Here is a 72,089-nt window from a genome sequence, read left to right as displayed (position 1 = left end):
ATATTTCCTGAATTCCCACTATTTTATTCTAGATTTGCAGTTTTTTATCATTAACTTGAGTGGATTCAAAACGTGGAATAATGCCTGATTTTGGATGGTGGGTGTTTCAGTTTAGCAACATCTGACCTGCTCCCTATGGCAGACAATCTGGTTGAAGCATTTGTATCCATCTTCAGCCAGAAGTGGCGCGCGGATGATCCATCTCGGCCTCTTCCTGAGGCTCCCAGCATCACAGATGGCAGTCTTCAGCCAATCCAATTCACTCCAAGTGATATCAAGAAACAGCTGAGGGCACTGGATACTGCAAAGGCTATGGGCGCTGACAACATTCCAGTGATAGTACTGAAGACTTGTGCTCCATCACTAGCCATGCCCCGAGCCAAGCTGTTCCAGTACAGCTACAAAACAGGCATCTACCCGACAATGTGGAAAATAGTCCTAGGTATGTCCTGTGCACAAAAAGCAGGACAAATCCAACTCAGCCAATTACCATCCCATCAGTCTACTCTTGATCATCAGCAAAGCGATGGAAGGGGTCGTCGACAGTGTTATCAAGCGGCACTTGCTCAGCAATAACCTGCTTACTGACGCTCAGTTTAGGTTCCGCCAGGACCACTCAGCTCCTGACCTCATTACAGCCTTGGTCCAAACATGGACAAAAGAACTGATTTCCAGAGGTAAGGTGAGACTAATTGCCCTTGACGTCAAGGCAGCATTTGACCCAATATGGCATCAAGGAGCCCTAGCAAAACTGGAGTCAATGGGAATCAGGGGGAAAATTAACCTTTGGTTGGAGTCATATCTAGCACAAAGGAAGATGGTTGTGGTTGTTGGAGGTCAATCATCTCAGTCCCAGAACGTCACTGTAGGAGTTCCTCACGGTAGTGTTCTAGGGTCAACTATCTTCAGCTGCTTCAGCAATGACCTTCCCTCCATCATATGGTCAGAAGTGGGGATGTTCACTGATGATTGCACAATGTTCAGCACCATTTACAACTCCTCAGATACTGAAGCAGCCCATGTTAGATGCAGCAAGACTGGACAACATCCAGAATTGGGCTGATAGTGGCAAGTAACATTCACGTCACACGAGTGCCAGACAATGACCATCTCAAACACGAGAAAATCTTACCATCTCCCCTTGACATTTAATGGCATTACCATCACTGAATCCTCCACTATCAACATCCTGGGGTTACCATTGACCAGAAACTGAACTGGACCAGCCACATCAGTACTGTGGCTATAAGAACAAGTCAGAGGCTGGGAATTCTGTGGCAAGTAACTCACCTCCAGTCTTCCCAATGCCTGTCCACCATTTACAAGGCGCAGGTCAGGGGTGTGATGGAATACTCTCCAATTGCCTGGATGGGTGTCGCTCTAACAACACTCAAGAAGCTCAACACCTTCCAGGTCAAAGCAGCCCGCTTGATTGGCACCCCATCCACCACTTTAACCTTCATTGCCTTCACCACCGAAGCATAGTGGCAGCAGTATGTACCATTTACAAGATGTACTGCAGCAACTCACTAAGCCTCCTTCAAAAGCACCTTCCAAACCCGCGACCTATACCACCTAGAAGGACAAGGGCAGCAGATACATGGGAACACCACCACCCGCAAGTTCCCCTCCAAGTCACACACCATCCTGACTTGGAACTATATCGCCATTCCTTCACTGTCACTGGGTCAAAATCCTAGCACTCCCTTCCTAACAGCACTGTGGGTGTTCCTACACCCCGAGGACTGCAGCAGTTCAAGAAGGCGGCTCACCACTACCTGCTCAAGGGTAATTAGGGATGGGCAATAAAGGCTGGCCAAGCCAGCAATGCCCGCATCCCACGAACAAATAAAAAAAAGTTCAATGATGAATTGATGTAGAAATGTAGAAAATTTACTGAATAGAAGGAAGCCATTCAGCCCATGATGTATTTGTTGGATAAAACAGGGTTAAGCAGCCAAATCGCACTTTCCAGCTCTTGGTCCGTATCCCTGTAGGTTACAGCATTTTGAATGTTTTTTTAATGCAATGATAGTTTCTGCCTCTACCATCCTCTCAGGCATTGAGTTCCAGATGCCCACAACCCTCTGGGTGAAGAAATGTCTCCTCAACTTCCCTCTCGTCCTACCATCAATTACTTTAATTCTATGCCCCCTGGTTATTGACCCTCTCTGTTAAGGGGAATAGGTCCTTCCTATCCACACTTGGTCCCTCATAATTTTATACACTTCAATTAAGTCACCTCTCCGCCTCCTCAGTTGCAAAAAAAACAATCCCAGCCTATCCAATCTTACCTCAAGCTAAAATTCTCCATTCTTGGCAACATCCCCGTAAATCTCCTCTGTACCCTCTCTAGTATGATCACATTCTTCATATAATGCGATGACCAGAACTGTACGCAGTACTGAAGCTGTGGCTTAACTAGTTTTAAGCAGTTCCAGCATATTCTCCCTACTCTTATATATTATGCCTCAGCTAATAAAGGCAAGTATCCCGTATGCCTTCATAACCATCTTATCTATCTGTGAAGTGATTCATTTTGCTAGGAAGAACATGGAGAGACAATATAAAATAAAGAGTACAACTCGAAAAGGGATGCAAGAATAGTGGAACCTGGGTTTATATGTGCATAAGTCATTGAAGGTGGCAGGACAGGTTGAGTTGCAGTCAATAAAGCATTCAGTATTCTAGGCTTTATTAATAAGGGCATAGAGTACATGAGCAAGGAGGTTATGTTGAACTTGTATAAGGCATTAGTTCGGCCTCAGCTGGAGTATTCTGGGCACCACATTTAAGGTAAGATGTGAAAGCATTGGAGAGAGTGTAGTAAAGATTCACGAGAATGGTTGCAGGGATGAGGAACTACATTTACGAAGATAGATTTGAGAATTTGGGACTGTTTTCCTTTAGTGAACGAAGGCTGAGAGGAGATTTGATTGAAGTATTCAAATCATGAAGGGTCTGGGTAGAGTAGATGTGGAGAAACTGTTCCCATTCGTGAAAGGATCAAGAACGAGAGGGCACAGATTTAAGATAATTGGCAAAAGAAGTAATGGCGACATGCGGTGGAGGCAGGTTCAATTGAGGCATTCAAAAGGGAATTAGATAGTTACCTGAAAAGGAAGAATGTTATGGGGAGTAGGCAGGGGAATGGCACTAAGTGAGTTGCTCACTCGGAGAGCGAGTGCAGACACAATGGCTGAATGGCCTCTTTCTGTGCTGTAACAATTCCATGATTCTCTGATTTTGTCCTGCTACCATCAGGGATTTGTGGACACTGATTCCAAGGTTCCTCTGTTCCTCTATACCTCTCAGAATCCTACCATTTATTGTGTATTCCTTTGCCTTGTTTGCCCTTCCCAAATGCATTACCTCATACTTCTCCAGATTGGATTCTATTTTCACTTTCCTGGCCACCTGGCCTACCTATTGATATCTTGCTGCAGTTTACAGCTTTCATCTTCACTATCAACCACACAGCCAATTTTTGTATTATCTGCAAACTTCCTAATCACAACCCCTACACTTAAGTCTAAATCAATGATACATACCACAAAAAGCAAAAGACTAGTACTGAGCCCTGCAGAACTGCACTGGAAACAATCGACCATATATCTACCTATAAGTGTTTAACTATACATCTGTCCCTCATGAGAATGGAAATGAGGGGCAATGAAAACTTAATCAGACATCTTGATTTTATTCCCTGTTTCATTACTATAGTTGGTGGGTGAACAACATACCACCTCAAACACACATTCACATGCACACACTAAACACAGAGATCCCACATATTAGCCACATGTATCTCACACAGAGGTCCCACACAAACACCTAGAGATTCCACACACAGACCACAGACACACACACAAATTACTCACACAAATCTTGCACACACAAACAGATCACACTCACATACCCCACATACATACAAATCTCATAGGCACGAAAACATCAGCCATACACAGATCTCACAAACGCACCTATCTTACAGACACACACGCGGATATCTCAAACAAACACATATCACACACGCAGTCTCACACACATCACACAAACAGATCTCACAGACGCACATACACAAATCACGCACACACACATCACACACATTTTTTGAAGAAAAAGGGTTAAAAAGAAACTTCAAGCAAACTGTGCAATTTACACCTATTCCAATAAAAACACACAGTTACCCCAGTTAGTCAGACTAGGTTGACTGCAAGCTAATTAGATCCCATCTGACTAGGATCAATCTGCTACCAGTGCAACTCGTCTTCTCAGTGGTCTCGCTTCCGATGACGTTGTACCCAGTGGACCCTTTGATTTCACTTTATACTTTAGCTGCTCTGCAACTGCCCTCATACATGATCTTTCTTAGCCATTTGATTGGTTCCCAAGGTGTGTGATCAGCTGTTGGTTTGTTATCTTATTCCCAAATTGTCTTCCATTGGCTTAGCCACATAATGACTTCTTCCTGTCCCGCTGTGACTACCTATCTGGTTTCAAGCAGCCTCTTCTGATTTCAACCAATTGTTGTGGCTAACAGTTCTATTCAATTCAGTGATATCACTGCAATTAACAAGTGTTGATGTAATTAGCAAGTATCGCTGTATCGCTCCCACCCAGTTTCCATATAACAAACACTGCTCTCAGCTTGTAGCTAGTCCGTAAACCCTTTCCTTACAGCACACAAGGATTAATTAGTAGAAATATAAAAACGTTTCATCATAATAATGGAACCTATAAAGAGCCACCTCAGGATGTAGCCTGTAGAACTTAACTTAGCTCCTGAAATGGTTTATATGTGATGTGACATATGTGGTAGGTTATGTTGTGTTTTGTTTATTTTTGTTAAAAATAAGTTCTTGGGTAACATTGATAAGTCTCAAATATTGCCCATCCCTGCTTGCCCCAAGGGCATTAAAAGTCAGCCATGCAGTGTAGGACTGGAATCACATGGAGGCCAGACTGGCAAGTTCCCCTTCCTGAAGGACATCGGTGAATCAGTTGAGGTTTTATGACAACCCAGCAGATTTTGTAGTCATTGCCTGGTGCCAGCCCAGAAATTACAAGATTTATTGAATTCAGTTTTAAAACTTCCTATGTGAGAGTTTGTAGTTCCAATTTCTGGAGCGTTAACCCAGTGCCATTACCACTAGACTACTATGGTTTTATTATATATATTGTAAGGATCCAAGGAACGATTTATACAAAATCTCAATTACTAAATTCTTGACAGGCTAACGAATTTTTACATCTCTTTACATTTATAGCTAATTTCTTAACATTTTGGGATGATTTTTGTGTTATGAAGGTGAGAAACATTCTGTTACTTCTCTTTTAATCTCAGTGTCATGTATAGAGTAAACCCATACAATTACTCCAGAGACAGAGTAAAACACACCCTATCTTGCCAAGAGAGTGTGGGAAAATGGCGCACTGACACGGAACACAAAAGTCCGAGTGTATCAGGCCTGTGTCCTCAGTACCTTGCTCTATGGCAGCGAGGCCTGGACAACGTATGCCAGCCAAGAGCGACGTCTCAATTCATTCCATCTTCGCTGCCTCCGGAGAATACTTGGCATCAGGTGGCAGGACCGTATCTCCAACACCGAAGTCCTCGAGGCAGCCAACATCCCCAGCTTGTACACACTACTGAGTCAGCGGCGCTTGAGATGACTTGGCCATGTGAGCCGCATGGAAGATGGCAGGATCCCCAAAGACACATTGTACAGCGAGCTCGCCACTGGTATTAGACCCACCGGCCGTCCACGTCTCCGCTTTAAAGACGTCTGCAAACGCGACATGAAATCCTGTGACATTGATCACAAGTCGTGGGAGTCAGTTGCCAGTGTTCGCCAGAGCTGGCGGGCAGCCATAAAGACAGGGCTAAAATGTGGCGAGTCGAAGAGACTTAGTAGTTGGCAGGAAAAAAGACAGAGGCGCAAGGGGAGAGCCAACTGTGCAACAGCCCCGACAAACAAATTTCTCTGCAGCACCTGTGGAAGAGCCTGTCACTCTAGAATTGGCCTTTATAGCCACTCCAGGCGCTGCTTCACAAACCACTGACCACCTCCAGGCGCGTATCCATTGTCTCTCGAGATAAGGAGGCCCAAAAGAAAAAAAAGAAAGAATCTCACCATAACAATGTGCCTTAGCCCCCAACCTCAAAGGACTGCACGTATATGATATTGCAATTTACCAAATTAGCCATATGCTAATTGGAACAAATTATAGACAGTTTTTCTGCTCTGCCATCAAACCCACTAGAATCGGCCTTAAGACTACCCTACACCCTTTCCTGCAGGACTTTGTAAGCTGGCAGAGAATGGAGAATGCCATCCATCTGTTTGGACTGGAATTCAAACCCAGCTGCCAGAGGTAAAAGGATTGTGTTTTGGCCATTGTATTACACAGTCTTTGAACTTCTTACCTGTATTTAACTAGTGGCTAAATAACTCAGAGTGGCACATTTTTCCACAGAAGCATTAAATGGGAGATATCTGGGTTTATACCTGAGCTGTCCCTGTGCACCTCCAAGTGGTTACTAACAGAATATTATCCCAATGTCAGTCAAGAAAATAGTGTGTGGTGCAGGGAAGCTTCACATCCTAAGAGGAGAGAATAACAAGTGAAGGAAGCAAGGAAATGTCATTCAGTTCATAACCCATATATAACTAGCACATTTATTTTGATTTCAGTTGCAGAATATTCCTCTGTTTATCATTTTCTCTGGGAAAGGATTCCCTTTATGCTTTGAGATACACATTAATTATGCCGTCTTAGACATTTCAAGATTTGTTAAATAAAATAATTAAATAAATGAGCACCTGACCCTGTGACATTCAGTGTGGATGTGCTGGATGAAAAAACTTTCGCAGCACGATTTCCCACATTACAACAGTAACTACATTTCAGAAGTAGTTCATTGGCTTTGAGTCATCCTGAGATTGTTAATGCATAAAAGCAAGTGTTTCTTTTCTCAAAGAGAAAGGATTCTTCCAGTGGCCTTGACAATATTTATACCTCACCAGCACCTTCAAATCAGAACTCATCATTTTTGTTCTTGCAATTTGTGGGATCTTGCTGCGTGCATACCAACATACAAATTAGGAGCAGAAGTAGGCCATTCGGCCCCTCGAGCCTGCTCTGCCATTCAATAATATGGCTGATCTGTTTGTGTTTTGACGTCCACACTCCAATCAACCCCTGATAACCTTTGATCCCCTTGCCAACAATAATCTATCTACCTCCGCCTTAAAAATATTCAATTACCCTGCCTCTACTGCCTTCTGAGGCAAAGAGTTCCAAAGTCACACAACACTCTGAGAGAAAAATTTTCTCCTCATCTTTGTCCTAAAAGGGTAACCCCCTAATTTTAAAACAATGCCCCCCTAGTTCTGGACTCGCCCACAAGAGGAAACATCCCTTCCACATTCACCTTGTCAAGACCGTTCAGGATCTTATATACTTCCATCAAGCCTCCCCTCGCTCTTCTAAACTCCAGTGAAAACAAGCCCAGTCTGTCCAGCCTTTCGTCATAAGACAACCTGCTCATTCCAGGTATCAATCTAATAAACCTCCTCTGAACCGCCTCCAACGCATTCACATCCTTCCTTAAATAAGGAGACCAAAGCTGCACACAGCATTCGAGAGGTGAGCTCACCAATGCCCTGTTTAACGAAAGCATAGTATCCTTACTTTTATTTTCAATTCCTCTCATAATAAAGGATAACATTTCTCATGGAACTGTAATTATTTTTCTCCTCAGATTAAAACAGTGCATCTTTAAGACAAGGAAAGAAGTTTTGGATTTCAGAGACACAGGGCAGAATTTTACCCTCTGTGGACAGGAGTCCTCAGCCCTTTAATCGGTCTGAGGCAGGACTTCCACCTCATTGAGGCAGGAAGCCTAATGGAACTGCCGGACAATCATCGGGCGGGCAGCTCGTAGTCCCAGCAGCGTCACTGGGAGCGACGGCCACTGTTGGGACTGCAACTCAGCTGATGACAGTAGATGTCGGGGAGCCCCGGAGAACTGGTAAGTTTTTGGGGCCTCACCAGGGGCAATCAGTCGGGCCTCGGCGAGGCAAGGTGGTCTATTGGAGGGGATGGGGGTGCATGTTGGGTGTTGAGGGTGGTTGGAGCATCGGGGGCGGCCTTCTGTCGATCACAGGGTGCCTGATCATGAGGTCCTCCCCCCAGACCATCAGAAAGCCACCTGCTTTTGTCAGGCAGCTTCTCTTGTACCTGGGTCATCCGACCCGCCAAGGGTAAAATCCCCATGGCAGCGGGAAGAGGCCCTTGTGGCCACCGTGTGTAAAGTGGCGGCAGAAGTGGGAGCAGGTTGGGAAGGGCCCCCCGAACATCTCGCTCCATTTTACGACCCCCCCCCCCCCCCCCCGCAACATTCCCACTCTTTCGGGGGGGGGGGGGGCCTAAAATTCAGCCAACTGTGTGCCAGCTACACTTGTTACCCTTGGCCACAGCAGGAGAGAGAGGTCACATGGTACAATGTTTTGATTTGACTGAGTGTAAAACTGGCAAAAACCAGTCTGAACCAGTTTGTTTTGAGAGACTCTCCAGCAAGGTGTGCTACTGAAGAGCTGTCTATTTTCTCTAGGCAAAAATTCTACAGGGAGCTTCAGGCTTGGTTAATTGCCTGTTGAGGAGGATAAAATGCCCTTTCTTTTAAGAGACCGTTTGCATTGCTGAAGGTAGTAAAACGCCTTTCATTAACTGCTTCAATTATTTGCTTCAAGATTGAATCTCTCTTGACTGATTGTATTTTTCTGGAATTTGCCAGTGTTTGATGCCTGCTGCAGCCAAAGTGTTTTGAATGTCTATCAAGAACAAACAATTTCATCAAATCCACACAGAGACATCAAGTGGCCTTTGATTGTTTTCACATTAGAATACCTCATCCATCAGGATCATAACCCACAAAGACTTATTTATTTGTTTATTCTTAAGAAACAGCGAATTCTTTAAAAACACCACTTTTGAATCCGGTTAACCGTGATTTTTGAGTGTATGTGTGTGAAGGGGGAAGTAAGGCTACAATACGAAGTTATAAAGTCTTTAGACATAGGTTTATCTTAATAGCGTTTAAGATTTAGCTTTAATAAATAGTTAATTTGTTGTTGTCTAAAGATACCTGTTTTGGTCTGTTTTATTCCAGAGTGTTTAATTTGGCTGTTTTCCAGTTGGGTGGGAAAACCTTAATAATATGCTCCAACCTGTGGAGTGGCAGGACTGAATTGACAGTGCATTGCTCCTGCCGCAGTCATAACATATTAATTGGGGGCTTGTGTTTGGCATCATATTAATTGCTTTAACTAAGAATAAACTAAAAGAATTGGTGGCAAAATTGGGGTTAGTATTGAAATCGGGTGCCAAAAAGCAGTGATAATTGACTTAATAGCCCAACATCTGGAATTATAAGAAGAAGAAGATGAGGAACAAGAAGGTAAAAAGTCAGAGAGTGATGTAGTGGAATTAGCCAAAATTCAGTTGGGAATGAAAAAACTTAGGCTTCAACAGGAAACAGAAAAAGAAATAGCAAAAAGAAAACTTGAGGCTGAAAAACAATTAAGAAAACCTGAACTTGAAAAAGAGGAAAGGGAGAAAGAGAGGGAATTTAGGTTAAGAGAGATGGAACTAAGACAAAGGGGTGGTTTTGACTCTAGTGAAAATTCGGGTCAGGAAGAATTTGAATTCAGCCCAGGACCCAGTGAGAAGTTGTGTAAATTTATACAAGCTCATCCTAAGTTTGAGGGAAGGGACATGGAGGAATTTTTCATATCTTTTGAAAAAATAGTCAAGCAGATGAAATGGCCGAATGAAAGCTGGACACTGCTTATGCAAAGCAGCTTGGTAGGCAGGGCTCATGAAGTTTATGCCAAGCTTCCTGAAGAGGCTTCTGCAGATTATGAGATGGCAAAAAAGGCTATTCTCTCTGTGTATGAGTTAGTCCCTGAAGCTTACCATCAGAAGTTTCGGAACTTATGGAGATTGGCTGGGCAGACGTATGTAGAATTTGAGAGGGTGAAGCAAATTAATTTTGACCGTTGAATACGGACATTAAAGAAGGGAAACACATATGAGAACCTTCGAGAGTTGATTCTCTTGGAAGAGTTTAAAAATTCAATTTATTCAGTAGTGAGGACATGTGTAGATAGCCTGAAAATTTTGAAAGCTAGGCAAGCAACGAAAATTGCTGATGCTTTTGAGCTTCTGAATAAGCCAAAACCTTTTGTCCATCACCGCCATAAACCCAAGAAGGATAGAAAGTGGGAGAGTGAAAGGAAGGCAAGTAGCCGTGGACAAGAAGAAACAGCAGGGAATGCCCCAGGATTACCTCCTCAGGTCAGAAAGGAAGATGCAGAGGGTAGAAATGAGGTTAGCAAGCCAAAATGTTATCATTGCCACAAAACAGGTCATCTTCGTTCAGAATGCTGGAAATTGCAAGGTAAACCCATAGGACTTGTTGAGGTGCGCAAAGCTAATGCAAAGGAAAAGACTCTGACTGAGAGTATAGCAGACCAGGCTATAGCTTTAATGGCAGCTGTAAAACCAGATACATAAACTGAAGTGAGTATAGAGGTTACGAATAAGATACCCAAAAGTTATAATGAATTTCTTTCAACGGGGAAAGTAACTCCATATCTTTTAAGTGAGGCAGGAAAACCTATCATTATACTCAGGGATACAGGAGCAACCCAAATACTCTTGCTGGGGAAAGATATAACGTTTCCACCAGAGAGCACCTTGAATGCTAAAGTTTAGATAATGGAGTTGGCAGGGAGTATATACCCATGCCTTTATATAAAGTATGCCTAGAGAGTGACTTAATATCTGGATGGTAACTGTAGGAGTTGTCCACAGTTTGCCAGTAGAGGGAAATGATCTACTCCTAGGAAATGATTTAGCCAGATCAAAAGTATCAATTTCTCCTATAATTACAGAGGAACCAAGTGAAGTTAGGAAATGGAACAATTACAGGAACAGGTTACCGAGCAATGGAGAAACAGGATCCATTGTCGGAGGTAAAAGTGGCACCACAAACAGATAGCCAAGTATATGAAATCTTATTTGAGGATTTAGAAATTCCAAATGAGATGTTTAACAGATCTTCTATCATTGCAGCACAGCAAGTTGATCCAGAGATATATTGAATAGCACAGATGGCTCTGAGAGAACCTGAGCCGAAAGTAGTTCCAGAAGGCACTATTATAAGGCAAACGGGGTTTTGAGGAGGAAATGGAGACCGCCTCATTGACCTGCAGATGAAGAGTGGACAGTTGTTGAACAGATAGTGGTACCACCTAAATATTGCTAGGGATTATTAAGGTTAGCACATCACATTCCTTTTGCAGGACATAGGGGAATTCTGAAGACCAAATCACATATAAACCAACATTATTACTGGCCAGGTCTTACAAAGGATGTAAGACAATTTTGTAGAACATGCCATACATGCCAGATGATGGGAAAATCACAACCTACCATAAAACCGGCACCACTAGTTCCCACACCAGTGATTGAAGTACCATATAGCAGGGTATTGGTAGACTGCATAGGACCCTTGCCAAAAACAAAAGTGGGACATCAATGCATACTTGCTATCATGGATATGGCTACTTAATTTCCAGACGCCATTCCTTTGAGGACAATTACTTTTTAAATAGTAGTAGAAAAGTTAACCCAATTCTTTACGAGATATGGGTTACTACTTGAAGTTCAATCGGATCAAGGTTCTAATTTCATGTCTAAGATATTTCAAGAAATCCTGGGCAATTTGGGTTTTGGACAGTTGAAAGCTTCAGCATATCACCCACAGTCACAGGGAGCTTTAGAGAGATACCACCAAACTCTCAAAACAATGATTAGAACATACTGTCCTGAATATCCGCATGACTGGGATAAAGGACTAGACTTTCTTTTATTTGCCACCAGAGACTCACCGAATGAGTCTACAGGCTTCAGTCCTTTCGAATTGGTTTACGGACATGAAGTAAAATGTCCTCTAAAACTCATAAAAGACAGACTCTTGGAACAAAAGAATGAATCTTCGATATTGGACTATGTATCTATGTTCCGGGAAAGACTCATGAAAGCTTGCGGTGTGGCTCAGGCACACCTTAAAGCATCCCAAGCCGATATGAAAAAATGGGCAGACAACAGTGGCAAAAGCCACAATTTTCAACCAGGGGATGAAGTATTGGTGTTGTTACTGTTACAGGGAGAACCAATAAAAACACGGTCCAGTGGCCCATATAGAGTGATCAAAAGAGTAGGTAAGGTAGAGTACTTGATTGACACCCCTGATCGCCAGAAGAACCGGTTGTGTCACATCAATATGTTAAAGCAACATTATCACAGGGAGGAGGATAAGAGAGTACAGGTATGCCAGGTAATCGGGATTGTTGAGAAGAAAAAGGATAGTGAGGATGAGGCAGAAGGAGGCCTAGACAATTCTCAGATAGAACCTTCAACTATCACATTAGCGAATACAAAATGGCTAGGAAAATTGGACAACATGCTTTTGCACTTAGAGGTGAATCAACGAGAAGACCTAACCAGGCTTTTCACAATATTTCGAAGAATTTGTAGGGATAAGCCGGGATGTACAACCTTAGCCACACACCATTCCTTTAAAACAAACCTTACTGCTTAAGTCCAGACAAACAGGCCCAAGTAAAAGCAGAGATCCATTACGTGCTGGAAAACAATTTGATCGAACCTAGTCAAAGTAGCTGGAGTTCACCAATAGTTTTAGTACCTAAACCTGACTGGTCAACCCGGTTTTGTATAGACTACAGAAAAGTCAATGCGGTAACGAAGGCAGAATCCTACCCAATTCTGCATTTAGAAGACTGTATCAACTGAATAGGCAGCGCTTAGTTTCTTACCAAGATTGACTTGTTAAAGAGATACTGGCAAGTTCCTTTGACTCCTTGAGCCAAGGAGATATCAGCTTTTGTAACACCTGACGGTCTTTATCTGTGCTGGGTGGTGCCATTCGGGCTAAAAAATGCCCCAGCCACTTTTCAAAGATTAATGAATCAGGTGGTAGCCAGTGTTCCCAACTGTGTAGTGTATCTCGATGATGTACTAATACACAGTAACACTTGGCAAGAACACTTAAACAAGCTAAAAATTCTGTTTATAAAGTTACAAGCCGTGGACTTCGTGATAAATCTGGAAAAAAGTGAATTCAGAAAAGCAAGAGTAAATTACCCGGACACATCGTGGGGCAAGGACAGGTATTGCCAAAAATGGCAAAGGTACAAGTGTTAGTGGAGTTCCCTATCCCTAAATCTAAATGTCAGATAATGAGATTTTTGGGATGTGCGATTTTATACAGGAAATTTGTATGGAATTTTAGTACTGTGGTTGCTCCATTAACCGATTTGCTCCAATATATAAAAAACAAAGTAGTATGGTCAGATGAATGCCAGGCAATCCTAACAAATGAACCAGTGTTGGCTGCTCCAAATTTTGCTAAACCCTTTAAAATAGCGATTGATGCAAGCGACCTTGGGGTTGGTGCAGTCCTATTGCAGGATGACAAATCGGGCATAGAGAAGCCAGTAGGGACTTTTCAAGAAAGTTAAATTGCCATCAGAAAAAGTATTCCACTGTGGAAAAAGAAACATTAGAACTTTTGCTGGCTCTCAAACATTTCAAAGTATATGTCCGCCAAGACTATAAAGAAATACTCATATAAACTGACCTTAACGCATTAACATTTGTGGAAAAACTTAAATACCAAAATGCTAGAATATTTAGATGGAGTTTATTGTTACAGCCTTGTAATTTGAAAATTGTACATATTTTGGGGGAAAACATGTTATCGCCAATGCTTTGTCATGAATTTAATCATATTAAGTTATATGGATGGCGATGGTATTAAGAAAATGCTGTAAATTATCAGTAGAGTGAATGCTGCGTGAATCTGAGAAAATGTTAGTGTTTTTCCCATTTTTTTTTTGCATTGTAATGAAATGCATTTTTTTAAGAATGGCATTTCATCTAGCCAAGGGCAGAGGTGTCACGGAACTGTAATTTATTTTCTGCTCAGATTAAAACAGTGTGCCTTCAAGACTCTGTTAAAAACAGTGAACCTTTAAGACAGGAAGAGAAGTTTTGGATTTCTGAGACACAGTGTGCCAGTTGCACTTGTTACCCTAAGCCACAGCAAGGGAGAGTGGTCATATGGTACAATGTTTCAATTTGACTGTGTGTAAAACTGGCAAAATCTTGTCTGAACCGGTTTGTTTTGAGAGACTGTCCAGCAAGGTGTGCTACTGAAGAGGTGTCTATTTTCTCTCAGCAAAAATTCTACAGGGAGCTATGGGCCGAGTTGATTGCCTGTTGAGGAGGGGAAAAAGCCCTTTCTTTGAAGAGACCATTTGTATTGCTGAAGATAGCAAAACTCCTTTTCTTTACTTCCAAGCCAAGAATTATTTGCTTCAAGATTAAATCTCTCTTGACTGTATTTTTCTGGAATTTGCCGGTGTTTGATACCTGCTGCAGCTGGAGTGTTTTGAATGCCTATTAAGAACAGATAATTTCATCAAATCCATGTGGAGACTTTCACTGGCCTTTGATTATTTTCACATTGGAATACCTCATCCATCAAGAACATAACCCACAAAGACTTACTTATTTGTTTATTCTTAAGAAACAGCTAATTCTTTAAAAACACCACTTTTGAAACCTTGATTTTTGAGTGTATGTGTGTTAATGGGGAAGTTAGGCTAAAATAAGAAGTTATAAGGTCTTTAGACATAGGTTTATCTTAATAGTGTTTAAGATTTGGCTTTAATAAATAGTTAATTTGTTGTTGTCTAAAGATACCTGTTTTGGTCTGTTTTATTCCAGGGATTACTAGAGTGTTTGATTTGGCTGTTTTTGGTTTAATAATAAGCTGTGACCTGTGGAGTGACGGGACTGAATTGACAGTGTGTTGCTCCCGCCGCGCTTGTAACACATTCCATTAGCCTTCTTTATTACTTGATGTACCTGCATACTTACTTTTTGTGACTCATGCACTAGAACATCTAGATCCCTCTGCACCTCGGAATTCTGCAGTCATTCTTCATTTAAGTAATACTCTGCTTTTTTACTCTTCCTGCCAAAGTGAACAACTTCATATTTTCCCACATTATACTCCATATGCCAGATTTTTGCCCACTGACGCAACCTATCTATAATCAGTCTGCAACCTCCTTATGTCCTCTTCACAACATACTTTCCTAGCTATCTCTGTGTCATCTGCAAATTTAACTAACATGACATCGCTCCCCTCATCTAAATCCTTGATAAAAATTGTAAAAAGTTGAAGCCCCAGCGGGATTCCATTTGTCACATCCTGCCAATCAAAAATATGCAGACTCTCTGTTTTCTGAAGCCAGCCAATCTTCTATCCATGCTAATATGTTACCCCCTACACCATGAGCTCCTACTTTGCGTAATAACCTTTTATGTGGCACCTTGTCAATTGCCTTCTGGAAATCCAAGTACAGTATGTCAACGAGCTCCCCGTTATTTACAGTGCATGTTACTCCTTCAAAGAACTCCAATAAATTGGTAAACATGATTTCCCTTTCACAAAACCGATATTTGCCACTTACCTTGAGTTTTTCTAAGTGCACAGCTATAGACTCCTTAATGATAATCATTAGCTGCTACATTGGCCCAGATAACAACAATAACTACACTTCAAAAGTGTTTAATTTGCTGTAAAACACTTTTGGCTCAGACTTTTTGGATGACTTTAGGTTGTGAACGGCCATGAATGCAAGTTTTCTTTATTTCTTCATGTGTGATGTGACCTGGGACCATTTGAAACCTAATGATGTCATATTTGAATTCTATGCTGTCTTTACAAAAAGAAATGCTCAATAAGAATAATTCAATAACTTTTGTTACGACCAAGTGAGAAAGAGTCTGGGGGTTCCTTCTCAGCCTCTGCCTGGTTTAACTGTAACAGGGTTTAATTTTAAAAACACCGTGTTGTTAGCTTCCCCTCATTGAATCCTTGTTCACTGCTCCAATTGTAAGGCAAAGAAATCAATTCAGACAGCTTTTCTTAGATTCTAAACAAGAAAGGTAGAAGTTTATTAATCTTAAACTCTAATCCAGTTACCGACTACGAATATGACCATGCTAGCATGCAAACGCGATAAACACACGCCCAGAAAGAGACAGAAAAGTAGAAAAGAATAAAGGGGAAAAGTTTGAGGCAATAGATCGGTTTCTATTTTACTGTTCTTTGAGTTTGCTGTGAAGTCTTTGGTTGCCGGTCAGACTTGCAATTTGTTGGGGCCCAGTGCACGCTTCAACTTGTTTTGAGGTCAGAGTCTTTTCTCTCTTGAGGCTTACATGTCTTCCGTGGGTCCAGTGGTTTGGGAGAAAGCGAGAGAGAAAAAGAGAGAGAGGCTTCCTTGCTCCATGTCCCAGTTCAAACAGCCTTCTGTCTTTTTCTCTGTGGTACAATTCAAAAAACCCTAGGTTGCCCAGCAGGTTAGTCATGTGACTAGCTGATTTGATCACTTATGCTTGTGGATTCTGCCATCTTGGCAGTCATCCTGGAATGTGAGTGTCCTCACCGTTAATGTCTGGTGATCACAGCCCATTTTGGGTTAAGTGGACCAGGGAATAGTCCTTTGTCCCTCCAAGCACTGTCTGTTAGTATGCAAATGTTTTTCCAGCCAAGTGTCTGGTGGTTTTTTTTAACAAGTCCTTTCTTCACTCCAGCAACAGTTTAAAATCAATGTTCATATGACAAAATTAACATGCCGCATTCTTGGCAGGTGGGAGTCTGCATGACACTTTAAAGAGCTGCACTATATAGAGTCATTGAGTCACTTACGGCACAGAAGGCCATTCGGCCCATCGAGTCCATACCTTCTCTCCACAGAGCTATCCAGTCAGTCCCACTTGCTGTGACGATTCCCGTACCCATGCAAGTCTATTTCTCTTTGGTGGCCATCCAACTTCCTCTTGAAGTCATTGACCTTCTCCGCTTCCACCACCCTTGTGGGCAGGGAGTTCCAGGACATTACCACCCTCTGCGTAAATTTTTTTTATATGTTTTAGGTTTTAGAAAACATTTTTAACAAATATTTGAAGGCTCCACAGGGAGGTTGTTTAGAAGATCACTCAAGAAATTGATCCTTGAGATAATGAGGGCATGGACTAGGTTCACTGTAGTAGGATGGGCGAGAGGTAGGAGTAGAGGCAGGCAATGCTTGGATCATGGCAGAGAGCAGTTTTAGTTATGGAGATGATGTAGGAGAGGAAGCCAGGCTTAGAGTCAAGCAGTAAGCCAAGATTCTGCACTTCCTGGCTTAACTACAAAGGTGAATAGAATCAAGATCAGAGACACATGGATGCTGGCATGAGTCAAAGATGGCTTTAGTTTTTCCAATAATAAACTGTAGGAAATTTTCATTCATGGAGCTCTTGGTGGCAGACAATGAGTTGAAGATAATAGCAACAGCAGTATATGACAGCTGGATATTGGTTTAAGCTATCATGTTGGTATACTTAACATTATCCTTTCAGACCTCTCAAAGGTAGCTATATTCCACAGCACTATGCACCTCAAGCTTGCTCTCTGTTGCTGGCTCGTGACTCTGGCCAGAACTCTCCCCTCACCTGCAACCGTAAAGCCAACCTGTAGTCCGAACCAGATCTCTTCCCCCACTTGCCAGCCACCACCTGCTGGCGGTGCAGTCCTAGTCCTTAGGCTTCAGTTGTGGCAAATGCTTCCCCACCATCATAAATTGCAGATTGCAGCTCAGGTCCTTCCAGCCATAAAAGCAACCACACCACACCAAACTGCTTTTCAGTGCCTGGCCAGGTCCTTTCCCCAACCAGCACTGTCCCTACAAAAAATGTACCTCTTTGGCAGCTCCCTTCCCTATCTGACCAATTCCCAACAAACACAGCGAAAAAACACAGCCTGCAGCCTCAGAGGCTCTATCCTCTACCGTGCCTGGTACCTACCACCACCCACCCAAAAGGGAAAAAGGAAAGAGGAGAGACAGGGAAACAGCAACACAAAGGCGACCGAGACAGGTACAAAGGAACGTATCTCCCAACATAGCAATGTCCATGGAAGATCCACTAGTGATGTAATAAAAGTCTTATGCGTGGGATGTTGCATTATACTTGGTGTAATATTTCCTTAATGCTTCTCAGCAACACTCCTTAGTCACACTTAATAATTATCAAATTTATTCTATGACGCCTGGTTTTGGGTCACTTTTTCTTTGTGACTTATTCCAGAAGGCTGCCTCTGAGATCTTCCACATTCTCAGCTGCTGCAACAGACCATGGAGAAATAGGCAAAAACAAATCAAGAACGATAAATATCTCAAAGTTAACTGTAAACGAAGGAAAGTTTCAACTTTTTAAATTCAGATTCTTCCAGTCAGAATAATTGACATTGCTCTCAGATTTATTTCACACAGGTGAAACGTGTGCTTTGGATCCCTCTCCTTAAGAATATTGCTGGTCCCGCAAGGTGTCCCAATTGTCAATTAACCTGCCAATCAAAAAAAGCTAGGCTTCTGGTTTGCAGCTTGGCTGCCCAGCATTCATTTCAAAAATCTTCAATGATTAAACCTTAATGTGACGCAAACCTACATTCTATTTTAAATAGTGTTACAACCAGGTGAGAAAGCGGTCTAGGGTCCCTTTCAGCCTTCGCCTGGTCTTACCGTAACAGGGTCTAATTTTTAAAACACCATGTTTTTAGCTCCCCCTTGGTGGATCCTTGTTCACTGCTTTCCAATTATAAGGCAAAGAAATCAGCACAAACAAGGCTTTCTTAGGTTTAAAGAAGAAAGGTTGAAATTTATTAAACTTAAAACTCTAATTCGGTTAACGCCTAAGGATACACAACGTGCCCACTCTAGCATGCATACGTGATGCACACATGCAGATACAGAAAAAAGCAGAAGAAAAATAAAGTGGAAATGTTTGAGGCAATCTCTGAAGAGGGTTTTTGTTACGGTGCTTCGAGCTCACTGTAGAGTCCTTGATTGTACGTAGATCTTGCTTTTCATTGGGGTCCAGTATTCTTCTTATCCCTTGCTCGCTGTAGACTTTTCTCTCTTGGGGTTCATGTGTCTTCAGTGGATTTGGAGTTCTGTGAGAAAGAGATGGAAGCAGATTGGAGAGGCTGTGGCGAGCCAGTCAGGAGAGGTCTTTTCAGTCCAGGAGCAAACAGACACTCTGAGTTCAAAAACTCTGTGACTAGTTCAAAAAACCCTGGACCAGCCCGTTTGTCATGTGACCAGCTGGTTTAACCAGTTTGTGGATTGTTTCACTTTAGCAGTCTCTGGAATGCTCCTCTTACACACAATATCTGGTGATCAAAGTCCATTTTAGGATAAAATGAGGGTGGTGAGTGCCTGGAACTTGCTGCCGGGAGAGGTGATGGAAGCAGGTACAATAATGACGTTTAAGAGGCATCTTGACAAATACATGAATAGGATGGGAATAGAGGGATACGGTCCCCGGAAATGCAGAAGGTTTTAGTTTAGGCAGGCATCAAGATCAGCGCAGGCTTGGAGGGCCGAATGGCCTGTTCCTGTGCTGTCCTGTTCTTTGTTCTGTGATAAGTGGATAAGGGAAGTAACCTCTCCCGTCCCTCTTGGTATGTAAATGTCTTCCAGCCAAGTGTCTGCTAGCCCTTGTAACAGGCCTTCTCTTCTTCCCTGCAACAATTTGAAATTTAAAGTCCATATAGTGAAATTAATATGCCTTATTCTTGGCAGGTGGGGGTCTAGCATGGCAATGGTATAATGTTCCTATCTTTAAAATGGTGCATCTTCTCACTCACTATGAGCAGTGCCATTACTATTTCTTTTTTTTATTTAAGAACACTAAAACAGCATTGCTCCTACTCTAACAGTCACCTTTTACAAGATTGAGAAGATGGAAGCTTTGTATGACTGAACCTTTTATATAGGAAAGCCCCAGTAAGATTATGCAGGTGAAATGCTCATTGGTGTTTCTGATACTTCAGGTAATCTGGAGGAAGAAAACACTAAGGCAGAGTTAAAAACAAATTATAAAAATATATTTTTTTTGATTTGATTTAGAGATACAGCACTGAAACAGGCCCTTTAGCCCACCGAGTCTGTGCCGACCATTAACCACCCATTTATACTAATCCTACACTAATCCCATATCCCTACCACATCCTCACCTGTCCCTATATTCCCCTACCACCTACCTATACTAGGGGCAATTTATAATGGCCAATTTACCTATCAACCGAGGAAACCGGAGCACCCGTGGGAGGAAACCCACGCAGACACAGGGAGAACTTGCAATCTCCACACAGGCAGTACCCAGAATTGAACCCGGGTTGCTGGAGCTGTGAGGCTGCGGTGCTAACCACTGCGCCACTGTGCTGCCCACATTTTTAAATCAACCCATTTGCTACCTTGTGTAAATTATGTTTTTTGGATTTTTTAATGCAATTTATTCCATCCTCTGCGTATATATTGCTCAATAAAGCACATGTATGTCAGCTGTGGCTCAGTGGATAGAACTCTTCCGACTCAGAAGGCTGTGGATTCAAATCTAACTCAAATCTGATGTTCCAGGCAAGTGCTGAGCTTGTCAGATACGCTGTCTTTTAGCTGAGACTTTAAACCGAGGCCACACTTCTCTCTCAGGTGGATGTAGAAGATCCCTTGGAACTATTTCAAAGAAGAGCAGGGGAGTTATCCCTGATCTCATGGTCAACATTTTTCCTCAATCAACATCTCTGAACAGATTATCTGGCCATTATCACATTGCTGTTTGTGGGAGCTTGCTCTGCACACATTGGCTGCTGTGTTTCCTGCAGCAGTGACTACACTTCAAAAAAAGTAGTTCATCGGTCGCAAAGCACTTTGGGATACCCGGAGGTTGTGAAAGGAGCTATATAAATGCAAGTCCTTCTTGACATGAAGACTCATGGATCACTTAACATCTGGAGCAACAATGGGTCATCAACCTGAAATATTAAATTTGTTTCTCTCTCCACAGATGCTACCAGACCTGAGTATTTTAGCGTTTTCTGTTTTTTATACATAATAAATTGTTTGTAAGTACAGAACAAGATATCCAAAGAACTCAAAACAGCAGCTTCTTCCACAACAGCTCCACCCAGCCCGATCGCTGCCTGATGACGTGTGGGGTAGCGGTCGCAGGGTGATGACGGAGCGTCCACGCGGAGCCTGCAGACGGTGACGGGATGGTGAAAGTTGGGTACCGGGGTCGCGGGACTATCAACCCGTCCACCTCCAGCACCAACCCCGGTGAGTGCCCTCCACCCAACTCCGGGGCCCAGCCTTGAGGGCTGGCGGACACCAGGCTCAGCCGGCGGGGGAATCAGTGAGGAAAGGAACGAGACTCGGGATTGTTAAAGAGAGGGGGAAGGGGGGTTGGTGGTGGGGCGAGAGGAAGCGAGCGACACCCGACTCGGTTAAAGGGGAGGCGGGGTGGGGAGTGATTGATATAGGGTATGTTAAAGGGGTGGGGGAAGTGTTAAAGGGGTGGGGGAAGTGAGCGACTCCTGGGCCAGTTAAAGGGGTGGTGACCGATATTTTAGGATGGGCTGAGTATTGACACTGCAACTGTGATGTTCCATCGACTTTTGACATTGGAGTTTGGATTCGGGGATTTAGGCTTGGAATGGCTGTTTAGGGTCAAAGGTTAAGCTTTGTGGTCTAGGGTAAAGGGCCATAGATAAAAAGGAGATACTTAAAAGGCTGGCAGTACTCGAAGTGGAAAAGTCACCTGTTCCATGTGGGATACATCTTAGGTTGGTGAGGGAAGCAAGGGTGGAAATTGTGGGGGCTCTAACCACAATCTTCAATCCTCCGTGGATATGGTGGTCCTGACAGAGGACTGGAGGGTTGCTCATGTTACAGTCTTTTTTTTAAAAGAAAGGTGTGTAAAAAGCCCCGCAACTACGGGCCAGTCTGTCTAACATTAGGCATCTGTCTGTCTCAGAAGATGATGGACTGCGCAAGGGGTGTATGTCACTTTTGAGTTGAACATTGTTTGTTGTGGCTGTAGAGACTGACTGCTGAGTGGCAATCCCTTTCAAGGTTGACACAGTTGAGTATGAATATGAGGTTAACTGATATTTTTTCCTTCCACCAGGCTCTGTTATCTGCCATCTGGTCAGTGGTGCAGAAGCATTTAGGGACAATAATCTGGGACAAAATGAATTGGCACTTGGAAGGGTAGAGGCTGGTTATTGGAAGTCAGCATGGATTTTCTTTCCGTAAGCAAAATGCTGTGGATGCTGGAAATCTGAAATACAGGCAGCATCGGTGGAGAGAGAAATACAGCAAATGTTTCAGCTTGCGACCTTTGAACAGAACTGGAAGAAGTTAGAGTATAACAAGTACAGAAGCATGGAAAGAGGGTCGGGGAGGAAAGCACAAAAGGGAAGGCCAGTGATGGGGTGGAAGGCAGGAGTGATTAAATGACAAAAGATATGATTGATTAAAAACAGAAAATGCTGAAAATTCTCAGCAGGTCTGGCACCATTTGTGGAGAGAGAAACAGAGTTAACACTTCAGGTCTGTGACCTTTCATCAGAATTCGAGGTGGAAATGGGTCAATAAAAGAAACAAAAGATGGGTCTAGAGGAGCTGAAAATGACAAAAATGCAGAATCAGTGCCAGCAACTGCTGTCTGAAAAAATGGGAGAAGTGGTTATGATCTGAAGTTGTTGAACTCTGTGTTGAGTCCAGAAGGATGTAAACAGCCAAATCAAAAGAATGAGGTGATGTTCTTTGAGCTTCCATTGAGCTAGAGTATAGAAGGTCAAAGACAGAATAGTCAGTGTGGGAATAGGAGAGTTAAAATGACAAGTGACCATTCAGGGTCACGATGGCAGACTGAACAGAGGTATTTCACAAAGTAGTTATCCAGTCTACATTTGGTCTCCCCCTGTGTAGAGGAGGAAACACAGTAAACTAAATTCAAACTGTCCAAGTAAATCACTGTTTCACTTGGAAGGAGTGTTTGATGCCCTGGACAGTTGGAAGGGAGGAAGTAAAAAGGCAGGTGTTGCATTTCCTGCGCTTGCATGGGAAGGTGCTGTTGGATGAGGAGGTGCTATTGTGAGCAATTGAGGAGCAGACCAAGGTGTCACAGAGGGAAAGGTCCCTTTGGAATGCTGAAAGGGAGAGGAGGAAAAATGTGTTTGGTGGTGGCATCATGCTGGATGTGACGGAAATGGCAGAGGATAATCTGTTGAATGGGGAGGTTGATGGGATGGAAGGTGAGGACAAGGGAAACCTTATGGTTCTGGGAGGGCGGGGAGGTGGTGAGAAAAGGATTTCGGGAAATGGTCAAGGCTACTGTTCCTTGCAGCTTTGGGGCGGGGAAATATATGGTTGATTTATTTTCGTGCATGGCCCCTTTAAATTTTCTGTGTGGCTGTGCACACATGGTAACTTAAAGGGGCTGACAGGAAGTTAAGGGTTGCTGCGTAGCTTACAGGCAACATTGGTGCAGGACCCTGTCAACCACAGTGGAGGGGAAACCTCAATTGAGGGAAAAGGAAGACACATCAGAAGCACTGGTATGGAAGATGGCATCATCTGAACAGATGCAGCAGAGACAGAGAAATTGGGAGAATGGAATAGAGTCTTTACAGGTAGCAGGGTGGGAGGAAGTGTAATCAAGGTAGCTATGAAAATCAGTGGGCTTCTGGTGGGTATTGGTCGACAGCCATTCCCCAGAATGGAGGTAGAAAAGGCGAGGAAGTGAAGATTTGGAGATGGATCATGTGAAGGTGAGGGAAGGATGGAAATTGGAAGCAAAGTTGATGAAATTTTCCAGTTTAGGGAAGAGTAGGAAGCAGCTGATGCTGTCATCAATGTACTGTGAAAAGAGGTGAGGAAGGGACCCTGAACAGGGCTGGAACAAAGAATGTTCTTCGTATTCCATGAAAAGGCCTGCGTAGCAAGGACCCATACAGTTTCCCATAGCAACACCTGTTATTTGGGGGAAGTTTTTGGAGGTAAAGAAGAAGTTGTTCAATGTGAGAACAAGTTCAACCAGGCAGAGAATGGTGGTAGTGGATGGAGACAGGTTGGGCCTTCGTTTGAGGAAGAAAAAGGCACATATTCCATCCTGGTGCTGAATGGCGATAGAGAAACTGACATCCATTGTGAAAAAGAGACAATTAGGCCAGGAAACCTAAAGTGGCAGAGGCTGTCAGAGGGAAAGGTGGGAAGAGGCTGGACATTAGAAAAAATAACGCAATTGAAAGAATCTGCTGGGACAATCCCTCTTTTTGTGGATCTTGGGATGGAGTAGAAGCAGACTGTGGTGCTGGGGGGGTCAATGATGTTAGAGGCCATGGTGGGAGATCTCCAGAGAAGATGAGGTCAGTGACAGTCTGGGAAATGATGGCTTAATGTTTGGAGGTAGGTCATTGTATGGGGGCAGTAGGATGAGGTGTTAAAAGTTGGCATTTAACCTCTGCAAGGATTCTTTTTGTAATTCATTCATGGGATGTAGGCGTTAATGGCAAAGCCAACAATTATTTTCCTTGAGAAGTGGTGGTGAGCTGTTTTATTGAACTGCTGCAGTCTGTATGGTGAAGGTATTTGCTTTATTAAAGGCAAATCGTGTTTGACTAATAATAAAAACAAGAAATGCTGGAAATACTCAGCAGGTCTGGCAGCATCTGTGGAGAGAGAAGCAGAGTTAACGTTTCGGGTCCGAAACGTTAACTCTGCTTCTCTCTCCACAGATGCTGCCAGACCTGCTGAGTATTTCCAGCATTTCTTGTTTTTATTTCAAATTTCCAGCATCCGCAGTATTTTGCTTTTATTTTAGTGTTTGACTAACTTGATTGAGTTCTCTGAGTAAGTAACAGAGAAGGTTGATAAGTGTACAGTAGTCTTCCCCACTGCTCTTTTTGATACATTAATGACCTAGACTTGGCTATTCAGGGCATTAACTCAAAAGTGTGCAGATGACAGTAAACAGTGAGAAGGATAGTAAGACTTTAGGAGGATATAGACAGAGGTGGGTAGACGCATGGCAGATAAAAATTTAACAGAAATGTGAAGTGATGCATCTTAGGAAGAATAAGAAAGAATGAGTCTAAACAAAATGGTACAATTTTAAAGTCAGTGCAGGAACAGAGATACCTGGGCATGTATGTATACACATCTTTGCAGGACAGGTTGAAAAGTCCATTTTAACAAAAGCATATGAGATCCTTAGCTTTATTAGTAGAAGCAAACAATACAAAAGCAAAGAAGTTATGCTAAACCTTTATAAAACATTTGTTGGGCCTTAACTCAAGTATTGTGTTCCATTCTGGGCACCACACTTCAGGAAGAATGTGAAGGCCTTCAAGAGGGTGCAGAAGGTATTTCCTAGAATGGTGCCAAGGTTGCAGAACTTCAGTTATATCGAGAGGTTGTGGTTGTTCAGCTTAGCACAGATATTCGGAGCAGGTTAGGTAGGTAGAGATGTTCAAAATGATTAACTATTTTGACGAGTATATAAGGAGAGAACTTTTCCAGCGGCAGAAGGTCATAGATTTAAGGTGATGGGCAAACGAGCCCAGGGTGGCATGAGGATTTATTTTGTTGTGATCTAGAATGCAGTGCCTGAAAGGGTGGTGGAAGCGCATTCAGTAGTAACATTCAAAAGGGAATTGAATAAATACTTGGAAGTGAAAACAATTTACAGGGCCACTGGGACAGAACTGGCGAGTGGGACTAATTGGATAGTTTTTTCAAAGATCTGACAGAGACAAAATGGCCGAATGGCCACCTTCTGTGCTCTATCGTTCATTGATTCCATGGTTGAGTAGTTTAGGGTTTAAAAGAATAAAGTACTTGAAACATTCCTTGTCTTATGGATCCATTCCATACAACATAGCTCATAACAACTGAGGTGTGGGAAGCAGAGTCTCCCCAAGGTTGTCCCAAAATTATGGGGATTATTTCATTTCTTGCAGACTATTTGTGGGTAGATCCTAACCACTCGGAGCATGTGCTCACAGTGATTGAGCATCTTCTCTCCTCCCTACTCCTAATTCATGAAGGGACTCTTTTTCCCACCCTTTTCTCCTATTTTACAGTGGCACATCCTTTCCCTCCCAGTTCACTAAGGCACTTCTCTCTTCCCTGCTTCCCCTCTCTCCTCTCTTCTTTCACGCCGATGAACTTCACTGCTTCACCTTCACTACTGCTACTGGCATCTACCTGATGGTGTAGCTTTGCCTTGGAGATTAAATTCTGCTGCACGCTGTGGATGGGGTCTTTTGGAAGTGTTAGAAATTTATTGGGTGAGGGAAAGGAAGGGAAGGGCCAGGCCCAGGTTTTACAAATTCTGCAGTAAAGGTTTGACTACTGTCTCCTGGTAGCCCTGATAATGGAGGTATGCACAGTCCTTACAGTGCAATTTCAATGGGAGGACTTGAGAAGCACTATTTATAGTTTGTGTAATCGGAGCAAATTGGTTAACATTTGTTTATAATGTGTGAAAAAACATGATTTCTATTTTCATAGTATTATGAAAATATACCCTCTGGTGTCCCTAGCGTTATGCTGTACAAACAATGGCATCTATTTATTTACTGCTTTTAATGTAATAAAACGTCGCAAGGTGCTTCACAGGGTTATTATAAAACAAATTATGACATCAAGCCTGTAAGGTGATTTTAGGTCAAAGAGTTATGTTTTAAGGAGCATCTTAAAGGAAGAAAGAGAGGTGGAGAGGTTTAGGAAGGGAATTCCAGGGCTTAGGGTCTGGGCAGCTGAAGGCATGGCCACCAATGCTAGCGAAATTGAAATATGGGATGTTCAAGAGGCCAAAATTCGATGAGTGCAGATATGAGAGTTGTGAGGCTGGAGGAGATTGCGGAGATGGGAATGGGCGAGGCAATGGAGGGATTGAATCTGGCAGAATAAATATTGTAAATATAGCACTGACGTGCTTTACTGTTTATTACTCAGGATTTCAGTTGAAATAATTACATCCAAACTGTTAGAAAAATAAAGATTGGAACAATAACCGTGTCATCTCAATGATTATGAAGGTGGCACATGCTATATTTATGCCAAGTAGATTTGGGTGACCTCAGTCCACTTTATTGGTATGCATGAGTCTGCAGCATAAAACTATCTATAATTTAGCAGTCTATTCACAGCCTTACCTCTTCTCTAATCTGGTACTGAATTAAAAAATTTGATAGCTACTTGAGATCAGCCTCTGGGAATGAAACGGATACCAGTCATTGCTGAATCACAGGGCTTTAGGGAGTTAAAAGTCAATTTAAGATTTCTGCAGGCTTGTTGGAGAGAGATTATTTGAAGTAAAAGTCTGAAAAAGCTAAGTCTGTAATTTCCACTAACAGTACTCTTGTTTATCGAGCTTGATTTGAGTTTTTGATGAGGTAATGGAGGGTTGATAAGGGTAATGTGGCTGTGGTGTACATGATTTGCAAAAGGCATTTGATAATGTGCCACATAATATGCTTGTCAACAAAGTTGTAGCCCTTGGAATAAAAGAGACAGCAGCAGCATGAATACAAAGTTGGCTGAGTGACAGGAAATAGAGCAGTGATGAACGGTTGTTTTTGGGCAGGAGCAAGTATATAGTGGTGTTCCCCAGGGGTCAGTGTTAGGATCACTGTTTTTCTTGATATATATTAATGATCTAGATTTGGGTGTACAGGGCACAATTTCAACATTTGCAGATGACACAAAACTAGGAAGTATTGTGAACTGTGAGGAGGACAGTGATAAACTTAAAGAGGGCATAGACTGGTGGAATGGGCGGACTAATGGCAGATGAAATTTAATGCAGAGAAGTTTGAAGTGATGCATTTTGGTAGGAAGAATGAGGAAAGGCAACAAAATAACAGGTATAATTATAAAGGGGGTGCAGGAGCAGAGGGGCTGGGGTGTGCACAAATCATTGAAGGTTGCAGGGCAGGTTGAGAAAGCAATTAATAAAGCATAGGGGATCCTGGGCTTTATAAATAGGGGCATAGGGTACAAAAGCAAGGAAGTTGTGATTAACCTGTATAAAACACTGGTTCAGCCTCAGCTGGAGTATTATGTCCAATTCTGGGCACCACTCATTAGGGAGGATGTGAAGGCATTAGAGAGGGTGCTGAAAAAGGTCACAAGAATGACTCCAGGGGTGAGGAACTTCAGTTACATGGATAAGTTGGAGAAGCTGAGGCCTGTTCTCCTTCAAGAAGAGCAGATTAAGAGGAGATTTGATAGGGGTGCTAAAATCATGAGGGCTCTGGACAGTAGATGAGGGGAAACTTTCTATTGGCGAAAGGTCGAGAATCAGAGGACACTGATTTTTGGTGGTTAGAAAAAGAAGCAACGGCAACATAAGGAAAAACTTTTTTATGCAGCAAGTGGTAAGGCTCTGGAATGCGCTGCCTGAGAGTATGGTAGAGGCAGATTGAATCGAGACTTTCAAAAGAGAATTGGATAATTGCCTGAGAAGAAACAAAATTGTAGGGCTATCGGGAAGGGGAGGGGGAGTTGGATTCAATGAGTTTCTCTTGCAGAGAGCCAGTACAGACATGACAAGCTAAATGACCTCCTGTGCTGTAACCATTTTAAGATTCAATCTCTGCCTCCCCTTCCCTTGCCCACAAAAAACGATATTCTGTTCAGTGATGCTCATGGCTGTGGTTAGTCATACACATTGGTTCAAGGTACCACACGTGTTAAATATATAAGAAACGTCTTGAAAATCTTAGAAAGCTCTACAGCAGAATTGTCCACCATAACCAGGGTCAGGCCCGCCAAAAGTTTCCATCCGGCTTGCTGATGTAAACTGCACCGAGCCATTCCTCATTCTTTCAGGGGTCTGTGATTGCAGATGAAAAATTTTCCATGGTTGTCTTTCAGACAGGCTTTTTAAAAAATTGCAAGTCAGTTTCACAGCTGACAGGTGCTGACATCAGGAATTGCAGTTTCCCAACTTCGGACAGCTTCGGGGTTTTCTGGCGGGTTCTGACTTTTATTTTTTTTTTAAAAGCCCGATGGAAAACCCTGAATCTGTCCGAAGTTGGGAAACCGCTGTTCCCGCTCTCATGTAGCGTGTTAGCTGTGAAACTGACTTGCGATTTTTTTTTTTAACTGACCAGCCATTTGCTGAGTATTCCTGCTCTCTGCAACTGTCAGAGAGAGGGGGACAGAAAGAGAGATGGGGGTCACAGTAGTGGGGTGGGGGGGGGAGGGGTGGGAAAGAGCGTGATCAAGATCATTCCTGACAATAACATCTATCTGGACTATACTGCATCGCTTCAAGTGTGTAGGCAAATAATGACTACTTGTACAGGGAAAAAAAATGCAAGATATCTCACTTAAATCAGTGTCCAACATAGTGAAGAGAAAGTAAGTCAATAAATTAGTCTTCTCATTTAAAGCTTCTTCACAAAAATGTACATTTGTTGTTTTGATTAATAGATAAATTAGTAATGCCTTTATCTTTCTGAAATTGTCTCACTGGCCCCCTATGTAAGACAAAAATTGTAATGTGGCCCTCCCACGTGAAAAGGTTGGATGACGCTGCTCTACGGGATCTGTTCCTGTTCATTAAAAATCACTTAATTAAATTTTGCTGTGTTTATGTTACTTAATTTAAAATTTTTGTTTGTGGTAAAATGATGGAATTATCAGGAGTAGACTGTAATCCATATAGAGGCAGTTTGATTTGTGGAAGACTAGTCAGTTGACTGTATTTTGTTCGTACTTTTGTTTCTGTTCAGATCGGCCCAAAGATGCAGGAGGCCACAGGAGGGACAGGGCAACTATTAAACGTCTGAATTTGTACAGACAGAAAGAACGAAGGTAGGTGTTGCAGTTAATCTTTTGCTGCAAAATTCAGTGAACTAGTTATAGAATGTATCGATAAATAAATAACACTCAAGTCATGCTTCAGTAATCCTTATCGGGTAATCCTGGCTCAATAAAGAGTGCGGGAGGGCATGCCAGGAGCAGCACCAGGCATTTCTAACAATCGGGTGTCAACACGTTGAAGCTCCAACCCAGGACTACGTGCATGCCAAACAATGGAAGCATCATGTGATGCACAGAGCTAAGCGATCCCACAACTAATGGATCAGATTTAAGCTCTGCAGTCCTGCCACATCCAGCCGTGAATGGTGGTGCACAGTGGCGCAGTGGTTAGCACAGCAGCCTCACAGCTCCAGCGACCCGGGTTCAATTCTGGGTACTGCCCGTGTGGAGTTTGCAAGTTCTCCCTGTGTCTGCGTGGGTTTCCTCCGGGTGCTCCGGTTTCCTCCCACATGCCAAAGACTTGCTGGTTGATAGGTTAATTGGCCATTATAAATTGCCCCTAGTATAGGTAGGTGGTAGGGGAAATATAGGGAAGGTGGGGATGTGGTAGGAATATGGAATTAGTGTAGGATTAGTATAAATGGGTGGTTGATGGTCAGCACAGACTCGGTGGGCCGAAGGGCCTGTTTCAGTGCTGTATCTCTGAACTAAACTAACAGGAAGAGGAGGATCCACAAATACCTCCATCCTCAATGATGGGGAAGCCCAGCACATGAGTGCAAAAGGACAAGGCTGAAGCATTTGCAACCATCTCCAACCAGAAGGGTTGAATGGATGATCCTTCTCTGCCTCCTCCTGAGGTCCCTAGCATTACAGATGCCAGTCTTCAGCCAATTCAATTCACTCCACGTGCTCCCAAGAAACGGCTGAAGGTACTGGATGCAGCAATGGCTATGGGCCCTGACAGCATTCCGGCAATAGTACTGAAGACCTGTGCTCCAAAACTGGCTGCGCCACTAGCCAAGCTGTTCCAGTACAGCTGCAACGCAGGCATCTACCCGACAATGTGGCAAATTGCCCAGGTATGTCCTGTACACAAAAAGCAGGACAAATCTGACCCAGCCAATTACCGCCCCCTCCGTCTACTCTTGATCATCAACAAAGTGATGGAATGTGTCATCAACAATGCTATCAAGCAGCACTTACTCAGCAATAACCTGCTCACTGATGCTCAGTTTGGGTTCCGCCAGGGCCACTCAGCTCATGACCTCATTACAACCTTGGTCCAAACATGGACAAAAGTGCTGAACTTCAGAGGTGAGGTGAGAGTGACTGCCCTTGACATCAAGGCAGCATTTGACCGAGTGTGGCATCAAGAAGCCCTAGCAAAAGTCGAGTCAGTGGGAATCGGGCAGGAAAACTCTCCACTGGTTGGCATACCTAGCTCAGAGGAAGATGGTTGTGATTGTTGGAGGTCAATCATCTCAGTCCCAAAACATCACTACACGAGTTCCTCAGGGTACTGTCCTATGCCCAACCATCTTCAGCTGCTTCACCTTCCCTTCATCATAAGTTCAGAAGTGGGGATGTTCACTGATGATTGTGCAATGTTCAGCATTTGCGACTCCTCAGATACTGAAGCAGCCTGTGTCCATATACAGCAAAACCTGGACAACATCCAGGTTTGGGCTGATAAGTGGCAAGTAACATTTGTGCTACAAAAGTTCCAGGCTATAACCATCTCCAACAAGAGAAAATCCAACCATCTCCTCTTGATATTCAATGGCATTACCATCACTGAATCCCCCACTATCAACATCCTGGAGGTTACCATTGACTACAAACTAAACTGGACCAGCCAGATAAATACTGTGACTGCAAAAGCAGGTCAGAGGCTGGGAATTCTGTGGCGAGTAACTCACCACCTGGCTCCCCCAAAGCCTGTCCAACATCTACAAGGCACAAGTCAGGAGTGTGATGGAACTTGTCTGGATGAGTACAGCTCAACAATACTCAAGAAGCTCGACACCATCCAGGACAAAGCAGCCCACTTAATAGGCACCCCATCCACCACCTTCAACGTTCGCTCCCTCCATCACCAATGCACAATGGCAGCAATGTGTACTATATACAAGATGTACTACAGCATCTCACCCAGGCTTCTTCGACAGTACCTTCCAAACCCACGATTTCTAGCACCTAGTAGGACTAGGGCAGCAGATGCATGGGAACACCACTGCCTGTAAGTTCCCCTCCAAGCCACACACCATCCTGACTTGGAATTATATCACCGTTCCTTCACTGTCACTGGGTCAAAATCCTGGAACTCTCTTCTTAACAGCACTACATCACATGGACTGCAGTGGTTCAAGAAGGCAGCTCACCACCACTTTCCCAAGGGCAATTAGGAATGGTACACCCACATCCTGTGAAAGAATAAAAAAAACTCTATTCAAAATAATCCAACTCCATAATTTGATTTCACCAAACTTTATTGATCTGTATCTTGAAAGGGTGAGAGGGAAGGGAGGAGAGGGGAGTGGGATGTTAATAGGACCCTGGTAAGCTCTGGCTTGTGACATCAACTGAAAGACATTTCACCCAGGGGGGGAAAAAAACACCTCCGCCCTCGTCATGATTCAAGTAATCAGTGATGCTGTAACATAAAGCAGTAATGCATGGTGCTAAAGATGTGAAATGTGGGTTTGATTTCTATGCATAGTGCAGATCTCTAAATTTTAACAGCGCCACTGCAAAATTAGTAATTGGATGAAGGGTCTTTTGCAGTCAACTCCCAACAGCATTGACAGATACCTGGCAGAAGGTTACTACATTGACTGCTCAGCTGTGAGATATGATGGAGGTTTTACCATTGTTTTTCTTTCTAGCTTGATCACTGGACTGGTGCCCCTACAATTAAAATAATTTTTTGGATTGGGATGGGTCATCGTTTATTCATACTCAATAATTCCATCCTTATGGCTTATCCACTTTATGGTTTTGCTTCATTTTCTGTGAAGGATGTTAGAACTCTTTCCAGATTTTGTGATGGTGCAATATTCTTCAATATGCACCATCAGCCCCATCTGTTTATGAATCTAGTTTGTATACTTGCACTACTTCACAGTGTATCTACTTCCTTAGCAGTATGAAATCTTTCATGCATGTCTAATCTTTTTTTTTAATCTTCCAAGAAACAAATTTGGAAAAGTCATCAAGCCCCTGCAGTTCCAGTCAACAGTTTCATCTGGCACAATAGCCCGCGTGGAGCCAAATATCAAGTGGTTTGGTGAGTTCATATTTTCCATGCAGAAAGAATGTGGGTATAGTTTTCACTGTTTGACATACAGGCTGTATCTACATAGTGTTCACAGTGTTCACAGTGATCACTGGCACTGAGTGGCCAGAGCCAGTAGAAAACTTTCTGTCTGGAGTTTTACAGTAACTGCAGCTAAAATGAGTCTCTTATACTCTTGTATAGCTGGGAGGGATCTGAAGCAGTAATACAAATCAAGGGGATTCAAAGGAATTATAAGAGTACTTGATTGTAATAATTATAGGTTGTACCAACACCATCAAAGTCTCAACAGAAAACAAAGTAATAGAGGGTTGTCCTATGATGAGAGGCTGAGTAAATAGGGCCTATGTTCTCTGAAGTTTAGAAGAAAGAGAGGTGAACTCAGTGAAACATACAAGATTCAAAAGGGTCTTGATAGGGTTGACACTGCGATTGTTTTCCCCAGCTCGGGAATCTAGAACATGGGGAAAAATCTCAGGATAAGGGGTCGATCATTTAGGACTGAGATGAGAAATTTATTCACTCAGGAGGTTGTGAATCTTTGGAATTCTCTACCCCAGGGGGTTATGGATGCTCCAGTGTTATATTCAAGGCTGTAGTAGACAGATTTTTGGTGTGTTAGGAAATCAACGGATATGGAGAGCAGGCAGGAATGTGAAGTTGAGCCAGATCGTATTGAATGGCGGAGCAGGCTCAAGGGGCCAGATGGTTTATCTGCTCCTGCTTTTTGTTACACTTTTATGTTGATCTAAGTATTTGTGATCAAGGTATGATTGAGTAATAAGGTATTGCACATGTCAGACTCCAGAGGTAATGAGGTTATTTACTGGCTTTTACAGTAACTGAGACCCTTTTTGTTTAAAATAAACAAAGTTTTGGAGTCAATTTTTATGTGTGCTGAATGTTTTATTTTTAACGGTACATATTGATATGTTCGAAACTCAGTAGCAGGAGTTGCTGGGAACAAAGATATGGGGCAGCTGAATTAATCAACCTAGGATGCTTCATGGATGTTTCAATTATGCATCTGATTTTAACGTTTTGTTGTCTGTTTGTTTGAATTGAGCCTTGCACGTGATTTTATTTGTTTATTGTCCCTTGGCTTAGTGTTATTGCTCCTGGGTAATAAGATGCAAACTCTCATCCAAGATTTCCCCACTTCATGGGCTGGATTTTGCATTGGAGGTGGGGCTCCTGGCGCCGGGCCAAAAAACTCTGCCCCCACCCCCTGCACAATCCTCTGGTTTTTCAAGATTTTAGTAGGCAGAATCCCCGTTCCTTTAAAGTCTTTAAAGGGATGGGGATCCTGCCTCCAAGAGCTGCTGGGCAATCATAGGGCAGGCAGCACCACCAGGAGCAGTCGCTACTGCCGGTACTGCAGAGGCCTCAGACCCAGGCCCAGCGCTGGAACCTCGGACAAGAGGTAGGTGAGGCAGGGTCGCCGGGGCCAGTCTGGAAGGCCCTGACAAGGGAGGGTGGGGGGTGGTTATTCAGTCTAAGGGGAGGACAAACCCGGGGGTAAAGTTGTTGCTGGTGGGGGTCCTCCGTGGGCCATAAATTGCCCATGATGTAGGGACCCCTCCCCCAAGCCGGCAGGGAAGGCACCTCATTTTTCAATGCGACCTTCCCGCATGGCGGAGCCCCCCCCCCCCCCCCCCCCCCCCAATTGCTGGTAAGATCCCTGCGGTGGTGGGATGAGGCCCTTAATAGGCCACTTAAGGGCCTTAATTTGCTTCTGGGCGGGAAGGCCATTATCGGCCTATTTCCCCCCCACAAAGATCGCTGGACGACGGGGAGGCGATGGGCTCTCCACTCCCCGCCACCTGTCGTGATTTTGCTTGCCCTCCCCCGCCTCCAATCCTGCCTTGGGGTGGCCTGTAAAATCCCAGCCCATATGTGCCTGATCTCAGTTACTCCAGTAGATTAAATGTTGAGCTGAGCAAATCAATACTATTGGGAATATTTTTTTTAATTTATTGATACAGCACTGAAACAGGCCCTTCGGCCCACCGAGTCTGTGCCGACCAAGAACCACCCATTTATACCATTAAATATCTCCCACCCCCTAGTGGCCTGATCTCACAGCAGCAACTTGGGAACAGTTACCTGTGTATATCCTCTATCTGGTATTGACACACTAAGCAGGAAGATTTTTCTAAAAACTGACAGACTATTTTTTAAAAAGAAGGATATAATACTCAAATATTTTTGGTTTTTGAACAGCTAACACTAAAGTCGTAAAGCAGTCATCACTGCAGAAATTCCAAGATGAGATGAACAGTGTTATGAAAGACCCTTATAGGGTAGTTATGAAGCAGACCAAGCTTCCAATGTCGCTTCTGAATGACCGAATCAAACCTCATGTAAGTTATTAATTTTTTCATAGAAATTTATGAACCTGGCAACCAGTTGCCAACATTGATAGTAATTAGATTTTTTTTTAAGTAAGTGGTTGCTCATTGCAGTTTTTTTAATGCAACATTGCAGTTAAACTGAAATAGACAGAATTTGTAGCATCTAAATTTCTCACTGGTTTATGTTTAAAATCCAGAATCCGGAAATACTAGCCAAAAAAAAATCTCTGGTTGTTTCACATCTCAGTCGTTCTATATTTGTGTGTGATTTCTTGATAGTATAGACTCTGGTGTGGAGTAGTTCACTGTTAAGGTTTCTGGCTGTGATGATGCAAATTCTGATGGCCCATTCCCGATGCTGGCCCTGTACTTGGGATGAATTGCAGTGTTAAGGTAGCTTATAAATTCTAAGTTGAAATCTATAAGTTAAGTAGTGAATCCTAATTGGAATAAAAAGCTCAAATCACCCTCCTAGGGAGGCCTAAATACAATGCTGGCTGGAAATAATTTAAACTCTGTTCTCTTAATCAGCAGTACAACTTGTGGCTTTTGGACTGCTGTATTTTTAAATGCATTTTTATGTGAGGCTGTTCAACAGTATCATAAACTTTATCCTTGTGGCAGTTGTATCCTGTTTGAAGTCGCATTCAGTATTAGGTATAACTTCTCGAGTAAAGCATTTTATCCAGATGCCATCACATTTGGAATGATTCAAAAGGCTCCTGCTTTAGAACTTTTGAGGAGATGCGTGACTAATTCCTTTAAAGCAGGGTTTTCTTTCAAAGGAATTTGTGGGATACTTTAAAGATTTTATTTTGCCCTTCTGCATTTGCTGCAATTTAATCAAAAACATAAATAAGTAAGGCATTCTGATCCTTTCTGGCAAGTCTCCTTTTTAACAGCCATGGAGGTCCTTGACTCTTGGTAGTCAGAAATTATTGTGAGCTTTGTATTTTCAGGGATGACAATGTATGAACTGCCCATATACAGAATTGTGCAGTAAACTGATTCTGAGATCCAGTGCTGTAATTCAGATTTTTTAATCAGCAGTGGTTTGGTTTAGCAAAGCTGCTCTGGTAACAGTAAGATAGTTTTGCAATATTTGCACTTCATGCTAATCATGTGAAGATATTTTTATCACAAAACTGGTGAGTATGTGCTTTGACAAATGTAGAGTTTTGTCCTGTGCCAAATAATAGAATCTTCTGTATTGTATTTTTATGCCTGTAGATATGCACTTCAAAGATTATATCAGAAATAGGAATTAAAGTAGAAGCTGTCTTTTCTTGCTAATCATCCAGTTAGATACCAGAGATTAGCTCTCTGCAAGGCCCAAACAATACTTTGATCTGTAGATTGGCTATGGTGCAGAAGATTTGCCTAAGTGCTGCTAAAATTAATGATCATCAAAATGTGAGACACCTGGACAGGGTGTGAACAGTGGCTCATCAAGCAGTTTTGTGCAAAAGATGTGCTGCTGTATCTTTGAAATATATTGATTGTCTTTATTCAGATGCTTTTTGGACAAGAATATATATGTAGTTTTTTCAGTATGTCTTCGTTTCTAGAGCTGACACTTGTAGTTTCTTGATTGACTTAGGAATCACATCACCCAAATTTCATGTTGAAATCTATGAAAATTTATTTTCTCCAAAAATCTTGCAGATTATCAGACTGAGGAAGATATTTTAACCCAATGTGGAGTAATTGTTTTTCAAAGCATTCGTGCCATTAGTAACTTGCAATGTATTTTTGCTTTTGTGTAATTACCTGACTTGTAAATAAATCTGACTAGTTTTAACCTGAAGTGTAATGATCTGTTACCATCGTCTAGTGCAAACAGAGGAACTTGGTCTTGAATATGTTATACACTAATTAAGGGCTGATGACTAGTTCCGTGTCATTCCGTCTCATTTATGACACTTATTACAGCTGTATGTTTCAGTTCACAGGAGACTGTCCACTTAAGGAAATTACCTTTTTTTTTCCTATGAAAATATTAAGTGTTAGATGAAAGCCCAGACTGCAATAATATGCTCTGCTTGTTGTTACAGTCTGTAAATTTTGGTCACCAGGCTGTCAACAGCATTGTGTGTTCAGTGCCTTTTCCAAGCCTCCTGAACACTGAGTTTGTGAGGATAACCAGGGACCTGAGAATTAATCACACTAAAAACTATTGCATAAATGTCCTACATAAATGTACCATACACAAATATTTAATGTTTTATATTAATTTTGCAAAAATGAGAGAGCAGTGAGGAGTTAAGGTCATGGGTTTGGCTGTCAGTTTGTCATTATAGGCTTTCAGTTCAACATAGAAGCAGGCGTCTGCCATTTAGCCCCTTGAGCCTGTTCCGGCATTGAGTGTGATCATGGTTGATCTGTACTGGGTAAGACTAGTCCGTGACACAGGTTTTGTTGGTGTTGTCAAGAAGTCACATTAGTGGGAAATAGTAGTAGGTCAGTTATGCTGATATCTGTCTTTGGGAATTTGCTAGAATCCATTATTAAGGAAGTAGTAACAGGACATTTAAAAAATCATAATACAATCAAGCAAAGTTAATATGGTTTTGTGAAAGGTAAATCATGTTTGACAAATTTATTAGAGTTCTTTGAGGATGTAACAAGCAGGATGGATAAAGGGGAACCAATAGATATAGTGTATTTGGATTTCCGAAAGGCATACTACACAGGATAAGAGCTCATGGTGTTGGGGGTAATATATTAGCATGGATAGAGGATTAGCTAACTGACAGGAAACATTTGGGATAAATAGGGCATTTTCAGGTTGGCAAATTGTAACTAGTGGAGTGTCACATGGATCAGTGCTGGGGCCTCTACTGTTTATGATCTATATTAATGACTTGGATGAAGCAACTGAATGTATTGTAGCCAAATTTGCTGGCGATGGAAAGATAGGTAGGAAAGCAAGTTCTGAGGACACAAAGAGTCTGATAAAGGATATAAATAAGTGAGTGGCCAAAAATTTGGTGATAGAGTATAATGTGAAAATGCGAGGTTGTCCACTTGGACAGGAAGAATAGGGATAAACAGGATATTATTTAAATGGATAGAGACTACTGCACGCTACAGTACAGTGGGATCTGGGTGTCCTTGTACATTAGTCACAAAGTCAGCAAGCAGGTACAGCATGTAATTGGGAAGGCAAATGGAATGCTGACATATATTGAAAGGGGGATTGAGTATAATTGTAGGAAAGTCTTGCTGTAACTGTACAGTGCATTGCTGAGACTGCACCTAGAGTACTGTGTACAGTATTGCTCTCCTTACTAAAGATGGGATATACTTGCATTGGCAGCAGTTCAAAAAAGGTTCGCTAGGCTGATTCCTGGGTTGAAGGGGTTGTCTTATGAGGAAAGGTTGAGCAGGTAGGGCCCTATATTCATTGGGGTTTCAAAGCATGAGAGGTGACCTTATTGAAACATATAAGATTCTGAGGGGTCTTCATGGGGGAATCTAGAACCATGGGGCACAGTTTAAAATAAGGGATCTCCCATTTAAGATAGAGATGCAGAGGAATTTCTTCTGAGGATGTTAATCTTTGGAATTCTCTTCCTCAGAGCAGTGGAGGCTGGGTCATTGTCTAACTCGGGCTTGAATATATTCAGATTTTTGATCGTCAGGGGTTCTTGGGGGTGTGGGGTGTGGAGGGCAGCAACAAAATGGAGTTGAGGCCACAATCTGATCAGGCATGATCTTATTGAATGGCGGAGCAGGCTCGAGGGGCCAAATGGCTTACTCCTGCTATTTCTTATGACTATTTCTGTATTGAAAGGCTAATAAAGTAGATAAACCTGGAGGAAAAGGGACAGTGGCTGGATACCAGGTTTCATATATTTCCTGTATAAATCCCAGTGCCTCCCTACCAACAGTTCCAATTATTAGTTCTCTCCGCAAGCATTAATTTATATTTATTACTGTCTATCCATCTTCCTCTCAAACTGAGTTAACATTCGTTATATGACTGAAATTCCGTCCCTGCTCAATTCCAGGCAGTCTGTTGAATCATTACACAAGTGATGTGGTTTGGAGCACGCAGTTCATTTCACCTTGAGTTTCTTCGCTCTTTCAGTACTCCCACTTCTATTTATTATTTCTGCCATTTTCACGCACTTGTTAGTTGTCTACATAGATATTTGCTTCACCTCTACAATTAATTTTTCCCATCAGGCTTTCAAGGGCATAATGAAAACTCTGCTCTGGATGTAGAATGAGCATCCATGCCTTTATGATTTGAAATGAGAGGTTTAAGATTTTTTGATAGCCTGGGTGGGCAGTATCTCACAAGTTGTAGAAATCTCCTGAATATGCTTAGATCCTTGATATTCCAAGATATCTGCACCTTTTTGTATAAGACACTGATTGTGATTAAGGAACAAAAGCAGAGAATTCCCTAAGTATGAATTGCTGTTTATGCTCCAAGACATATATTGACATAGATGGCCATTAAAGAAACAATTTTTTCCTACCTAAGCCATAGTTTATTTTAAAGTTTATAATCAAAATAAAAGGTGATTGTAAAAATTCCCCATGAGTTGAGCTAAACCAGATGGACAAGTCTTCAAATTCCTGTTATGCTCCTGGCGCAGGGCTTTCTGTAGTTAACATTGGCGAGTTTGTACAGTCATTTTCTTAATATCTTTGGATCTTAATTTCTTGTGCTTAGAATATTTGGCCTGTTTATAAAAGCTGACAGCTTTTTCATCCATATGAGGAATTATACTAAATGGAGATGTATGCTTTTGCAAGATCAGAAATCATTACAGTGCTATTTTTCCTCCCCTTTCCCTGCTCCTTTCTTGAAGCTGGCAGCTTCTGCAGGCACAGACACTCCTCGGTACCTCAACCAAGTGATCATCATGTATGAGGTTAGACGATGAGTGCTGGCAAGCTATTCAACTATAGAGGCAAAGCAGTCAAGTTCAATTGTTTCCTCAGATAATGGCCACTGATGCAGTTTTTCCAATGGGGATCACTTAATAATTGTCAGGAGTGTGAATCTCCCATAATAAAAAAGAACAGAAAATGCTGGAAATACTCAGCGGATCAGTCAGCATCTTTGGAGAGAGAAATGCTTAACATTTCAGGTTGATGACCTTTCATCAGAACTGGGAAGGTTTAAGCAAATGAAAGCTGGGAAAAGAACAGAAGGGAAGGCCTGTGATAGGGTGGAAGCCAGGAGACATTACATGACAAAAGCGTTGGCGGTGCGGGGCCCAAGGGAGTGGTAATGGGACAAGTAAAGAAACAAAAGATGTGTCTAGAGGAGGTGTGAGTGGCAGAATGATGACAGCTGCCATCCGAAAGCAAAACAAGAAAAAAACGAGAGTAAAACTGAAACCTGAAAACCGAAGGGAAACAAAATGGGGGCCAGAGATTATAATCTGAAATTGTTGAACTCAATGTTGAGTCAGAAGGCTGCAGAGTGCCTAATTGAAAGATGAGGTGCTGGTCCTTGAGCTTGTGTTGAGCTTCATTGGAACACTGTAGGAGATTGAGAATAGTTAAGTCAGTGTGAAAGCAAGGTGGCGAATTAAATGCAGGAAGCTCGGGGTCATGTTTGCAGACAGAATGGAGGTTTTCCGCAAAGCGGTCACCAATCTGCGTTTAGTCTCCCCAATTTAGAGTAGACTGCATTGTGAGAAGCAGTGCATTAACTTCAAAGGAGTACATATAAAGCATTGTTTCATCTGCAAGGTGAGTTTTGGGCCTTGGACAGTGAGGAGAGGAGGTAAAAGGGCATGTGTTGCATTTACTGCACTGACTTGGAAGGGGTGGGGGGGAGGTGTTGGGGTGACAGGATTGGACCAGGGTGATGCATAGGAAACGGTCCCCTTGGAATGCTGGGAGGGGAAGATGTTTTTGGTGATGGCATCATTACTGGAGGTGGCAGAGGATGATCCATTGAATACAGAAGCTGGTGGGGTGAAAGGGGAGCTCTATCGTGATTTTAGGAGGGAGCGGAAGGGGTGAGAGTAGAAGTGCAGGAAATGGGACAACACGGTCAACGGCCCTGTCAACTATGGTGTGGGGGATTCCTCGGTTGAGGAAAGAGGAAGACATAAGCAGCGCTGATATGGAAGGTTGCATCATCAGAACAGATGTGACTGAGACAGAGAAACTGGGCGAATGGAATGGAATCCTTACAGGAAACTGGGTGTGAGAAAGTGTAGTTGAGGTAGCTGTGGGAATCGTTGGGTTTATAGTGAATGCTCGTTGATAGTCTATCCCCAGAAATGGAGAGAGAGAAGTCTAGGAAGGGAAGGAAAGAGTTGGACATGGACTATGTGAAGGTGAGAGGAGGGTGGAAATTGAAAGCAAAATTGAAGTTTTCCAGTTCGGGGCGAGAGCAGGAAATGGCACCAATGTAGTCATCAGTGTACCGGAGAAAGCGGTGGAGGGGGGAGGCCCCTCAAGTAGGATTGGAACAAGGAATGTTCCACATATCCCACAAAAAGGCATACATAGATAGGACTGGAACAAGGAATAAATGCAAAATACTGCAGATGCTGGCAATCTGAAATAAAAACAGAACATGCTGGCAATACACAGCACATCTGGCAGCATCTGTGGAGAGAGAAACAGAGTTAACATTTCAGGTCTGTGACCTGGAACAAGGAATGTTCCACATATGCCACAAAAGGCAGGCATAGCTAGGACCCATGTGGACACCCATAACAACACCCTTTATTTGGAGGAAGTTTGTGGAGTTGAAGGAGAAGTTGTTCAGTATGAGAACAATTTCAGCCGGTCGGAGGAGGCTGGTGTTGGACGAGATTGGTTGGGCCTCCGTTCAAGGAAGAAGCTGAGCCCTCAGACTATCCTGCTGAGGGATGGAAGTATAGAGAGATTGGATGTCATTATCCTCAAATATTAACGGTGTTTCTCTCTCCACAGATGGTGCCTGACCTGTTGAATATTTTCAACATTTTCTGGGTTTTTTTCAGATTTCCAGCATCTGCAGTACTTTGCCTTTGTGTGAATTTTCTGACTGTTTTACACTTCTCGAAGATATTGGGGTAGATTTTTAGGTTGACTCTTTGGTTGGTAATCTGGTGGAGCAGATTGCCTGTTATAGAATCTACCTGAATTTCATTCTGTTGATTGAAAACCCGATGTCTTCTATTGTTGGCAAAGGTGGGGTTGTCCGCTCCACCAGACTACTGCCCAGGCAGTGAAAATTAAAATCTACTCTATTGATTGTCGTTTGTTGTCTCCCATCTTATCCTGGTTAAGATCAGTTGTGAGCTTCCTGATCCATATGACTCAGTATCTCATTGTGCAGTGACTTGTCCACTGAGCTTGGGGGAGGTTGTATTTGAGTATATTGATGTTACATATTTGGGTGGGTATATATCTGTCTCAAAGCAGTGAATGCTTAAAGCAAAATTATTTGCTTGCAGAATTCAAAAGTACACATTCTGGATACGGAAACATTTGAAACAACCTTTGGTCCTAAAGCACAGCGAAAGAGACCAAATCTTAGCGTGTGTGATGTGCAAAGCCTAGTGGCAAAAGCTGAAACATTGGCAGAAGAATATGATCTGGAAAAGGACAGAGATCTGGTTGTGGAAGATACTGGAGTACGGTGAGTGAATTCTAGGCACATGATGACCTGTTAGGATGTGCAAATGTAGCTCTTATTTTTGAATATTGAAGATTTATTCTTGGAGTTGTCATAGTCCCTTTGGAACACAAGTATTTTGGTCATTTAAAAATCAGAATGTAACGTAAAATTTCAGAGATACTACATAAATATCTTAATTGCTCTACTCAAAATTTAAGGGAAAAATACATTTTCTGGTTATTTCAAAGCTTCATAATGTTTTTGCACCTATGTTCACAATAATAGCCCATCAGTAATGATTAAATCCTATATTTCACTCGTTAGATTTTCATAATTTACTCTCTGGCTCTCGTGCTGTAAAACTCATAGTTGCTAATAAGGCTGAAGCAGGTGCTACAACTCTGGCTAATACAGTGCATTACATAGTTATCATGCTGGCTTGGGGTGGTAGGATGTATTAGAGCCTGAGTTCCTGATTTCAGCTGGATGGTTATGGGGAAGGTGCTAAGTGGAAGCAGTCATTTCCTGGATGGACAGAAAGTGTCCAAGACTTACTCTGAGCAACATTTGTGCACTTAAGAACACCATTGCTGAATGTTTGAGTACCGGTTCAGCTTTTGGCCATTGATGGTGATTAATGGGGGAAGAATTTTTTTTTAAATAATTTGTTGGTGATTTGATGCCTCGAGTGACTTTTTTAAAAGTTCATTTTGGGATATGGGTTCTGCTGGCGCGACAGGCATTTATTGCCCTTCCATAGTTGCCCTTAAAGTGGTAGTGGATCATTTCCTTGAACCACAGCAATCCGTGTGCCAAAAACACAAGAAATAGGAGCAGGAGCAGACCATATGGCCCATCAAGCCTGCTCCGCCATTCAAAACGATCATGGCTGATCTTAGGATTCAACTCACTTTTCCGCCCACTCGCCGTATTCCTTGACTTCTTGACAGACCAAAAATCTGTCTATCCCAGCCTTAAATGTATTTCAACGATGGAGCATCCACAACGCTCTGTGGTAGAGAATTCCAAAGATTCACAACCCTTTGAGTTCTCATTTCAGTCCTAAATGATCGGCCCCTTATCCTGAGACTGTGCCCCCATGTTCAAGATTCCCCGACCAGCGGAAATAATCTCTGTGTCTACCCTATCCAGCTCATTTAGAATCTTATATGTTTCAATGAGATCCCCTCGCATTCTTCTAAACTCCAGAGAATACACGCCCAATTTACTTAGCCTCTCATCAGAGGACAGCCCCCTCATCCCAGGGACCAATCTAGTGAACCTTTGCTGTACTGCTTCCAGTGCAAGTATATCCTTTCTTAAATGTGGTGACCAAAACTGCAGAAGCACTCCAGATGTGGTCTCTCCAAAACCCTGTGCAATTGTAGCAATGCTTCCTTATTCCTGTACTCCAATCCCCTTGCAATAAAGGCCAACATGCCATTTGCCTTCCTAATTGCTTACTGTACCTGTGTGTTAACTTGCTGCGTTCCTTGTACAAGAACACCCAAGTCTCTTTGAGCATACTTACAAGTTTTATAGCTTTTAAAACAATATTCTGCTTTTCTATTCTTTTGACCAAAGTGAATAACTTCACGCTTCCCTTCATTGTACTCCATCTGCCATCTTGTTGCCCAAGGTATTTCCGCAGTGCTGTTGAGTGAGGTGTGCTGGGATTTTGGCCTGTCAATAATGAGTGGCAATATATGTCCAGTTAGTATGGTGTGTGACTTGGAAGGGGAACATGAGAGGTTTGGTGTAATATTATTTGCGATTTAAGCAGTGTTGATTTCAATTTTGCTTAGGGATGAAGTCAGAGAAGAAATCTTCAAAAAAGGACAGTCTAAAAGAATATGGGGTGAGCTATACAAGGTATGTGTTTTGTTAACGAATGAGGTTAGTTGGTGTCTTTTATTGGGCATTTGCAGTGGGCATGATTTAAATGTTTTAAACCAAATAATCAAACTTTTGGCTGTCGGCAAAGTAGTGAATATCTGAAAGGATTATAGTTGACTCACCTGTGAATTGAATGTCATCAACAGTTATTTGTAAGTTTCCTTAAAAGTCATTTATATCTATTATAAAAGATTCATTATGCTTCTTTTCTCGCTCTGTAAATGGGGCCAAGTGAGTTCCTGAGATTATTTTCTGTTCTGCTTGCATGAAGATCAAGATGCTGTTCTAATTTCCACACCAAATAGGGACTTGATGATGCTTCCTGTAATTTTTTTCCCAGTTTTATATCAAACCTGTGGAAATGTTCTTGTCATTTAGCTTTAATTGTACACCAGTTTAATCAATATCTAAATCGAATATTAGAGATGGTTCAGTATAGGCCAAGGATAAGCATGTCTCTTTGCTTGCATATTGGAAATCTGTTAAGTTGGTTTGGAAAATATGGTTTTCTTAGTACCTTTTTAACAAGAAATCATTTTTGTTAGGTAATCGATTCATCAGACGTTATAATCCAAGTGCTGGATGCTAGAGATCCAATTGGAACACGCTCACCCCATATAGAGGCTTACATAAAGAAGGAAAAGCCATGGAAACATTTAGTGTTCGTGTTTAACAAGTGTGATCTTGTACCTACCTGGGCAACTGTAAGTTTTTGTTTTTCGTGTTGCTTATAAGTTCAGCATTGGAATATTGATTACCTTTCTTTTAGTGTGGGGAAAGTGCCATTCTCAGGTACTTGTAATGGGCAAGCTCAAAATGCAAACTCTCAATCGGAATTGTGAATTCAAAGTCCTGTTCTGTCTTTTCTTTTAAGGATGCACTGCAAAAATAATGTAATGCATCACCAGAATAGTTTTTGGCAACATTTTTGTTTCAATTTATAAAATAAGAGTATGGATTTATCCGACAAGGTGCTTTCTGTGGTTCTATATCTGAAGAGTGCCTGCAGAGTCTCATCAACAGGTTTGCGGCTGCCTGCAATTAATTTGGCCTAACCATCAGCCTCAAGAAAACTAACATCATGGGGCAGGACGTCAGAAATACTCCATCCATCAATGTTGGCGACCACGCTCTGGAAGTGGTTCAAGAGTTCACCTACCTAGGCTCAACTATCACCAGTAATTTGTCTCTAGATGCAGAAATCAACAAGCACATGGGAAAGGCTTCCACTGCTATGTCCAGACTGGCCAAGAGAGTGTGGGAAAATGGCGCACTGACACGGAACACAAAAGTCCGAGTGTATCAGGCCTGTGTCCTCAGTACCTTGCTCTATGGCAGCGAGGCCTGGACAATGTATGCCAGCCAAGAGCGACGTCTCAATTCATTCCATCTTCGCTGCCTCCGGAGAATACTTGGCATCAGGTGGCAGGACCGTATCTCCAACACCGAAGTCCTCGAGGCGGCCAACATCCCCAGCTTATACACACTACTGAGTCAGCGGCGCTTGAGATGGCTTGGCCATGTGAGCCGCATGGAAGATGGCAGGATCCCCAAAGACACATTGTACAGCGAGCTCGTCACTGGTATCAGACCCACCGGCCGTCCATGTCTCCGCTTTAAAGACGTCTGCAAACGCGACATGAAATCCTGTGACATTGATCACAAGTCGTGGGAGTCAGTTGCCAGCGTTCGCCAGAGCTGGCGGGCAGCCATAAAGACGGGGCTAAAGTGTGGCGAGTCAGAGACTTAGCAGTTGGCAGGAAAAAAGACAGAGGCGCAAGGGGAGAGCCAACTGTGTATCAGCCCCGACAAACAAATTTCTCTGCAGCACCTGTGGAAGAGCCTGTCACTCTAGAATTGGCCTTTATAGCCACTCCAGGCGCTGCTTCACAAACCACTGACCACCTCCAGGCGCTTATCCATTGTCTCTCGAGATAAGGAGGCCAAAGAAGAGAAGATATCGGGATAATTTAGTCCATTGACCCAAATGTTAGTGACCCTAGAGTCTGGAATTCCCAAGTGGGTTGAAAATACACTGTGATATTAGCAACCTGGCATTATATTGTGAATTGGTGACCTTGCAAAGCTACCACGAGACCAGGAAACTCTAGTGGCAGCACAACCAGAGTCAGATCCTCAAACAAAGTGGCAGGAAGGAATCAAAGTGGTGTTTAATGAAATGGGGATCAGGGGATGCTGTTTTTTTGTGGAGGGAGCTTGAGACCAGATTTAAGGAGTTTCTAACATGGGTTCAGATTCTAACACACCACTTGAGCAGATCAGTTCTGAATAATTCAGTGCTGAATTAAAAATACCTTTAAAACTTCACTGATTATTGAAGTGGTTGAACCATTGAGCCAATGCGGCAATCAATAGCATACGTGTACAGGTAGATTTAGAATGAAGCTCCGCAATATTTTTTGACCAAATAATTTTTTACATTGAATTGTTAAAAGAAAAGAATGGTCCTATGTATTCAATGTTTTCTGTAGACACAGCATTAAAAGTGAACAGTTAAATTTTCTGTATCCTAGAAACGATGGGTTGCAACACTATCGCACGAATATCCAACTCTTGCCTTTCATGCTAGTCTCACCAATCCCTTTGGAAAAGGAGCTCTCATCCAACTTTTACGGCAATTTGGGAAGGTAAGAGGTCTTTACGGAAAGAAAATACTGACTTGGATGTGAACACACAAAAAGGCCATTGAAAATAAAACCCAAAGATAATCAATTTGAAAGCCTGTTGTGTGTGATACTAAATGTATAAAAACTCTTTCCTGTATAGCAACATGCAATGAAATAAAACCCACTGTCGCTGTTTCAGTTTACACAATGCGGTTACAAGAGGTTATTACCTTTATTGCGTATGCAATGACGTTTTAACACATCCCAAGCTATGTGTTTTCTGATTATCCTATGAACCTCTTAGTTTGATATTGAGGAGAGACATTGACTGTCAGAGTTCAAAGCAGCCACCATATAAGCCACCTTCATGCCAGTTTAAAAAAAAATAGCAGTGAGGAAGCTGGGTGAGACAAAAAGCATGAGAGCTTTTTTAAAACAAGGTGTTGTGAATTTGCTGAATCTGCCCAAATGTCGAATATAATCTGTATAAATCATTCTCTTGTAAAGGCATCATCAAGCAATACAAACCAGAGGTGATAAATTCAGTTCTTGGTTTCTTAAGAATTAACTAATCTTGGCTGTTATAATTGGCCTCAGCACCCCAGAACTAGGAGAAAGGGAGTGCTGTCAGGGTTCCCACTTTTGCTTGCTATCCAATATCTTCTGCTCAAAGCTATGCATTTTTAAATATTGTGTGAGGACAGCATCGGGTTTGACTATGATACTCCCTGTTTTGGTGTTCCTCCAGTACCTTTCTTTTTCTATTGTTCACAGCACAGAGATGGTTTTCATAAGCAGACTGAGTCTCCTATGAACTGAAACCTAGTGCCTTGTGTATGGGATAGCATTCTCAGAATTAACCATTACACTCACTACAGTGTTGAATACAGGATATCCTGTGGGATGCCCACTGTTTACTCCTGACCCCTCTGAAAGCTGGAAAATATCACACCAGACAGACTGATATATGTAGGCCAGAACTGCTGGGTCACATTTATTTACAGGGTAATTAATGTACAAAAGCTGAAATATACTGCAAGTTATGAATAGGTACAATAATCAGAAGCAAAACTGGAATAACTTTGTACAGCATTATGTTACTCTTTAGATTGTGTTTCTATAGTCTTTGACAAATGACTGGATTTTTAGAGACTGTGAACTTGCTTGCAGACAATGCAAATCTTGATTCATCCATAGAGATCAGATCTGTCTCGAGGAATAAAAATGGAGAATTCTCCCTGTACGTGAATAGTCCAGAATGCTTCAAAGTCAGAGTTGTCAATCATTATTAAAGACACAGTGATGCAAGCTTTTTTATAAAACACTGCTGAGCAGATGCCTACACATTGAATATTCTCTAACACTAACTACACTGTATTTAAAACCTAAACATCCTTCAGGCTGATGCCTGTTCTAAGTAAATTAAAGTTTTGTTTTGTGAGAAGATACTAAATGGTCATTGACTTTTTTTTAAAATTTTTTTCTGGAAATGAAAGCTAACTTTTCAATACTTTGGAAAGATGGTCCCATACTGCATATGAAGAATTCTTTGCTTGTTCTGGATTTTCTGTTGCTAATAAGATGTTCAAAGACTACCTATGGTGTTAGTAATGGATCAGAACTCTAGCTTATAAAGATTATTAACTGAGGTTAGGATGATATTCAGGTTTCTTACCTCTTAAAAAAAAACTCTATTTCTGTTCTTTGGAAGGTAAAGTATTGTAGCTTGATCTGTAAAGAGAGAACTTTAACAATTTGTCATTGATTTAACAATGTTAATAGTACACCAATAAAAATCTATCAATATGACTGTTTAAACAGTTGGTAAATCAGTTCACAACTGCCAGATGCTTTTCTAATGGGCTACAGTCTCTCACTGCTGCACATAAGAATTTTTAAATATGGAGCAAAATTGCAATTTTGGGATGATTTTTTAATGGTATGAGGTCATCACTTAATGCAATGGTATTAACACCTGCTGCACTTCCGGGGCCCATATCCCTCTATTCCCTTCCTATTCATATATTTGTCAAGATGTCTCTTTAACGTCGCTATCGTATCTGCTTTCACCACCTCCCCTGGCAGCAAATTCCACGCACTCACCACCCTCTGTGTAAAAAAAAAAAAAAAACTTGCCTCGCACATCCCCTCTAAACTTTGCCCCTCGCACCTTACACCTATGTCCCCTCGTAACTGACTCTTCCACCCTGGGAAAAAGCTTCTGACTATCCACTCTGTCCATGCCGCTCATAACTTTGTAAACCTCTATCATGTCGCCCCTCCACCTCCGTCGTTCCAGTGAAAACAATCCGAGTTTTTCCAACCTCTCCTCATAGCTAATGCTCTCCAGACCAGGCAACATCCTGGTAAACCACCTCTGTACCCTCGCCAAAGCCTCCACGTCCTTCTGGTAGTGTGGCGACCAGAATTGCACGCAATATTCTAAGTGTGGCCTAACTAAGGTTCTGTACAGCTGCAACATGACTTGCCAATTTTTATACTCTACGCCCCGACCGATGAAGGCAAGCATGCCGTATGCCTTCTTGACTACCTTATCCACCTGCGTTGCCACTTTCAGTGACCTGTGGACCTGTATGCTCAGATCTCTCTGCCTGTCAATACTCCTAAGGGTTCTGCCATTTACTGTATACCTCCCACCTGTATTAGACCTTCCAAAATGCATTACCTCACATTTGTCTGGATTAAACTCCATCTGCCATTTCTCCGCCCAAGTCTCCAACCGATCTGTATCCTCTGACAATCCTCATCATTATCCACAACTCCACCAACCTTTGTGTCGTTCGCAAACTTACTAATCAGACCAGCTACATTTTCCTCCAAATCATTTATATATACTACAAACAGCAAATGTCCCAGCACTGATCCCTGCGGAACACCGCTAGTCACATCCCTCCATTCAGAAAAACACACATCCAATGATACCCTCTGTCTTCAATGACCGAGCCAGTTCTGTATCCATCTTACCAGCTCACCTCTCATCCCGCGTGACTTCACCTTTTGCACCAGTCTGCCATGCGGGACCTTGTCAAAGGCTTTACTAAAGTCCATATAGATAACATCCACTGCCCTTCCTTCATCAATAATCTTCGTCACTTCCTCAAAAAACTCAATCAAATTAGTAAGACACGACCTCCCCTTCACAAAACCATGCTGCCTCTCGCTAATAAGTTCATTTCATTTGTTTCCAAATGGGAGTAAATCCTGTCCCGAATAATCCTCTCTAATAGTTTCCCTACCGCTGACGTAAGGCTCACCGGCCTATAATTTCCTGGATTCTCCTTGCCAGCCTTCTTAAACAAAGGCACAACATTGGCTATTCTCCAGTCCTTTGGGACCTCACCTGTAGCCAATGAGGATGCAAAGATTTCTGTGAAGGCCCCAGCAATTTCTTCCCTTGCCTCCCTCAGTATTCTAGGGTAGATCCCATCAGGCCCTTGGGACTTATCTACCTTTAATGCTTTGCAAGACACCCAACACCACCTCCTTTTTGATAATGAGATGACTGAGACTATCTGCACTCCCTTCCCTGGGCTCATCATCCACCAAGTCCTTCTCTTTGGTGAATACTGATGCAAAGTACTCATTTAGCACCTCGCCCATTTCCTCTGGCTCCACACATAGAATCCCATCTCTGTCCTTGAGTGGGCCAACCCTTTCCCTGGTTACTGTCTTGCTCTTTATATATGTATAAAAAGCCTTGGGATTTTCCTTAATCCTGTTTGCCAATGACTTTTCATAACCCCTTTTAGCCCTCCTAACTCCTTGCTTAAGTTCCTTCCTACTGTCTTTATATTCTTCAAGTGCTTCATCTGTTCCTAGCCTTCCAGCCCTTACAAATGCTTCCTTTTTCTTTTTGACTAGGCTCACAATATCCCGTGTTATCCAAGCTTCCCGAAACTTGCCAAACTTGTCTTTCTTCCTCACAGGAACATGCTGGTCCTGGATTCTAATCAGCTGATGTTTGAAAGACTCCAACATGTCAGATGTTGATTTACCCTCAAACAGCTGCCTCCTATCTAAATTCTTCAGTTCCTGCCTAATATTGTTATAATTAGCCTTCTCCCAATTTAGCACCTTCACCCGAGCACTACTCTTATCCTTATCCACAAGTACCTTAAAACTTATGGAATTATGGTCACTGCTCCCGAAATGCTCCCCCACTGTAACTTCGACCACCTGGCTGGGCTCATTCCCCAATACCAGGTCCAGAATGGCCCCATCCCTAGTTGGCCTATCTACATACTGTTTCAAGAAGCCCTCCTGGATGCTCCTCACAAATTCTGCCCCATCCAAGCCCCTAGCACTAAGTGAGTCCCAGTCAATATTGGGGAAGTTAAAATCACCCACCACCACAACCCTGTTACCTTTACATCGTTCCAAAGTCTGTCTACATATCTGCTCCTCTACCTCCCGCTGGCTGTTGGGAGGCCTGCAGTAAACCCCCAACATCGTGACTGCACCCTTCCTATTCCTGAGCTCCACCCATATTGCCTCGCTGCATGACCCCTCTGAGGTGTCCTCCCGCAGTTCAGCTGTGATATTCTCCTGAACCAGTAATGCAACTCCCCCACCCCTTTTACATCCCCCTCTATCCCGCCTGAAGCTTCTAAAGCCTGGAACATTTAGCTGCCAATCCTGCCCTTCCCTCAACCAATTCTCTAATAGCAACAACATCATATTTCCAAGTTCTAAGATCATCTGCCTTACCTGTTATACTTCTCGCATTGAAACAAATGCACTTCAGACCACCAGTCCCGCTGTGCTCAGCAACATCTCCCTGCCTGCTCTTCCTCTTAGTCCTACTGGCCTTATTTACTATGTCCTCCTCATTTATTTCACTAGCTGTGCTACTGCTCTGGTTCCCACCCCCCTGCCACACTAGTTTAAACCCTCCCGAGTGACGCTAGCAAACCTTGCAGCCAGGATATTAGTGCCCTTCCAGTTTAGATGCAACCGGTCCTTCTTGTACAGGTCCCATCTGTCCCTGAAGAGAGCCCAATGGTCCAGATATCTGAAACCCTCCCTTCTACACCAGCTGCTCAGCCACGTGTTTAGCTGCACTATCTTCCTATTTCAAGCCTCACTGGCACGTGGCACAGGGAGTAATCCAGAGATTACAACCCTAGAGGTCCTGTTTTTGAACTTACTACCTAACTCCCTAAACTCCCCCTGCAGGACCTCATCATTCTTCCTGCCTATGTCATTGGTACCGATGTGTACCACAACCTCTGGCTGTTCACCCTCCCCCTTCAGAATGCCCCCTGTCCGTTCAGAGACATCCTTGACCCTGGCACCAGGGAGGCAACATACCATCGTGGAGTCTCTTTCACGTCCACAGAAGCGCCTATCTGTGCCCCTGACTATAGAGTCCCCTATAACTATTGCTCTTCTGCGCTTTGTCCCTCCCTGCTCAACAACAGTGCCAGCCATGGTGCCACTGCTCTGGCTGCTGCTGCTGTTTTCCTCTGATAGGCCATCCCCCCCAACAGTATCCAAAACGGTATACTTGTTAGAGAGGCGGATAGCCACAGGGGATTCCTGCACTGACTGCCTGCCCCTTCTAGCGATCACCCATCTATCTGCCTGCACCTTGGGTGTAACCACTTCTCCAAAACTCCTGTCTATGACACTTTCTGCCACTTGCATGCTCCTAAGTGCATCCAGTTGCCGCTCCAACTGATCCATGCGGTCTGTGAGGAGCTGCAACTGGGTACGCTTCCTGCAGATGTAGTCGCCCGGAACGCTGGAAGCGGCACGGACCTCCCACATCTCACAGGTGAAGCACTTCACCCCTCTAACTGTCATTTCTAGCACTAATTAGTTAGTTAATATAAAATAAATAAATACTTATATGAGGGCTATCTGAGGATTAATGTATCCTATAATGCCTACAAATTATCAAAACTTCACTGCTTTAACTTTAGAACTGTTACCTACCCTACTGTAATCAAGAATGAACTAGTATTACTTTGTGTTGAATCTACCGCTTTTTTTAAACAGCTACACAGTGACAAAAAGCAGATCAGTGTGGGTTTCATTGGCTATCCTAACGTTGGCAAGAGCTCTATCATTAATGCACTTCGATCCAAGAAAGTCTGCAATGTTGCACCTATTGCAGGTGAAACAAAGGTATGTAGTATTATATGTAGTATGTAGTCTTCCGAAATTAAAACTTTGAAAGCCTAGTTAAATCTGGTAATAGGAGAAATTGAATCAAAAACATTGTGTATGTGGCCACTAAACTTTCAATAATGTAGAAACGTTTTTTAGTCATCTCCTATACTGAAGACAGCCATCCTCCGCTTTATTTTTGTCAGTTTTTGTTGCATCCTGTCATTTTTGTATCATAGAAAATCTTAGAGTTACTTAAATAAGTTATTTCTCTCTCTGCCCATCTGTCCAGATATTACAGTAAGTGTAATAATCATGTGTCATCAATGCAACTTGCTCTCTACTTTAGACAATGGCTCAAGGTGAAGGTTGCAACTGAATGAACTGGCCTAAGTTTTGTAGCCGACTGCTCATTTCACATCCTCAATAAGGTTTTACAAGAATATGATTTATGAGCTCACATTTTGACTGATCATAAAGATTTATTTTGCATCCAGATCCGCAAAGAGGATTGTTATTATATGATGATGGATAGGTGGACAGTTTTGATTTGATCCTAACGGAATGAGTAGGAGTCAGAAATTTTCAGCGCAAGCAGTTAGCCCATTCTCCGTTGTACTGATTGGCCGTTTGGGTTATGCTGTCACCAGGGGCAGTCAGATTTCATAATATGCTGTCTTAGAGAAACATAGAAACTCTTGAGGCTGGAAAAGATCATAGATCCCTTTTGTCAGCCATCCTGCTGCCTCAGCAGTTGCAATTACCGGTGTGTTTCTCTCCAAGATACTTTCCAGTTTTATCTTGGAAAGTTAAAACTGCTTATCTCGATAATCACCCTTGCCATTGTGGACTTAGTCATCATCTCAGTTGCATTTTAACATTCAATCCCAATCTCATAAAGATAGCTGACGCACTTCTGTGACATGATTATTTCTCTCAGATTGAGATTAGGCTACGTCTTGGAGCACTGGAGAAATGGCTTTAGTCTGTTTCTAATTGCCCCATATTTAATCCAGGAGTACTTAATCTGAAAAAATGGTCCATTCGCCAACACTGCCATTCTTAAATTTGAGCATCAAGACCTCAAAATGACTAATTTGCATGAATTGATGACCTTTGACAAGTGTCTTTAGTGTGTTTCTCTTCGTAATTTGATTTTCTGTACTTCAAATAGAACTTGTGGCTCTTTGTATTTTTCAGTTCTAGTTTAATGTGCGAATCTTCTTTGGCCTCCTTGTCTCGGGAGACAATGGGTAAGCGCCTGGAGGTGGTCAGTGGTTTGTGGAGCAGCGCCTGGAGTGGCTATAAAGGCCAATACTAGAGTGACAGACTCTTCCACAGGTGCTGCAGATAAAATTGGTTGTCAGGGCTGTTTCGCAGTTGGCTCTCCCCTTGCGCTTCTGTCTTTTTTCCTGCCAACTGCTAATGTGAGAATAATGTCATGATATAAGATGCTACAATAATTTTTGTCTTCCCTCACTCCCTGTTGTAGGTCTGGCAGTACATCACTCTGATGCGACGAATTTTCCTAATTGATTGCCCTGGTGTTGTCTATCCATCTGGTGACACAGAGACTGAAATTGTGTTGAAAGGAGTGGTGAGCCTAAAACTTTCAAGTAACTTCACTCTAGAAAAACAATAGGATTATCATTGGGGATTCAAGAGTAAAGTGAGCACCAAACACAAAGTTGTAAATTGTGTCAGGTAGTTCCACCAAGGTTGATATGACCTAAAACAGCAGCAGTAGGTGGCTCTTGCAAGATAATAATGGTGCAGCAGAGCTCCTTTTTATAATCCCATTTGCAGTAATTCATTACGTGAAAATGATCCTTTTTTACTTTGTAGTAAAACTGAAAATGTGTTTCGGAAAGAACATTTACAATTTAGTGACTGAACATTTTTTGTTTGAAAAAAGTATTGTAACAATATTTCTCTGTAGTTGATCATGAATTTCTCCTTTCTTACACCTCACTTGTTGGGTTGGACTTGCTGCTTCCCAAAGTGGGACCTTTGCAGTGCAGCTGTTGCCATCAAGTCATGTAGTAGGCTTTTAAATATGCTAATTCAAGCTGATTAGATACTGTTCTACAGCCTCTGGCTCTCAAAGCCTGTGTCTGCTGTAGTCAGTGAGTAGATGAAGGTAAAACATTTGGATTTTGTTAATGTGTGACCTGGAAGATCCATTTTCCCTTGGATTGTAGTGCCTCTCACTGGTCTAATTGTGCCTATTGAAAATGTTGCACTGGCAGTAGAATGCAACCCTTGGTGATGCCCTGCTGTTACATTAAACCATTGGATGCCCAAGTCCTCTGTATGTTTTAGGTGTTATATTATTTGATTCCAAGCATTACATTGTAGATGCGCAATGGTTGATTTATTACAGTCATTCTGTGGATGTGCTTATCCTCTGCTGCCAGTTCACGTGGAGAGACTGACAGCATAATTTAAAAGTAAATTTGGGGGGGGCACCATAGGGTCGTTCAGTCTACACCACTGCATTACATAAGACCTGCACAAGGCATAGAATCTGCACTTGCTGTTCCTACACACCTTGTATAGAAGCTGCGCTCACTCTTCCCATGCACGACATGTAGAAACTGCGCTTGCTCTTCCTGTGCAACATGTTTGGAACACTTGCTCTTTTCCTGCACAGCACATGTAGAAGCTGGACTCATCTTCCCACATGCTACATGTAGAAACTGCACCTGCTCACTCTTGTGTGACACATACAGAAGATGCGGTCGCTCTGCACTCAGCACATCTCTATTTAGAAAAATTAGTCGTGGCTTTGTAATTCTATAGAATTCTATGATTCTGTGAATTATTAACTTTAGTCCTTATAAGTCGGACTGATGGAAATCATCAGTCTCCTTTACAGCTGTCTGGAAGTGAACATGTAGTTAAACATGAAAAAGTGTGTTTTATTTTACATTGAGAATAATGGATTCATGCTGGTCATTATAAGGTAATAACCCAATTGAGGTTTAAATTACATAACTTGGGTGGCTAAGTGTTACTGTCTCTCATCTGACCTATGAGTAGATTATTGGGTTGTAGTCATCCATGAGTGGCTGCTTTGTTCAACTTAATCTGAAGTGGTGTTCTGTGTTGAAAGCAACTGTTAATGCTGAACACAACTATTAGTCTATTCCAGATCACTGACACTCAGCACTTAATAATTGCAATGTTGTCACTACAGACTTAAAGACACTATATAAATATAGATTGTTTTAATCTGCAGTTGATCACCAGTGACTTTCTATGAGCTCCCGATTTTGTGCTTCCTTTTTTAGACCTCGCTTGGAGCCAAGTTAACTGACTGAGTTTGAGACCCCACCTAACTTGATTTCGTCTCCTGCTCACCTTACAGGTTCAAGTGGAGAAAATCAAATGTCCTGAGGATCACATTGCTGCAGTGTTGGCAAGAGCTAAATCAGAATATATCAGCAAGACTTACAAGATAGATTGCTGGAGCCATGCAGTGGATTTCTTAGAAAAGCTTGCTTTCAGGATGGGGAAACTTTTGAAGGTGATTTTTTTTTTTTTTGGTCATTGATTTCAACATTACTTAGTATGATACCTCATTAGAAATACACACTGAATAATATCTTGTTAAAATTTAATCTGCAGTGAAGTCTTAAAACATTTCATCCACTAACCTACAGGCAGAGAGAAGAAAGATGCACCTTGCAATTGCCTGGTCAAAGTGCAAGTTCAGAGAAATGAGTAACTGACAAACTATTTTCAGTGTAGGACATGATTTGTGGGGGAAAAAACTTAAAAAAAATATATATATATTTCTTTTCCAAATTTTAACAATCCCTGTGTTTCTGTTATGTTGTCAAAGGCAAAAAATGTTTGATGTAACCAGCATATAAATACCTTGTTTTAGCATACAAGGACAACTGATTTATACATAAACTTTGACCAGTGGTGCAGTTTTGAAAGCCAGTAGTTTTTTTTAAGGGTGGCAGATTAAGTTTTCGCTGATCAGTTCACATAACGGATTTCCTCCCCCTTACCTAACATGCTCGGCAGACATTGGAAGAAATCTCAAAGCAGTTGTTAAAACGACTGTTTTGCATTTTTACACTCGATGCCATGGAGCAGTGATGAATGCTGTTTCAAGTGCTGTTACTTTTGTTTTCCAATCTGACCATGCAAATTGAAGGTTGCAGCATCTCCCTGTGGGTGGGATGGCAGTGACATAAAGCCATGCCTGGGTGGTCCGGCACTGCCCGGGAGCCAGCTGCTAAGTATTAGACAGGCAGACAAGAGATAGACGATGAAAATACAAAGCAGCTACACTTACATTTTGCATAGAAGGATGCTGAGCTACCAACTCTTGACTCATGGGTCCCCTGCTGCTAGTGACAACTCCACAGAAAAGTTGCAGAATCCACAAAGGCTGGCTGACAGGAAATCTTTTGAAAGGCTTTAATTTATGTAGAGCCTCATCATATTTCCTAAAAATATCCTGAAGTCCTTCAAATACAGTGAAATGCATTAAATGTAGTCATTGTAATGTGGACCATAAGAAGCAGGAGTAGGCCTTTTGGCCCCTTGAGCCTGCTCAACCATCCAATATGATAATGGCTGAACTTCTACCGTAGCCATTTTCCTGACTGTTCCTCATTTCCCTTAGTTCCTCTTCACCAACCCCCTGACCCTCACCCAGCCACTGACCCTCCCTCACCCCCTCATGCTGCAACTGACTCTCCTCCACCCCCTCACCGAGCCACTTAGTGGGGGCAGTCATTTTGCAGTGAGCAAGATTCAAGAATTGTACATTCAACATTGACTTGAGTAGGTTGACTGGGCCTTGGTTTGATGTTTCAGATAAAAGACAAAATCACTGGTGGTGTACCACTCCCTCAGTAATGTATTGGAGTCAGTCTTGGAGTAAGATACAAGGAAGAATATTTATATATAGATTTTGCATCTATATTTGCAAAAACTTTATTTTATTTTTAAATGCTTTATCCTATAGTTAGCTGTGGTCATCCATATTATGCATGTAGCCTGATATAATTCCCTTCTCAAGGAGTGTTTGTGAATCCCAGTTCTAATTCAGTTTTCTCCTGTTTGACCTATGAAATAACTAAATTGATAATTAAGTGTTGATGCAATAATTTAAATAGAGTTTGTCATATACTGTATTCTAGCTAATAGTGTTATTGCCCATTGTATGATGATTGCTCCTGTTTAATCAGTAGGCTGCACCTGGTCACTGGTAGGCTTATCATGTACAATATTTGGTTCCTTCTGTTGATGCCTATTGTACTGAATTTGAATGATTTAAAGTGACTATTACAATTGCAAGATGTTGGTTTACAATAAATTACAGCAAGGTGATAACTAATGTTTCAATTACACTGTACAAGTAAGAGAACTACCTATCTTTGCACAATCAGAAACTTCGTTCATAAGACATAGACTTGATAAAGAAAATGACAATCACCAAGGAACAGAAAGGAGTAGGTGATAAAGAAATGTGGAACAACTGCATCTTACATACTGCGGTGTTGTACCAGAGTTGGATCACGATTTGAACATTGTCTTGGAAATCAATAATGCAGTATTTTCAATCTTGGTGTGATCGATCAATAAACCTAAAATATGTGTTATTGCTGACATGCTTTTTATGCTTTCTCTTGTTCTTCCCAAAGCCAGTTTTGATTCCCAATTTACCACCTTATATTGTTTTACAGGGTGGAGAACCTGACATACAAACAGTAGCCAAAATGGTGTTGAATGATTGGCAAAGAGGACGAATACCATTCTTTGTAAAACCACCAAATGCAGAAGTAAACTCACAGGTAATATGTTTTTGGATTATAAAAACTGTTCGCTAATATAAATCCAGGACAACACTTGGTGTACTGATATGTATTGATAACACTGAATTGTTGATATAAAAGTACATTTAATTCTATAATTTTAAAAAGCTGAAATACAGACCATCCTAAACTGATCCAAACGTAATCCCAAGTATAAAGATTCAGAAACGGAAAATTTTAAATTACGCTAATACACTATTTTCAAGTGTTTGTTGAGTTGTCCTTCAGTTTTTACAAGACTATTCAAATATACTAAATACAATCTGCAGCAGGAAATACTTGTGATTTGCACATCTGATGGCAGCAATTAAAAGGAATAAATGTGTAATTTTGCATCTTCGCTGTCTTGCAATCATTGACCTGGACAATTCAGGTGGTATAGAATTCCCTGATTGTCATATTAATTCCTTTTGCTATCTCTTATCAGCATGCCCACCCTGTACCTTAAACTGTTTTCAAGTAGGAATTGAACCTCTTGACTCCCGCATGGGTTTTTTGGTTGGGACTAGTCCGATGCAACCTAAGGTTGTGCACGTCTCAGTGATGCTGATGCTTTCAGGATGTCATTCCAGTGTCCTGTCGTTTGTGCACTCGATGCCTTCCTGGTGGAGGCCAGATGCTCCCGCCTGAGCTGGCATTGGAGGGAGCTGAATTGATGCAGCTATTTTCTCACCATCAAAAGCAACACTGACGTCTGTACCCCATTTGTGCTGGGCACTGGTGCAGTCGGGCTAATCGGCTGCGTAAAAATAGAATAACTAGTCCCAATTAAGTTGGGAGGCTTTGAGCTTGGCTGCTTGAGAGAATGTGTGGAAGCAGTTGTAAATTACATTTCGAACCTTCTGTTGTCTAGTTGCTACAGCAACCTCTTTAAAATCAACTTATTGTGGGATCAGATTTTAATTATGTTTTCATTGACCCTTGAATTAATTCTGTGGCTGAATTGAAGATAAAATATTAATGGGTGGATAATGTTTGCCGAAAGATCGCTTATATACAGAGCACAGTAAATACAACCACAGTGTCGAGGCCTGCTCAGGTTGGGAAAAAAGAACCCGACCCGAACCCGATTAAATCACAGCGGGCCCAAGTCCCTCCGAATTTTGCCCCGAGCTCGACCCGACCTGAACCCGCCCCAGCTCGACCCGATCCAACTATCCCTTTGTTTACTTTCCGTCTGGGAAGCTCCACGAAGCTGCAGCGCATGCGCGATGATGTCATAATCGTGTCACTTGCTCACTGCACAGACTCAGTTTCGTCCCAGACCCCCTGCTCCGGTAAGTTTTAAAAATTTCAATACTTAACAGTAGAGCACTTGCCGTGTGTCCGGCCCGACCCGATCCAAGCCCGAAAGCAGCTGATGATGGGCCCAACCCAACCCGACCTGAACCCGACACGTGTCGTCGGGTCCCATCGGGTAGCAGGCCTCTACCATAGTGGTGTTCAGCACCAAGGTTTCTGAAATGTTTGTATCTTACGGTGCAAATATTTTGGATTAACTAGATGTCCCTACATCATGAAACCATAAAGCTATATGACAAGAATTCGCTTCAGGGCTACTTTTGTCTTTTTTTCCCCCTGCCTGTTTTCATTAGTTTCGAAGAAATATTTAATTAATTAAATAATGATCTCGTTTGGGGCGAATTGATGCACTTGACTTTGGGAGCTGTGTTTACAAAATGCTTTATATTGTATAAATAAAGTTCCTCAATGCTGTCAGTACTCACTGTTTATAGATTGTAGCAAACCTATAATAATAGAATGTAAAATTGATGTCATTTAACAGCATTTTTAAAGATAGTAAAGCTATGTAAAAAGTAATTAAAGTATTGATTTTTAATAACTACTTATCACTGTCTCTGTGAATTGTTTTCTTTTCAGTAACCAATTATAATTTGAATTCTTGGTAATGTTACAGATGGCGTGCAATCGATTTTTGATACGAACAGATAAAATGTTACAATTATTCATAACATTGTACAAAATACGCAGTGAAGCAAATTGATTCAGGGACCAATTCATTCTCTTGTACACTTCATATTTATAAAAGGCCATTTACATTCAGTCAGGGCACAGGCAATCAGTTCCAAACTGGAAAACTTGGTTGATAAGCTAGATATTTTGAGTGATCCTGAATTAAGACTTATTTAGGCTTGAACTACAATTATCATTATGTATGTTTGTTTAGTTTCTCATTGGTGATTTGGTGTTTTTTAATATGATCTGTAGCTCAATGTTTTTATGTGAAAACCACATTTTATAGATATATATATATATATATATATATTATATATATGCAAAGCCTGACTCTCTCTCCTCTAATAGCTTACTTACTCTCCTGTTTTTTTTTATAGCTATTAGATACGCTTAAAATGGACAAAGAACCTAATGACATTAAGCAAGTGAAGGAGTCATCAGAAGAAGTGAATGTCGAAAGTGAGCCAGAAAAAACTGAGAAACCCAATATGACACAACCAATTGTTACACAAGTTAGGCAAAACTTCGGAAAAATCAATGTGGCACCTGAATTTTTGGAGACAGACCTCTTACCTATAAACATTTCTGACAATGAAGAGAGCTGCTCAGAGGAAGAAGAGGAGGAGCAGGAAATGGAGGGTAGTGAAGAAAAAGAACAAACTGGGGCTGATCTAAATAAACTTCAAGAAAATAGTCTTCATCTTGAGGGTAAATCAAAAAAACCAAAACAAGTGTTGCAGGATTTGGATGAAAAAATTGCTAAATACAAAAAGTTCCTGGATAAAGCCAAAGCAAAACGATTCTCAGCTATTAGGTAAGCTTTCCCCTTTCCCATACAGAATAAATTGGTACAAGAAATTGCCTCTTAATAGCAATATTTACTGAACGATGGTATCTGCTCAGGATGGGACTGGACTATCAAATCTAGTTGGTGTCACCTTCCATTGGTTAACAAAACTTTTAAGGGTGTTTTTACACAACAGCTTGTGGTTCTGTATCACCTTTTAGTATCACATGGCATTTCTGAGGTGTGAGGAAGATGCTGAGCCAAAGAAAAGATTACGAAGGATGAGGACGTGGAGTCATTTGGGGAGGGATACCAGAGAGTGGAATATAGGTAGCTGATGCATGGGTGAAAGGGAGGTACATGAGGCTAAAACCAAGGGAACGGAATGTTTGAGGTTGGAGGACTGGAGGAGTCATAGAGTTATACAACACAGAAACAGGCCTTTCGGCCCATCATGTCTGTGCCGGCCATCAAGCACCTAACTATTCTAATGCCATTTTCCAGCACTTGGGCCGTAGCCTTTTATGCTATACAAGAAGAATTAAAAGATAGGATAGGACAATACTTTAGATAGTTTTTAAGATGAGGACAAGAATTTGAGGTAATGCAAAACCAGATTGTCAGTGTAGGTAGGTCATTGAGGATGTGGGTTATAGGTGAGCAGGAATTTATGCAGGCTAGGATTTAAATAGGAGACAAACTGGCTAATAACTTTTTTTTTTAAAAGGACAGACGGTTTAGAGATATACTTCTGGATTTAAATTCAGCTCGGAATGGGAAGGGGTTCAAAACACAATACTGTTCCAAATTTGGCACTAAATTGGCTGTCTCACTCCAAAAAAGCCATAGGATGATTGTTGTGGAAAATGGAACAATACCATACTGGAGTAGTGGGAGATATTCTAATGAGATTGGAGTTGCAGCAAAGGGGGCATTACTCTGCATTGATGTTATTATACCTATTTTGACATAAGAAATAAGAGCAGGAGTAGGCCATTCGGCCCCTCGAGCCTGCTGCGCCATTCAATAAGATCACAGCCGATCTGATTGTGGCCTCAACTCCATTTTTTTCTGCCAGCCCCCCATAACCCTTGACTCTCTTGCAGATCAAAAATCAGTCTAACTCAGCCTTGAATATATTCAATGACCCAGCTTCCACTGCTCTCTGGGCTAAAGAGTTCCAAACATTCTGAGCTTAGAGCTGACATTGGGTGCCCAAATGGAAAGTTTCCTCTTTATAAACACCAAATCTCGCCGAGCACAAAAAATAGAAAAAGTGAAATTTGTTGATCTCTGGAGATAGCGATGATTGTGTTATTTTAGATTTGCCACAGAATCCTTGGGCTGGGGTGGTTGGGGTTTAAGCACCAGATCAGAATCCAATATCAAGTTCCCTGCCCCCAAATTCATTCTGTATTATATGGATGCTGGGCGAAGCCTGGATTGGGACAGACTGTAATGACACCATAGGGTGGATGAGTAGCTGGCCTATAATAATTAATGCTTATGTGAAAAGTAATATAGTGACTTGAATAAGGTGCTAGAAAACTTTTTTTTTCTCCCCATCCCTCCTCAACCCACCCCAGACTACTGGAAGCCCCTAACATGACCGCATTCAAGACAGGAGGGAATAAAGAGGGAAGACTTTAAAAGGAAAAGTGCAATATTTTTAGCACAGAAATTTGGAACACTGGCTTGTGTTACAGTAATAACTGGCATTTATCTAGCGCTGCTAGAATGTCTCAAGGTGCTTCACAAAGCATTATCAAACAAAATTTGACATAGCCACTTAAGGAGGTCTTGGGACAGGTGGCCAAAAGCTTCATTGAAGAGGTAAGTTTTAAGGAACATCTTAAAGGAGGAGAGAGGGGTTTAAGCGGGGAATTAAAGAGCTTCAGGGCCTAGGCAACTCAAAGCGTGGCCACCAGGGGTGGAGCGATTTAAAATTGGGGGTGCTCAAGATGTCTGGATTGGAGGAGTGCAGAGATCTCAGAGGGTTGTAGGGCTGGAGGAGGTTGAGAGATGGGGAGGGGTGAGGCCATGGATGGGTTTGAAAATGAGGAAAAGAGTTTTAAAATATAGATGGTGCTGCACCAGGAGCCAATATAGGTTAGGCAGCACAGGGATGATGAATGAATGGGACTAGATGCAAGTTAAGATAAGAGCAACGGACATTTGGATGTGCTTAAGTTTATGGAGGGCGGAAGGTGGGAGACTAACCAGGAGAACATTGGAATTATTGAATCTCTAGGCAACAATGGCATGGTTGAGGGTTTCAGCAGCAGATGAGCTGAGGAAGCAGCAGAGACTGGCAATGTTAAGGAGGTGGAAGTAGACAGCCTTGGTGATGGCGATGATATAGAGTCATAGAGAGGATACAGCACAAACAGACCCTTCGGCCCACCGAGTCTGTGCCAACCATCAACCACCCATTTATACTAATCCTACATTAATCCCATATTCCCTACCCCATCCCCACCTTCCCTCAATTCTCCTACCACCTACCCTACACTAGGGGCAATTTACAATGGCCAATTTACCTATCAACCTGCAAGTCTTTGGCTGTGGGAGGAAACCGGAGCACCCGGCGGAAACCCACGCGGTCACAGGGAGAACTTGCAAACTCCGCATAGGCAGTACCCAGAACCGAACCCGGGTCACTGGATCTGTGAGGCTGTGGTACTAACCGCTGTGCCGCCCATCTCCGCTTCTGATCTTATGCTTGAGGAAAGTTCATTGAAGCAGCTGAAGATGGTTGGACCTAGGACAATATTCTGAGGAACTCCTGCAGCAGTGTCCTGGGGCTGAGGTGATTGGCCTCTAACAACCACAACCATTTTCTTTTGTGCTAGGTATGACTCCAATCAGTGGGGCGTTTTCCCCACAATTCCCATTGATTTCAATTTTGCTAGGGCTCCTTGATGCCACACTTGATCAAATGCTGCCTTGATGTTTTGGGCGTCACTCTCACCTCACCTCTTGCGTTCAACTCTTCTGTCTATATTTGGGCCCAGGCTATAATGAGATCTGGAGCTGAACCAAACTGAACATCGGTGCACAAGTTATTGCCAGATCAGTGTCACTCGATAGCACTGTCGACAACACCTTCCATCACTTTGCTAATGATTGAGGGTAGACTGATGGGGTGGTAATTGGCTGGATTGGATTTGTCCTGCTTATTGTGGACAGGACACGCCTGGACAATTTTCCACATGTTCGGGAGATGCCAGTCTTGTAGCTGCACTGGAACAGCTTGGCTACATGCATGGTTAATTCTGGAGCACAAGTCTTCAGTACTAGAGCTGGGATGCCAGGGACTTCAGGAAGAGGCCAAGATGGATCATCCACTTGGCCCTTCTGGCTGAAGATGATTGCAAATGCTTCAGTCTGGTCTTGTTCCCTGACATGCTGGGCTCCCCCATCATTGAGGATGAGGATGTTTGTGAAGCCACCTCCTCCAGTTAGTTGTTTAACTGTCCACCACCATTCACAACTGGATGTGGCAGGACTGCAGAGCTTTGATCGGATCAGTTGGTTGTGGGATCGCTAAGCTCTAACACGTGCTGCTTCTGCTATTTACCATGCTTGTATATGGTATTGGAAGTTCAGCTCGGGGTCAGTAGGACCCCAAAGTTGTTGGTCTAGTTTACCCTCAGACAGTGGCCAGGGAAAAGGATACAGCAAAGTGTTGGTACAGTTTTAATAGTCAACCGTGATGCTTTGTCGATCTGGTGTTATGGTGAGTCACTGACGAGCAGTTGTATTCCTTCATATGACTAATCTTTTGTCCACCTGTCCTGATATCTCCTTAATGTGGCTTGGTGTCAAATTTCGTTAATGCTGTTATGAAGCATCTTTGGATTTTTGCACTGTTAAATGTGCTATCTAAGTAAAAGTTGTTGTTGATGAAGCGAAGTTTAACTTGGCAGATTTTGTGTTTTTTCTGATGACCAGCAACATAGATATAGGCCTGGTATCTGGTCATCTGTCTGGCTATTCTTACAAAATGGAAACCAAAAATGGTAAGGGTTGGAGAATTCAAAGAATGATACGTCCTTGAACAAAATGTCTGTAGTGAAGTTTAATGTAGTGGTCAGTGATCATTACTGCACAAAGTGGACTAGAGACTGAAATAATGCACGACATCCCACAGCTTGGGATAAACCTTCAATCATCTTACTACTTCGGCATTTTGTTTCTTTGTCATTATCCTCTGTCATCCTGCTGTAGTACTGGGTAAAAAGTAGACCTACGTATTAGGAAACTGAGGCCATCTAGCTCAAGCCATGCTATCTGTTTTTCCCGGCTGCCCAATTAACGGGAAGTTTGATTGAACAGTGTAAGTGGGGATCACCATATCATACACATGTACATGGAATTTTTGAATTATCCACAAGTGTTTAAGATTTTTCTTAAAATATTTAAATTTTTTTGAAATAAGCTTGAGTTTTATCATCTGAAAAATCCAGCCTCTTGCCACATTTAACTTTTGACAGGTATTATACTCAACTGAAACTCTGTCTGCTGCTATCATGCACAACTAGTCAACTTTAATGCTATGAAGGCATTTGAATGGCAAGGGAATTCGTGCATTATTCAAATTGTGTGGAATACCCAACATTATGTACTAGTTTCATTTGGAAGTTTTTTTTTTCCCTGTCTTTGGTGAGGGAGAATCTTTCCAGGCTATGTCTCCTAACAGTCAATTACAAAATGGAATTGGCTCTCTCGTTGCTCAGGGCACGTGACACCTGTCTACATGAAAAAACAATTAAGATCTCTCCTTTTAAACCAATAACAGAGCTTTTAACAAAAAGAATAGTTGCAGGAGGATGAAATAAAATGCTATTTAATTGCTGTTGTAGTGAACCATAAGATTTCCAGTTTTTAGAAAGTATTACTTGAATATTTGATTGTGCCCTTGAAGGGAAACTGAGGGAGTATATCAATCATTAATGTGTGAATTTGCCTATGGTGCATTATCTTGTTCTTTTTTGGGCCACTTGTGTTCCTTATCCTCCAGAACTTCTTGTGATACTCTTTTCCCCTCCACCCCCCCCCCCCCCCCCCCCAAAAAAAACTGAACTGTTGAATTTACTGCTATGGATCTTTTTTGCCTTTTGGATCCTGCTAATTTTCTGTCCAGTTCCAGAGCAAGGTTAACCTTCAGCTCTAGCTTATGAGTATTTTCATAGATAGAGATGGTATATTTTCTGTGATAACCCAGCAGCTCTTTTACGACCTAGCTGAAATTTAAACCTAAATCTGTAGAAGATTGCAACTATTTGCAAAAAACGCTCAGTTGTCCAATTTTCAGTATCGGAATAAAATGTGATATTTAAATTCTGGATTTTGCTACAGCAGTGGAGTTTGTTTTAGAGGTTATCCAAGTGCAAAATTCTATTTTTAATGTTTTAGGATTCCCAAGGGACTTACTGCAAAATTGCTTACCAAGCCAGGTCAAAAGGCAACTGATCAAGCAGAGGAATCAAAAGAAAAGGGTAAGTTCAGACATCCTGGGTGTCATTTTTCACTAAACCTTTCTAACCTTTCTGCAAACCCTTTCACCAAAACCAATTCAAAATATGCATTAGAATTCTGAATCGTAAAAATCTGTGTGGGGATTTTTTCATCACCATCTACTTAAGTTACATGTGATAAGATGCAGGCATTACTTTCCTTTATGCTCTTCACTTTATTTTCAGTTATCAGTGTTTAACACTGATTAATGCAGATCACAAAAGGATGCTGTATCAAATTTACTATTAATATTTTTAAAGAAGCTCAATGCCTTAAATGTGGTACTAACCAAGAAATTTTTAACTAACAATCGCTGCAAACTTCAAAAGGTCAAATTTGCAGAGATTTATAATTTCTCTTTAAGCTCAGATTTTTATTTAAAACAATGTTGCGGGGGGGGTGGGGGGGAGCAGTGTGGCAGGGTGGCTCCTCTTTCCTCTCTCTCCACCAATATCAAATCATTTTTTTTTTTCGAGTGATGAAATACAGCTCCTTTTCAAAGGATTTTTGCTTTCTCGTTCTTGTTTGTGTAAAACTTCTGTTGAACAATTTTCAGGTCGTACAGTAGGAAAGAGAAAAGCTCAGACCGAACCTGATGATGCACAACCTCCTGCCAAACTCTCATCCAAAGAGGCAAGCCTTTTGTTTCCTACACAAAATTGTATTAGAATGGAGCATAATAACAAATTTAATAAAGAACCCTCTCTTTCACAAAAAAAAATTATTTTCAATTTACATTATGCAACAATCTCATGGCGTTCATTTTTTTTTTAAATTACAAAGGTTGAATGTGGTGATGCTCCAGTAAATAAAGATGCAGTTTGATTAAAAGATACTTTTGGGTTGTTGTCAAAACTGTTTTAAGTAGTGTATAACTGAGATCAAAAGTAACATAAATGATTTGGACTTGGGAATCAGAAGTACAATTTCAAAATTTGTGGAAGACAACAAATTAAGGAATATAGTCAACATTGAGAAAGAAAGCAACAAAATACAAGAAGATATTAATAAACTTGCAGAATGCGTTTGTAATTGGCAAGTTTATTTCAACATAAGTGTGAGATGGTCCGTTTTGGTAGGAAGAACAAGGAACATACTGCTTGGATAATAGTCTAAATGAGGTAGAGGAGCAAAGGGATCTGTAGGTACAGATACAAAAATCACTAGAATTAGCTACGCAAGTCAGTAAGACCATTTAAAAAAAACAAGCACATGGGTTTATTTCTCGAGGGATAGTATTAAAAAGCAGAGAAATTATGTTAAACTTGTATAGCATCTTGATTAGACCACACTTGGTGTACTATGCGCAGTTCTGGTCTCCATATTGTAAAAAGGATATAGAGGTACTGGAGACGATGCAAAAAAGGTTCAGATACCAGAACTGAAAGGTTATACCTATCAGGAAAGATTGACCAGTCTGGGGCTGTTTTCTTTGGAAAAGAGAATGCTGAGTGGTAACCTGATAGAGATCTTTAAAATTATGAAAGTGTTTGATAGGATAGATGTAGAGAAAATATTTCCACTCTTTTTTGGGGGGTTTGGGTGGAGAGTCCAAAACTAGAGGTCATAAATATAAGATAGTCACTTATAAATCCAATAGGGAATTCAGTAGAAAAATCTTTACCCAAAGACGAGTAAGAATATGGGATACTACAACAATGGTGTAGTTGAGGCGAATAGCATAGATGCATTTAAGGGGAAGCCAGAAAAACACATGAGGGAGACAGGAATAGAAAGATATGCGGTAGGATTAAATGAAGAGGGGTGGGAGGAGGCGGCTTGTGTCGGGCGTAAACATCTGCACAGAACAGTTGGGCTAAATGGCCTTTTTCTGTACTGGGAACTCAATGTAAAACCTAAATAGGCTAATAAAGGTATATGCTAAGTGTGAATTTTGTATAGATAGTCATCTATTGTGGAGCATTCAGCTCATTGAACTGTTGCACTGACCTGTGCGATTTTATATTTGCAGAAGCGAAGACTGGATCGGCTGCAACATTCGAAGAAGGTTGGCGTTCGATACTATGAAACGCACAATGTCAAGAACAAGAATAAAAACAAAAACACCAATGCATCCAAGTCACAGAAATTTAAAAAGAAGCGATAATTTTGAAATAAAAAGACTTGTTCTTTTTGTTAAATAAAAGTAAAATTATTTTTATATATGGACTGAACTCTATATTTAACACTGATTATGTGGTAGTTAGTGTTCTTTAGTGCAATGTCAGTTCCCCTCTGATTAATCACCAAATATACACAATTTAAGTATAATGACAGTTGAAGTTGAATCCTTGGCTGAAAATGGAATTCACAAGTGCAAATTCTCAAGAGTTGCCTGCCCCTAACTTAACTAGACTCATTTGGATGAGTTTCTCCTGTGGAATCCAGAGAGGAGGTGGTCTTTTGCGAAAAGCAATAATACCTGGCTTGACAGGCTTCCAAAATGAGCTTTATTGAAGTATGTTACTCAGAGCTGTTAAATTTAACCCATTAAATTGTGCAGTGAGTAGGTGACAATTAGATTTTTTTTCAATTTTAGGGCCTCTTTAATTCATTTTTTTCTGTTTGTTTGTTCGAAGTTGGCCCCACCTTCTTGAACCACTGCAATCCCTGTCGTATAGGGACACAAGCAGTGCTGTTAGGTAGGGGGTTCCAGGATTTTGAACAGTGACGATGAAGGAACAACAATATATTTCGAACAACAAGTTATGGCGAAGCTTTCAGCTGCGCTACTGGAGGCAAAAAGGCAAATGGATGTTATGAAATGCTTCTACTTTTAAAATGCTGAGCTTTTCAGATTTAATTTTTTTTCCAATGGTTAGTGTTCATGTGAAAATTTTGTTTTAAAAAGAAATATTAAATTCCTAAAGATGGCAGTGTTTCATTATAAAAACGTTCACTTAAAGCATTCACCATTTGGACCCATTTCTATGGGCAACATTCTGAACCTGGCTGATCCAGTAATGACTACTTCAGACACCGGTATAAAATATCTGAATGTCATGGTGAGATTTTCTTCTAAGCTAAGAAGTCAATTTTATTACATTTCACTATTCATCCTTATCCTTTTGGAAATTTCCTATCTCCAATACAATCATGGCTTCAATAAAATGTATATAAGTTGTAAGTTGGTAAACTTTTTTTTGTGTCCTTTTTATATTTACAACAGATGGATTATTCTTTAGGCTGAAGTGAAATTATTTAAGTTCATTCAGATGTAACACGGGGAAAGCTTAAGATCTTTGAAAAAGGAATTTATTTATAAAACTCAGATGTAACAGCCACATAAACCTCATGTATCTGACCGTGCCTAATAATATGCTCACAAAAGGAAAATACTGAAGATGTTGGAAATCTGAAATAAAAACTGAAAATGCCGGCAGTACGCTGCAGATCAAGCAGTATCAGTGGAGAGAGAAACCGAGTTAATGGGCTGAATTTTATGCTGCCCCAGCGGGTTGCATGGTGGCGTGGGGGCAGCGTAAAATTGAGCGGGAGGCCTACCTATCCCTCTCCCACTTTACGGCGGTCAGTGGGGAGGAAAATGGTCTGTGTGGCCGAGGCCAATCAAGGCCCTTAAGTGGCCACTTATGGGCCCTCGGCCACTTCCACAGGTATATTACCTGTGGCAAGCGGGCGTGCTGGGGACGTGAAAGGCTGCCCAGCAATAGCTGCCAGCATTTCCGTGCCCCGGGGGGGGGCCCATTGGCAGTCTGGCACGGGTGTCTGATTGAGGGTGGCCCCCTGCCTCCTAGCCCCACCTCCAGGACCCAAGACTCCCTCCCTCCCCCTAACGACCACTCCAGCCTCACCAGGGAAGGACCGATCTCCCTGATGAGGCATACCCAACTTACCTAGTCTTTTGGCTCCATCTGGTCGGCTGGGCTGCAGTCCCAACAGTGGCCGCCACTCCTGGAATTAAGAGTGGCCGGCAGCTCACTGAGGCGGGACCTCCTCCCTCAAGCAGGTGGAAGTCCCGCCTCGGAACAGTTAAAGCCTGGGGACCCGTAAAATACGGGATGGCTCCCCAGGCTAGGCAGTAGCGGGTTTGCCACCGACTTTTACATTGGTGGCAAATTCCTGTCCTCTTAAGGTAAAATCCAGCCCAATGTTTCAGGTAAGCGATCTGTCATCAACACCTTTTAACAAGAGGTCATTGACCTGAAACAGGCTGAATTTTACACCGCTCCAGCGTGTTGGATGGTGACGTGGGGGAGGATGAGGGCAGTGCAA

At 42.0% G+C, this 72,089-nt stretch overlaps 1 protein-coding gene across 1 annotated transcript; it reads left to right on the top strand.

Annotated features, from left to right (window-relative positions):
- Window positions 1-21,222: 21,222 nt before the first annotated feature.
- On the top strand, window positions 21,223-70,021 carry gnl2 (G protein nucleolar 2). The gene is made up of 16 exons (XM_068011187.1): window positions 21,223-21,332; window positions 29,807-29,888; window positions 33,032-33,126; window positions 35,359-35,498; window positions 42,914-43,098; window positions 44,883-44,949; window positions 45,519-45,677; window positions 47,508-47,621; window positions 53,622-53,750; window positions 55,225-55,329; window positions 57,103-57,261; window positions 59,444-59,551; window positions 61,927-62,363; window positions 67,755-67,837; window positions 68,413-68,489; window positions 69,829-70,021. The coding sequence occupies exons 1-16, from the start codon at window positions 21,269-21,271 to the stop codon at window positions 69,961-69,963; spliced, it is 2,139 nt and encodes a 712-aa protein (XP_067867288.1). The 5' UTR covers window positions 21,223-21,268; the 3' UTR covers window positions 69,964-70,021.
- Window positions 70,022-72,089: the final 2,068 nt, after the last annotated feature.

This window comes from Heterodontus francisci, chromosome 31 (genome assembly GCF_036365525.1).
Source record: "Heterodontus francisci isolate sHetFra1 chromosome 31, sHetFra1.hap1, whole genome shotgun sequence".
Taxonomy (NCBI): domain Eukaryota; kingdom Metazoa; phylum Chordata; class Chondrichthyes; order Heterodontiformes; family Heterodontidae; genus Heterodontus; species Heterodontus francisci.
Note: the sequence above shows the minus strand (reverse complement) of the source record. Positions and strands in the feature narration are given on the sequence as shown.

Bases quoted from the DNA above. Each gene is read 5' to 3' on its own strand.
- gnl2 (XM_068011187.1), top strand. From the start codon at position 21,269: ATGGTGAAAGTTGGGTACCGGGGTCGCGGGACTATCAACCCGTCCACC. The intron at 21,333-29,806 runs GTGAGTGCCCTC...GTTTCTGTTCAG, and splicing joins CACCTCCAGCACCAACCCCG to ATCGGCCCAAAGATGCAGGA. The intron at 53,751-55,224 runs GTATGTAGTATT...TCCCTGTTGTAG, and splicing joins CTATTGCAGGTGAAACAAAG to GTCTGGCAGTACATCACTCT.